This window comes from Mauremys mutica, chromosome 12, assembly GCF_020497125.1.
Source record: "Mauremys mutica isolate MM-2020 ecotype Southern chromosome 12, ASM2049712v1, whole genome shotgun sequence".
In the NCBI taxonomy this organism is placed as follows: domain Eukaryota; kingdom Metazoa; phylum Chordata; order Testudines; family Geoemydidae; genus Mauremys; species Mauremys mutica.
This window is the reverse complement of record NC_059083.1, coordinates 35366774-35431970: the sequence shown is the minus strand read 5'-3', so window position 1 is coordinate 35431970 and position 65197 is coordinate 35366774. Positions and strand designations below refer to the sequence as shown.

Sequence of the window (65197 nt, the reverse complement as noted above, 5' to 3'; positions counted from 1 at the left end):
TGCGTGGTAACAGCTAATTTAAACCCCATCATTTTATATGTATAGTTGGGATTATGTTTTCCAATGTCCATTACTTTGCTTTTATTAACACTGAATTTCATCTGCATTTTGTTGTCCAATCACCCAGTTTTGTGAGATCCTTTCGTAACTCTTCACAGTCTACTTTGCACTTAACTATCTTGAGCAATTTTGTATCATCGGCAAAATTTGCCACCTCACTGCTTACATCTTTTGCCATATCATTTATGAATACATTAAACATTACTGGTCCCAGTACAGACCCCAGGGGACACCATATTTACCTCTATCAATGCTGAATACTGTCCATTTATTCCTACCCTTTGTTTCCTATCTTTTAAACAGTTACTAATCCATGAGAGGACCTTCCTTCTTCGCCCATGACTAGGGCCCTACCAAACTCACAGTCCACTTTGGTTAATTTCACAGTCATAGGATTTAAAAAATAATAAATTTCATTCTTTCAGGTTTTTAAATATGAAATTTCAAAGTGGTGTAATTGTAGGGGTCTTGACCCAAAGAGGAGTTTTAGGGGGTTTGCAAGATTATTGTAGGGGAGCTGCAGTACTGCTACTCTTACTTCTGTGCTGCTGCTGGAGCAGTGCTGCCTTCAGACCTGAGCAGCTGGAGATCAGCTCTGAAGGCAGAGCTGCCACCAGTAGCAGTGCAGAAGTAAGGAGGGCACGGTATGGTATTGCCACCTTTACTTCTGCTCTGCTGCTGGTAGAGAGCTGCCTTCAGAGCTGAGCCCTCAGTCAGCAGCCACCACTCTCCAGCCACACAGCTCTGAAGGCAGGGCAGAAGTAAGGGTGGCAATATTGCAACCGTCCTTAAATAACCTTGCAACCCCCCTCCAATTCCCTTTGGGGTCAGAACCCCCAATTTGAGAAATGCTGGTCTCCCGCATAAAATCTGTATAGTACAGTTACTCCTCACTTAAAGTCATCCCAGTTAATGTTGATTCCTTGTTACATTGCTGATCAATTAAGGAACATGTTTTTTTAAAGTTGTGTAATGCTCCCTTCTAACATCGTTTGCTAGCCGCCTGCTTTGTCTACTGCTTGCAGGAAGAGCAGCGCATTGCAGATAGCTGGTAGAGGCTTGTACCCAGGGTGGAGAACCCATGGGAAAAAATGGTGGGGTGCTGAGCACTCACCGGCAGCCCCCCCATCAGCGCCTCCCCTTCCACTCAATGCCTCCTGTCCATCCGTAGCCCTGCCAATCTGCGCCTGCCCTTCCCTCCCAGTGCTCCCCACCCACCATGGATCATCTGTTCCACGGTATGCAGGAGGCGCTTGGAGGGAGGGAGAGGAGCAAGGGCAGGGTGCGCTCGGGAGAGGGGGTGGAATGGGGCGGGAAGAGGCAGGGTGGGGGTGGAGCCTTGGGGGAAGGCTGGAGTGGGGGCAGGACCTGGGATGGAGCCAGGGGCAGCATCCCCTGGCACATTAGAAAGTTGGCACCTATGAGCTCACAAGATGAAGACTTCAGTTGAGCAGGCTGGTCCCTGGCTTGAGAGACAAGCCTGTGTATTAAGAACTGTACCATCTAGTGGGGTGAGAAAATTGCTTGATCTAAATACTGCCTAGTGTAATAAGGTTTAAGATTTAGATTATGCACTTACCTTTTATTTTCTTTGGTTACTATCTCTGAACTTTTATGCCTCTCACTGATAATCACTTAAAATTTATCTTTCTGTAGTTAATAAACCTGTTTTATATTTTACCTAAAACGGGGAAACCTCTGCTCAGTTTACAAAGGCCAGTGTGTGTCTTCTCCATGTTGAAGGAGGGGCGGACTGGGTAATAAACTTACACTGGTCAGGCTTCTGACCAGGGCAAGACAGTACAGTTCTGGGGTGTAAGGCTGGGGAGCTGGGGGGAATTGGCTGGTGCCTTCTTCGGTGTGATTCGTGGGTGGCTCTGGGAGCATTCAGACAATCTAGCTGGGAGTGGGGCTGCACGTGCTGTTGTGCAGTGTGATAAAAGAGCCTGGAGGAGTTTGCCGCCTGTCACTAGCAAGGCATTGTGAGAGACAGCCCAGGCTGGAGAGTTCAGGGGGCACAGCAGTACTCCAGTTCCAGGTTGTACCCCAGGGATCCTGTCACAAGGAGAACACTATGTCTGCTGACCAATCAGAACCTAGAATCAACTAATGCAGTTTGATCCCTGTTTGACTCCTATCTGAGAACAGAGATGGGTTGGGCTTTAACCTTCAACCTTACAGCGATAAAGACACTGGCTTCACCAGAAACTCCAGTGTAGCAGTACAAAGGTTGCTTGTTGCTTAAGTAATTAAAAGTCAAGTTTCCATTCGGTGTATGAGATGAAAAATATAATAATTATTATGACAGTATTGAGCAGTTTTCGAGAAGCGGGAATCCGAGCCTCTTCAGAATTCTCATTGCCTCCGGCCAGACTGGGGCACTTGGATGTCTGACTCTACTGCCACCAACACTGGCAGGCTTCTGTGGGGGAGGATCCTTATCTCCAAACCAAAATGAGGGTGTGATACAGACTGAAATCACCGTAGCTTTCCAGTTCCTTTTCTACTTTCTCTTTCTAGCTTGGTGAAGGTATCGAGAGAGACACATTTCACTTCAGTGTCCAACAAAAAATAAACACCATTTTGGCAGAAATACAGAAGGAAAGACCAGGATTCAGCTCTTTGTCTCTGTAATTTCTTACTAAGAATTAATTTTGCAGTTTCATCACTGAAAGACTCACTGACAATGTAAACTAATTAGAGGAGAATGGAGGAGGTTTTTAGAAAACCTGGGAACACCAGAGAGATCTCAAAACAGTTCCAAAGCTTATTTCCAGGATGTATCAGGTAAGTGAGCTTCTGTCACTTGAATCCCATCTCCCTTGCTTTCTGATATCTCCTAGCAGACATTTATTCCCTGTGTGAATTATTAACTGCAAAATGATCCAATAATCCCAGGATAAATGTGTCTTACTCTGAATATAAAGTTTGCTTTTGAAGTTTGCAATTTTTTTCCCTCTCTGTTCATTGTAATGTAACTCCAGACTATTCTGGTTATTTGATTTAAGAATTTATTTCTTTGCTCCTATATTTTATTCAAGAAAACTGGACCGGATCTTTGGGAGATTTGCTATGAATTAACTTATTGTATATTTCTGTTTTGTAAAGTAAGTTACAAACTCTTGCAAATCCAAGTTTATGGGAAGAGTCTTTCTCTGTGGTCCCTGTTACTTAATAACTTTGTTTATGGGACTGAATCATTTTGCCTCCGATATTTTGAAAGAAAAGAAATGGGTAAAAAAAATCCCAAGAATCTTTCTCTCTCACACACACTTTCTCGTTTCTTAATTTTTTCTCCATTAATGGAATTACTACCAACTTTTACACTGATCTGACTTTTTTTTAATGTGGATTTTGTAGGGATGGGACAAAATCAGAGTCGTAAAGGAAACACATTTTCAACTGTAATTGAATGGCTGTTCTAACTCCATAATATGAAAGAGTTCACTTAACAATGCATTTGTTCCTTTTTTATTTTATGTGTCCTTTTTAATTTTGATTTTAATGATTTAATGTTAGTCAGTGTTATGCTCACTATGATGAAGTTTTTTCCTCCTCCTTCCTGTTGTCTAGATCAAGTTACAGCGAAGATGAAGATTCTCTCATTCTGCCACAACTCCAGAGCCAGCTCCCCTCTCCCCGGTTTTATTGTTTTCTTCCTTATTTGTTATGTTCACAAGATGGAATCAGGTAGGAATCTGCCCTGTGTCTGCTGTTTCTTAGAGGATTTATCTAGGCCCCTGAAGTGTCTTAACAACATGCTCCACTCAAAGTCAATGTAACTACTCACAGTGTGTAAACTTAACCACACAGCAAGATCAGCACCTTCATTATTCATTTTTTGCTCTGATTGTGTTGCTGCTGCTGCGTTATTTTATTTGCTTCTGGGATAGTGCCCAGGTCTGTTTCTTCACACAAGTATTTTTAAAAGATTGTCAAAGATGCCCAAATCATTGGGTGGACACTTATTGAAGAGTTTAATCATAACAATAATAATGTTTGGTTATTTGGTCTCTTGAGCATGTAAAGTATTGAACTATAATAGTCTAAAAATTGACTCTAGCAATGTGGCTATGTCTCAGGAACACTTTGGTGAAAGAACACCAAATATGGCTCGCCAACCCTACCCTTATTCCTGGTGAGGCCCAGCAAATTTCATGGCAATGTCAGCAAGTGTTTCAATTTGAGAGCACTTAGAAAAATGGGCTGTTGAATAGTAAGTTTGTCTCAACTATACACTGAGCACGTCCATTCCCAGTTCTCTGTCTCAATTTTTCTGATGTGTGATGGTGACATGGACTGAACACATCCCTCTTCAGCTTCCCAACCCATGTCAGCACTGTGTGCCTCTGTCATGCACTGAACCTGCCAATTCTCAGCTCCCCTCTCTGTCCCATGCTCTGTGCCTGGGCTATGTGCCAAACTTACCTGTTATCAGCTCCACACCGCACCTCAGTGCTGTGTGCCTGTGCCATACACTGAGGCTGAGTGTTCTTATAACAGAGCCCCAGTCCTGCTGCCCATGAGCGCTGCTCTCCCTTAAACATTCAGGCTGAAATGTTCCATGTCGAGTGTCTGCCTCTGGCTGAACTTTTTGGAAAGTTTGTGTCAAATGGAAGCTGTTGGATGTATCCTTCTTATCAAATTCCCACTCTCCTCTGATCTGCTTTTTGTTGTTGTTGTCCTGGTGCATTTTCCAGGAAAGTTCACAGTGATTGGACCCCGTGACCCTGTCACTGCCATTCTGGGTCAGGAAGCTGTGTTACCCTGTCACCTGTCCCCCCCGATGAGCGCTGCAAACATGGAGGTGAGATGGTTCCGATCTCAGTTTGTATCCTTTGTGCACCTGTATCGTGATGGGAAGGATCAGTATGATGGGCAGTTGCCAGAGTATTGGAAAAGGACAGAGCTTTTGAAAGCCGGACTCACAGATGGAAATGTTCCCTTGAGGATTCTCAATGTCACACTCTCTGATGAAGGACTATACCTCTGTTTTATTCAAGATGATACTTTTTATGAACAAACAGTATTGGAACTGCGGGTAGCAGGTCAGTAACTTGTGACAGTTTTAGCTTTGTGCCGTTTGCAGACTTTGTTCTTTCCTATTACAACAGCTGTGATTCCCTGCTTGTGAAATGTTTTACAACAACACAGTTAGGGTGACCAGATGTCTCGATTTTATAGGGACAGTCCCGATTTTGGGATCTTTTTCTTATATAGACTCGTATTACTCCCCACTCCCTGTCCCGATTTTTCACACTTGCTGTCTGGTCACCCTAAACACAATATACATAACTTTCAGCAAACAGCCACTTTCATACTAGGGGAAATATGCTGGGAAATTTCCCAACATGTGATTAAAAACATTTTCAGGATGGCCAAGGCATTTTCTTGCCTAATCCTAATTGACCCCAAAGCAGTCTTTGGTTAAGAGGGAAAGGACTTCTGGACACATATGGCCTTCCAGTTGCTCTGCAGTCATTTCTAGGCTGTGTCTCTACGGTGGGCATGCCGGACTTTTATGGCCTTCTCATTGATTCACTGTTGGTTGTTTATTTGGGGTGTAGTTAAAATCAAATACAGTGTTTTTTGTTTGCTGAGACTGTAAAATGGTGGTGGTGGGTGTGACAGGTTCCCCCTGGGGTGCCACCTGGAACTGGGGTACAGCTGAGCCCTCTGTCACACCAATCTGGGTTCCCTCTTGCACTATGACATTGTGACAAGCTGCAAAGCCCTCCACACTTGCACTCACACCTACATCCACAGGCAGGGGCCACACCCAGCTGTGTGCATGAATGCATCTGTCCAGGCACTCATGAACCAACATAGCTAGGCTTCAGCCAAAACACCCCCAGCTTCCCAACCTAGGACACTGGAGCTGTACCGTCCTGCCCTGGTCAAAAGCCTGACCAGTAAAGATTATTACAATTACCCAGATCACCCCTCCCTCGATGTGGAGAGGAATATGCACAAAATGTTTGTTAAATGAGCTGAGATTTTTCCTAAACTCTTCACTCAAACCACACTATTTTGATAAAAAAAATAAAATAGATTTATTAATGACAGAAAGATAGATTTAAAGCGATTATAAGTGATAGCAAACAGATCAAAGTAGATTAATTACCAAATAAACAAAAACACAACCTAAGCCTAATATACTACACAGGATTTGAATCAAGCAGTGTCTCACCCTGTTAGATAGTACACACCATTTGTAGATGTTTCATACACAGGCAGGGTTTCCTTCTTTCCCACCTGGGACCAGCAGTTCCCCAGTTCAATGTCTTTGTTCTTCCAGAGCTATATCCAGGTGTTGAGTCGTGGGAAAGTGAGGCCAGTTGGTGATGTCACTTCCTCCTTTATAGTTTCTTCCATATGGTGGGAACCCTTTTGTTCCAAGCCAGGTTTCCAGCCCAGTTTATAGAAAATACAGTTACCAAAATGGAGTTCAGTATCATGGGTCTAGTCACATTCCCCTGCATGCTTGATGAGTCATGGCAGCCATTATCCTTAGTCTGTGAGGTGAGGACAAGCCTTTTACATGGCCCATTGTTTTCGCTGATAGACCATTAGCACTTTCTAGCTTCTTAACTGTTGTACCAGAAAGGGTAGTTGTGTGTGTTACCCAGGACAAGCACATTTGAAATACAGATGCATAGTCAATATTCGTAACTCCAGATACAAAAATAATACATGCTTACAAATAGGATAATCATATTCAGCAAATCATAACTTTTCCATTGACACTTTACATGAAACATCTTGTACAAGATGCAACATAATTATATCATAATCATACCACAATCATATTACCATGGTGAATATGGAGTGCAGAGGGTCACAGTGAGGAGGGGAAGTTATTTATTTACCACTCTTAGATGAGACTGAGCATTTCTCCCCTGCTGCTTTGACACTAACTGTCAGGGTTCCCTCCCCACTCTGAACTCTGGGGTACAGATGTGGGGACCTGCATGAAAGACTCCCTAAGCTTAATTCTACCATCTTAGGTTAAAAACTGCCCCAAGGCACAAATTATTCCTTGCCCTTGGATGGTATCGCTGCCACCACCAAGTGAATTAGTCAAAGATTCAAGAAAAGGACCACTTGGAGTTCCTGTTTCCCCAAAATATCCCCCCAAGCCCCTTCACCCCCTTTCCTGGGGAGCCTTGAGAATAATATTCCAACTAAATAGGTAAGCAAGGTGAGCACAGACCAGACCCTTGTGTTTTAGGACACTAAAAACCCAATCAGATTCTTAAAAACAGAACTTTATTATAAAAAAGAAAAGTAAAAGAAGCACCTCTGTAAAATCAGGATGGAAGGTGGGTAATAAGATTTAAAACACAGAGGATTCCCCTCTAGACAAAACTTCAAAATTACAAAAACCAGGACTAAACCTCCCACTTAGAATAGGGAAAATTCACTAGCTAAAACAAAAGATAATCTAATGTATTTCCTTGCTATTACTTATTATTTCTGTAATTTTAGATATATGATTTAGTAGGAGCTGGATTACTTGCTTGGTCTCTCTCTCTTCGTCTCGGAAAGAAAAACAAAGAGCACAAAACAAAACCTTCCCCACCCCCTCAGATCTGAAAGTATCTTCTTTCCCCATTGGTCCTTCTGGTCAGGTGCCCACTAGGTTAATGGAACTGATTAATCCCTTACAGGTAAGTGATTCTGTATCTTTGGCCAGGAGGGATTTGATGTTACTGCATATATAAAGGTTGTTACTCTTCCCTTTATTTTTATGACAGTAACCATGAAGCTAATTATATATTTTTTTAAATAAATATATCTATCCAATGCACTAATGACCAGATTTTTAAAAGTTCACATTCTATTCCGGTGTCTAAGTGCTCATGTTGCCAAAGGTGCTCAGCACTCAGTTGCTCCACTTTTGAGACAACAATACAGTATCTCCAACTGACTCAGTGAAATTATTTTAAATATTTGTTCATCCCTTTATGTGTCCTTGTATATTGGGATTTCAGACATTCCAGTATTAATTTATCCATTCTACTGACTACCTGCTTGAATTAGTGCTTTCTCATGTGAGTAAGGGATCCACAAACTGTCCCTCATCCCTTTTGCTTTATAAATTAACTTATGGAATTAACAACTTTATGTCTTTTCCCCTTAGGTCTGGGCTCTGCTCCTCTCATCTCTGTTGAGGGTCACCAGGATGGAGGGATCCGGGTGGTTTGTCGATCAGCTGGTTGGTACCCAAAGCCTGAGGTGCTGTGGAAAGATCTCAATGGACGACATTTACCATCACTCTCTGAAACAAAATCCCCAGGGGATAACAACCTGTTTAAAACAGAAACTGCTCTCATTGTAACAGAACATTCAAACCAAAACTTGTCCTGTTGCATCAGGAACACTGTTCTCAATCAAGAAAAGGAATCAGCAGTGTATATAGCAGGTCAGTTACCATCCAAATCCCACACTGAACTCACCACCACCAGAAACAAAACAAAAAACATAGGAAGAAAAGAATTGAAACATCTGTGGTGGATATTTCATAATCCACATACAAACACAGAAGATGGGAAGTTGGTATCTCTAAAGGGTCACTGTTTAGGCAACTTGATTCCCTTAATTGTGAATATTCAGACAACCAACGTTTTTGATTTAATGTAAATGTAATGTTAACTCTTACTTTTCTGATATTCTAGCATGCACGCAGGAACGCGCGCGTGCATGCACACACACACACACACACACACACACACACAAACTTCCAACATTTTTAGAAGAAACTTTCACTCAATCCAATGACACTGTATTTTCCTGCAACCTTAACTTTACCTTAATGATGTTTTTCAATGTGGTAAATTATGTACTGTGGCTTCTTTGTGATCTTGTTGCTGCACCAACTTGTTAATTTTGTGAAATGTCACCTAAGTCATATGATGTTCTTTCTAATTACATTCCATGGGACTTGTGCTCCTTAAGTCACTTTGGTCCGGATCCACAGAGGGACTCATTTTACCCTTGTCCAAACACAAAAGGTGCACTTAATATTTAGTTAATCGATGACACTTGCTTGGGTGAACACTCATATAAGTTTCTGAATGTCTGAATCACTGTGAACACAAGAACAGTAAATGAAGATTAATTAGTTTGCTACAGAATTGTTTGGAGAAATTGTGATTATGATTCCTTCAAATATTTGGGGAGTAGTTGTGGATTTTTCAAAAATATTTTAATTAATCTGACAATCTCTGAATGTTGCTGAACACTAAGGATTTAATTCTTTGCTGGTGTAACTCTATTGAAGTCAGTGAGGTTTTATGAGCAGAGAATTTGCCCCTGAATTCTATGGCTATCTGAATAGCAATGGATCAAATCAGGTCTGTTTTTTCCCAGGATAAATCAGTGTTAAATCTGTGTTGATTGGAGCCATATTTAAAATCAGTCTCTGGTATTTTGTGTAGTGCAGACATGGCCATTCTTTAACTCTTATCTCACAGAAATGCTGCTGGGTGCTATTTATGTATTTGTTTGGCATAAAAACATCTGATTTTCGTCATTGCTTCCAAACAATGGCAGTTTCTGGGTGTGGTTTTCTTTTAGATCCATTTTTCCCGAGGGTGAATTCCTGGATGGTGGCTCTGAGTGTGATCCTGGTGGTTTTGTTTGGTTTCATTGGCCTCACTGTTTATCTCTTTAAAATGAAAGGTAAATATCAGAGGGAGAAATATACTGTATATAAAGGTTTTATTCTTATCAATAAATAAGAGGAATATCAGAATTTAATATTAAAAGAACTTGGGACCTGCTGATCTTGTCCTAAATAAAGAAGAAGAATTCATGTGAATTTATTAATAGAGGGTGGGGGCAGAGGTGTGTATGTGGCAGGGAGTGGGGGTATTGATAGAGGGTGGTGGCAGAGTTGGGGTGGGAAAATAGGAGGGAGGAGAGTCTTAGGCTATAGAACTGAAACCAAAGAATCAGATCATAGCAGATACATCTGTGTTCTGCTCACTCCTCCATCTTTCCCTCTTCCCAGTTCTCAGGGGGTTATCACTGTCTGTCTCTGTCCTGCTTGAGAGAAGGTTTTGCAGAGCCTAGCCTGTCATATTTGTACTTCAAAGATCTTTTCTGCTAACAAAGTGTTCTGCATCTTGATATTACAGTGATAGGCCCAACAGAAATGCCCCTCTGGTAAATCAGTAAGGAATTTCTTCTTCAGTTAGGAAAAAAAATCGTATCAACTGTCACATAACTCAGACACAGCTGTCCATGCTCCGGGTTCACTTCATCCATAAAGAATGTCTGCCCAATTTCCAAATAAATTGGACTTGTCCCTCCATGTTCCTAATGAATTTTGTATCTATAGGATGTTGTCTTTTAACTCTGTTTCATGAAGCAGGGAGAGGAAAATAATTGATATTTATTTTTGTATTTTTAAGGGAAACTTACTGAAGAAGTTGGTAAGTTTCAATTTCCCTTTTTCCACAAATACAAATTTTGACTAGTCACACAATTGTATACAGACGTGTTGGTTTCTTTGATTTATTTTTATTTCTCTCTGTTTGTTGGGCTGGGGAGGGTTGATTTCTGTGTAATAGGCGGGACCATTTTAGGGCCGGATTGAAGGTTTCCAGAGAACCCTCTCCCTTTAAAAGTCTTTCCAATTAGGAGGTGAGGTTGGCCTAGCTACATGTCTGAGGGGTGTAAGTTTTCAGTGCAGACCAGCCCTTAGTCTCAGAGTCTTCCAGAAGAATCTATAGATGTCTGGCTTGTCAATAAAGGTGTGATGAAGTGGGAATGTTCTTCAATATTTTTATGAATTCTATGTATGCCTCAGTTTCCTCTATATGTGACATTGTTACCCGGTAGATAGAAAAGGACTGTTTTCTCTCAGGCTAAGAGACATCAGTATTGGTGTTATGGGCCTTAGTCCCCATATCGATGGAGCATCTGAGAAGACAGTGGCAAATCCAGTCACCAGATATTGACTCCTAGCAACCAACAACCCAGAGGGAGATGGATTTCCCCACAAGCTTAGCAACATTCCCCAGCTCAAGAACCAAGGACTGGAGAGGTGTGAGGTAGGGTATAAGAGCTGGCTGCTGGAAGGAGTCAGGGCTCTAACCTGGAGTCTGAACAAGGAGCTCAGATGGAGAGACAGACAGAGCTTGAGCAGTGGGATTCAGTACAGAATCTGGGCTCTGGGCTGACCAGAACGGTCTATGCTTTAACCTTCAATTCTCTATGATAACCTACGGCCTTCCTATGCTGTGTCCAGTTGACTAACACACCCGACTGTTTTGACAATGCTCTTTGAGTGCCACTGCAAACGCTTGGTGAGGTGTTTGTCCCTGAAGAGTGTGTGAGTCTCTACCAGGAGTATCTCAGTTGGACTCACTGAACAGAGGTCAGAGTGCAAAGCAGAAGTGCTAAAGGCCGAGAGATCCAGTCTAAGGAGGTGGGTTAAGCCGTGTGGCTTACCCAGGAGGAGGAGAGAGATGCCCAGGGAGTCTGGCAGATTGAAGAGTCTAGAAATTGTTGCAAAGCTGGGGGTGTAGCAGTGATCAAGTGAATTTGTGACAGAAGTTTCAGTACAGCTAGATCCCAGAATAAGGTTTATCTTCAACCATTCCCTGCTGCAGTCAGCTTGTACCTCACCTGAAGGACCCTTGTCAGTGGCAGAGGTTCACAAGTTGTCTTCCAGTGGTTCTGTTGCAAGAATCAGCTACCTCTGAGTTCCAGCAGCCACCCCCTTCCTGTAACAAACTCTCCCTTTCAAAATCATTTGCTCCAAGGGCAATAGGCCCTGCAGGATGCCTGTTTAATGCCAATTGATCCCAGAGGAGTTTTAGACTTTTCCTGACTGGGATGGGGATGTGGCCCAGGACAGGGTGTGATAATCTAGTTTCATAAAAATTGGGGTAAGTCTAAATTAGATAAACTTCACACCAAAATGTTATTTGGGATGCTGGGGAAGCAATAGAAAAGAGGAAATAGAATAGAAATAATCACTTGGCTTTAACTTTGATGATAAAGAGAAACAACACATAAGGGAACGAAAGCTCATAATAAACTGTATTTCTGTTTATTTTTAGGCAAACAAAATCTAGAAATCGGTAAGTGTCATTTTTTTTCCTCTGAGAAGAAACTTTTTGTATCAATTTGGCTCCTCATGTGGGAGTGTAATGGAGGTATCGGTCACAGGCTCTGACTTTCCTTTTTGCCAGTGGATGCTCCATTCCCACTCTGTCCTCTCCCCCAAGGCCCTGCCCCCACTCTGCCCCTCCCCCAGGGTTCCCTCCCCTGAGCCCCTCCTGTACACGCCTCTCCACCCCCTCCCCCAAGTGCCTCTCACCTGCTGCTCGGTCCAGGGGGCAGAGAGGAGAACTCGGGGGAAGAGGCGAAAGGGGGAAGGAAGGGGTGAAGTACAGTTGGTGCCACAGTCCCTGGGTGCTGAGCCAGCCCCGGGGCCCACCCCCAAACAGCTGATCAGTGGCCTGCTGCTGGGTGCTGAACACTCCCAATTGTTTTCCAGTGGGTGTTTGAGCCCTGGAGCCCCTGCAGAGTCGGTGTCTATGCATCGGTGGGTTAGGTGGCCTAGTGGTTCGTGCACTTAGTGCCACCTCTCAGTGGGCACGTGTTGCAGTCTGGCCCTCTTTTAATCAGAGGTGCAGTTAGGTAGGCAGTGATTGGGGAGCCCAGGCCCACCCACTACACTGGGCTCTGATCCAGCACCCTAGGAGGGTCAACAATGTCTGGCCCCCCCAAAGATATCCTCCAAATAACCCTCCATAGGTCACTTCCTACCAGCTGCTGGGCTTCCCCAGCTTCAAGTCCAAGATAAGGTGAAAAGAAAAAGAAAAGAAATCAAACCATCAGCGCCAGCTGGGCCTAAGCGAGCAGTCAGTCCCTCAGGGACGCTGCTCCGGTGCCTTGTCAGTAACCTTTTGAGTAGGTCTGTCCTCCTCCTGTGCCTCTCCCTTCTGAGCTTCGTTGCTCCCTCTTCAGCCCTTTCCCAACTTGGAGCATGATCTGCAGGGCTGGAGGGGCGGGGTTATCTGGCCCAGTACCGTTCTTTCACCCTGTCACGCCCAGTGTGGTGTTTGTGTGCCCCCTCTCACACCCTCCCCCTCAGATCGTGGGCTGTGGTGTCCTGGGGCTGGTTTGTGACCCACCATCCTGTGATAACTCCATATACATAGTTTCCATGCCGGAATGACGTACCAGTTGAAAGCTCTATGGCTGCATTGAGAGATACCACTGCATAATGCCTGGGTTATGGCCTGTCATTGACTTCAGCCAGTGGAGTGGTGCATGGTCAGTCACTAGGCAGGAGGGCTGCCCCCACAGTAATAGCATAGGGCATCGATGGCTTGTTTCACCTCCAGGACCTCCTTTCAATGACCTATTAGGCTACCTCATGTGGGAATAACTTCCTGCTGAGATAGAGAACAGGGTGTTCTTCTACTCTGACTTTCTCAGATAACACTGCTCCGCATCTGACACTGAACACATCTGTTGGGAGAATAAAGGGCTCTGAGAAGGCTGAGTGGAATATTACTGGCTCCTGGGTCAACAGGTCTTGTAGTGCCCTAAATGCCTTGTCACAGCTTTTGGTTCAGTGGATCCTTTTGGGTGCAGTGCCCTTAACCAGGTCTGTCAAAGGGGCAGCCATGGTAACGGAGTTTGGGATGAATTGTCAGTTGTATCCCGCAGGCCACTAGGGCTTGGACTTTTCCACCAAAGGTCATAGCTCTCCGCACCACCCCTCTCCACACCTCCTGCCACAGCATACACTAGGTAAGTGACTTCTTGGGTGGCCAGCTGACACTTGGTTGGGTTGGCCGTCAAACCTGCCTCTTTCAGAGCCCAAAATACTGCAGTAACGTGCTTCATATATTCTGCCCGGATCTCTCTGTAGATGATGATATTGTCAATGCAGGTAGGACCCATGCAGACACAGCACTCTGTCCATCAGCCACTGGAAAGTGGCAGTGTCCCCATGAAGTCCAAAGGGCATGGTTTTAAAGTGATGTATTGCATCACAGGCATATTGTTTAATTCTTGTGGAGTTATTTCCTTTTTAATTTACCATTTTTATTTATTTATTTTTGCATTATTAAATCTGTTTTTGTTTCTTCACTTTCTTGTTTTTTATGATTATTCTCATGGGTGGGGGATATAACTTTATAAAATGTGGTGTGATATGGGAGGGCCAGGGAGCAGTGGGAGAGTGGTCGAGGGGAAATATATAAACCCTACGCTAATTAAGGTGTGGTTCCCTGTAGACTAGGAAGGGCTGCTACAGGTTAATTGGAGCACCTGTAGTCAATTAAGGCCCTGTTAGCAACCTAATAAAAACCCCTGAGTCAGGCAGTCAGGGGAGAAGGAGGAAGGAGAGAGGACTGGAGTTTGGAGGTGTGCTGTGAGACTTGGAAGATCAGAAAACTGCAGTAAGGGAGACCCTGACCCAGCAGGGGAAGGAGACTCCCTCCCCCAGCGTTTAAGGACTGAAGGTATCCCACCCAAGGGGGAAGAGGATAAGAACCTGCAGGGGTTGAGAGGGGCTGGGACTCAGAGTGAGAAGAAAACACAGACCCCTCCCCCACTTCCCTCCTTTACCACCTTTCCGGGCCACTAGTGGGGCCATTGGTGCCCCAAGAACAGGGGCAAGGGGTAGCATCTTAGTGTCCCCCCCCCCGCCAAGAAAAGCACAGGACCCACCATACTACATCAGCCATCTTGTCACATGGCGGGGAAACTAACCTGGATAAATTTCACACAAAAAGCTAATTTGATTAATTGGTAAGAAATACAGTAATTGGGTTTGTTTAGTCTGGAGAAGAGAAGGCTGAGGGGGGACAGGATAACAGTTTTCAAGTATATGAAAGGTTGCTACAAGGAGGAGGAGAAAAATTGTTCTCATTAACCTCTGAGGGTAGGACAAGAAGCAATGGGCTTAAATTGCAGCAAGCGTGGTTTAATTTGCCCATTAAGAAAAACTTCCTAACAAGCAGGGTAGTTAAGCAATGGAACACATTGCCTAGGGAGGATATAGAATCTCCATCACTGGAGATTTTTAAGAGCAGGTTAGACCAACTGGCGTTGTCTAGATAATACTTAGTCCTGCCACGAGTGCAGGGAATTAGACTGTCAGTCCTATGGATTCTAATAGCAGGGGGTACTCGTGTTAGTCCGTATCCACAAAAACAACAAGGAGTCTGGTGGCACCTTAAATACTAACAGATTTATTTGGACATTAGCTTTCGAGGGTAAAAAACCCACTTTTTCAGATACATGGAGTGAAAATTACAGATGCAGGCATTATTATACTGACACATGAAGAGAAGGGAGTTAACCTTACAAGTGGAGAACCAGTGTTGAGAGGGCCAATTCAAGCAGAGTGGATGTGGTCCACTCCCAATAATTGAGGAGGAGGTGTCAATTCCAGGAGAGGGAAAGTTGCTTTTGTAGTGAGCCAGCCACTCCCAGTGCCTATTCAAGCCCAAATTAATGGTGTTAAATTTGCAAATGAATTTTAGTTCTGCAGTTTCTCTTTGAAGTCTTTTTCTGAAGTTTTTTTGTTCAAGTATGGCTACTTTTAAATCTGTTATAGAATGTCCAGGAAGATTGAAATGTTCTCCTACTGGCTTTTGTATGTTACCATTCCTGATGTCTGATTTATGTCCATTTATTCTTTTACATAGAGACTGTCTTGTTTGTCCAATGTACATGGCAGAGGGGCATTGTTGGCACATGGCATATAAAACATTAGTAGATGTGCAAGTGAATGAGTCCCTGATGGTGTGGCTGATGGTGTCGCTAGAGTAGATATGGTAACAGAGTAGACAACCAGGTTTGTTATAGGGATTTGTTCCTGGGTTAGCGTTTATGTGGTGTGGTGTGTAGTTGCTGGTGAGTATTTGCTTCAGGTTGCGGGGCTGTCTGTAAGCGAGGCCTGGCCTGTCTCCCAAGGTCTGTGAGAGTGAGGGATTGTTTTCCAGGATAGGTTGTAGATCACTGATGATGTGCTGGAGAGGTTTTAGCTGGGGGCTGTATGTGATGGCCAGTGGTGTTCTGTTGCTTTCCTTGTTGTGCCTGTCTTGTAGTAGGTAACTTCTGGGTACCCGTCTTGCTTCGTCAATCTATTTCCTCCCTTCCCCAGGTGGGTTTTGTAGTTTTAAGAATGCTTGATAAAGATCTTGTAGGTGTTTGTCTCTGTCTGAGGGCTTGGCTACACTTACAAGTTGCAGCGCTGGGAGTTACAGCGCTGGTCATGCAGCTGTGGAAGGGCCAGCGCTGGAGTGTGGCCACACTGACAGCTACCAGCGCTGCAGTGTGGCCACACTTGCAGCACTTTCCAGCGCTGTATTGAGAGGTGCATTGTGGGCAGCTATCCCACAGAGCACCTCGTCCCGTTTTGGCGCCGTTTTGGCGCTGAGTATTGTGGGAAGGGGAAGGAAGTGTGCGGGTCATTCCGCTTCCTGTTTGCCAGCGCCCCGTGGTGCATCGCTTCACATCCCAGCATTCACTCTTTCCAGCAGCGTTTGGCGCCATTGTGAGTGTCTTTCTGTTACTCTCTGTGTGAATCGCGATTTCTGTGGCAAATGGAGCCCGATCTGCTGAGGACTCTGCTGATGAGTGTCACCAGCACAACACGTTTGGCAGTCCAGCTATTCCTTCAGCTCCAAAGTGACAGTGAGGATTCCGACGATGATATCAATATGGATTTGCCTGCCGCGTGTGACACTAAAGTGCTTGCGGCATTTACGGAAATGCTCAGCACCGTTGAACGCCGCTTTTGGGCTCGGGAAACAAGCACTGAGTGGTGGGATCACATCGTCATGGAAGTCTGGGATGACGAGCAGTGGCTGCAGAACTTTCGTATGAGAAAAGCCACTTTCATGGGACTGTGTGCTGAGCTCGCCCCCACTCTGCGGCGCAAGGACACAAGATTGAGAGCTGCCCTGACGGTGGAAAAGCGAGTGGCTATTGCAATCTGGAAGCTGGCAACTCCAGACAGCTACCGGTCGGTCGGGAACCAGTTTGGTGTGGGAAAGTCGACCGTGGGAATCGTTTTGATGCAAGTTTGCAAGGCAATTAATCGCATCCTGCTAAGAAAGACCGTGACTCTGGGGAGCGTGCAGGACATTGTGGATGGCTTTGCACACATGGGTTTCCCTAACTGTGGAGGGGCGATAGATGGGACGCATATTCCTATTCTGGCCCCCCCCCACCTGGCATCAGAGTACGTTAATCGGAAGGGGTATTTCTCTATGGTTCTCCAGGCGCTTGTGGATCACCGCGGGCGTTTCATTGACATTTACACAGGCTGGCCTGGAAAGGTGCATGATGCACGCATCTTTCGGAACAGTGGCCTGTTCAGGAAGATGCAGGCAGGGACTTTTTTCCCAGACAGGAAGATCACAGTAGGGGATGTCGAAATGCCCACTGTGATCCTTGGAGACCCCGCGTACCCGTTACTGCCTTGGCTCATGAAACCCTATACAGGGAAGCTTGACAGGAGCAAGGACCGGTTCAACTACAGGCTGAGCCGGTGCAGAATGACTGTGGAGTGTGCTTTTGGGCGTTTAAAAGCCCGCTGGCGTTGCTTGTATGGGAAGCTAGACTTGGGGGAAAGCAGCATCCCCGCGGTTATATGCGCTTGCTGTACCCTCCATAATATTTGTGAAGGGAAGGGTGAAACATTCAGTGAGGCATGGACCACCGAGGTTCAAGTCCTGGAGGCTGAATATGCACAGCCAGAGAGCAGGGCTAATAGAGAGGCCCAGCACAGGGCTACAAGGATTAGGGATGCCTTGAGGGAAGAATTTGAGGCTGAAAGCCAACAATAATGTTTGCTGCCTTGCATGGGAGTGAATTGCACTGCTTACACTGTTATTCTATTATCCATAATAATAATATGATTTGTAGTGCCTCTTTCTTTACTGGGCTAAGGTATCTTTCACTATCTGCTATAATAAAGACTGTTTTCAAAGCCAAGAATTGTTTTATTGAAAAGAAAAAAACTTCCTTGACAGACAGACAGACACACAACATTTCATGAACACAAGAGGGCAGGGGTGTGGGTTGGTGAACTGTACAGTCACAAGTTTGCATATGCCCTGTCTGGATTGCTGTTTAATGAATCCTGCACTTCAGGGTTCATATACTGCATGGTGATGGGGGTTGAATGCAGAGGGTAAGGGTGGTGGTAGGTATCAGGGCTGGTTGGGGAACATACAGGTGTTGGAGGCAGCTGGTGGTGGTAAGAACCTGGATGCTGGGGAAAGGTGGTTTGAGCTGACATTGGGGCACAAGGCACAAAGGACGGGGCGGGTGGGGGAGTAGCACGGTAGTGCTCTGCTTGCATGGCAACGAGTGACTCTATAGACTCCGCTTGGCGCTCCAGGATGCTTAGCAGCCGCTCCGTGGTTTTCCTCTTGGCCACTGCATTTCTCTTGCGTGTCCTGCTTTCTTTCTCTCGCCAATCCTTCAAGTCCTTACTCTCTCGAGCAGACTGATTAAGAACAGTTTTCAGCATGTCTTCTTTGCTCTTTCGGGGATTTTTTCTCAAATTTTGAAGCCTCTGTGATGTTGAACATCTGGGCAGTCCAGTAGTCAAGGTCACTGTAGAAACAGAAATGACAACATTTAACACGGGCAGCATTGTATCCACTATCTCCAGACATGAATTGTTACACTGAGGGAGTGAGTTCTTATTTAAGCATTCTTTTACCCACACGCATAACACTACAGAAGCCACGACATGGTGAGTGAGCAGTGCTTATATGGGGAGAAGTGGGGCTTGGGTGTAAGAGGGGAGCTGGTTGCTTCGGGTAATCTGGAGTGCTAGAGGGGTTGAGTGAAATGCAGATGCAGGGGTGATCTTATCTCCCTATCTCTTCACTAAAGAGTCTCCCAACATTTTTCACAGGACTTAATCCTGGAAGATGTTTCCCTACTGCGAGTCACTAGGGAACAGCGGGGGGCTCTTTTAGAGCAATGTGGATTCCGCCCGGGACCCTATGCGGCTTGCCTGTGTTCAGAAATGGTCCCCCCACCACTGGCAGAAGAGTGGCGCGGACGCGTCACCGTCACTGGGACAAGGGACACAGTGGCTCTGCCTATAAACCTGCGCAGGCATATTGCCCACGCTCTGGATGAAGCTTTTGCTGAGATAACTGAGGCAGATTACCGCGACGTGATAGACCACATCAACGGGCTATTCCACATCTAGAGGCTGGCATGCATGCATCCATAACCCCCCCTCCTCTCCAGAAACATTTCACCCAGAAAATAAAAGCCGCTTACCGGTAACACGCTCCTCTGCTTGTCCTTCTGCAACTGCTGGCTGCTGCGATTGGGTGCTTTCCTCCTGGCTTGAGAAGAGCTCCTGGCTGCATGCCTCCAGGGAATCTGCGGTTTCTTCCCCCATGCCAGGAGCTTCACTCGCGGTTTCCTCCCCCCCCCACGCCTCCGCCTCCGCCGCCTCCTCCGCCTCCTCCTCCTGTCCCCCAGCCTGCTCAGAAGTGTCCATCGTTATCCTGGGATTGGCAGTGGGGTCACCCCCAAGTATCTCATCCATCTCCCTGTAAAAACGGCAGGTCGTGGGAGCAGCTCCGGATCGTCGATTCCCCTCTCGGGCTTTGTAATAGGCACTCCGCAGCTCTTTAATTTTCACCCTGCATTGTACTGCGTCCCGATCATGGCCCCGATCCAGCATGGCCCTTGATATCTGCTCAAAGATATCGTAATTCCTACGGCCGGAGCGCAGCTGTGCCTGAACAGATGCCTCACCCCAAACACTGATGAGGTCCTGCAATTCACCAGTGCTCCATGCTGGGGCTCGTTTGCCGCGTGGAGGCATGGTCACCTGTAACTGATTAAAACTGATTGCACTCCACACCTGGCTGCAGCAAACAGGAAGGAGATTTTTAAATTTCCCGGGGCATTTACAGGGCGGGTCACCTGAGCCAAGAGCAGTAGAGTGCAAACTGATGTGCAGAGTGGCTGAACAGGAATTCTGGGATACCTCCTTATTCCCTGGAGGACAGGTAAAGCGCTGGTGAGTGTCCACACCTGCTGGGCAGCGCTGGATCACCAGCGCTGCACTCCTTATACCCCTGCCGGGATGGGTTTTCAGCCAGCGCTGCAACCAGGGAGTTGCAGCGCTGGTTGTGCCCTGCAAGTGTGGACGGGGTGTTGTTGCAGCGCTGGAAAGCCTCCACCAGCGCTGCAACTTGTAAGTGTAGCCAAGCCCTGAGGGATTGGAGCAAATCTGGTTGTATATTAGGGCTTGGCAGTAAACAATGGATTGTGTGATGTGTCCTGGATGGAAGCTGGAGGCATGTAGGTTAGTATAGCAGTCAGTAGGTTTCCGGTATAGGGTGGTGTTTATGTGACCATCATTTATTTGCACTGTAGTGTTCAGGAAGTGGATCTCTTGTGTGGACTGGTCCAGGCTGAGGTTGATGGTGGGGTGGAAATTTTTGAAATCCAGGTGGAATTCTTTAAGGGCCTCCTTCCCGTGGGTCCATATGGTGTAAAGAGATTCTACATCCATGGTGGCCAGGATGGTATTTTCAGGAAGATCACCAATGCATTGTAGTTTCCTCAGGAAGTTGGTGGAGTCTAATCTAATCAAATCTAAATGGACACCCTCTCAGAGCCTCAACCAGGGGTATTCTATCTGCTACCAAAGATCCATAAACCTGGAATCTCTGGACCCCCCCCCCACATCATCTCAGGCATTGGCACTCTTACAGCAGGATTATCTGGCTTTTTGGACTCTCTCAGACCCTACGCTATGAGCACTCCTAGCTATCTTCCAGACATGACCACCACTGGTCCCTCTCGTCGGATGAGGTTGATTTCTCTCAGCCTGCACTGTCGTACTGATGAAAAATAGAAATAAAACATAAGAAAATGGAAATGCCTAAAAAAACCATATATTTATTTCTCTTTTATTTTTTAGACAAACGAGACAAAGAAATAAGTAAGTGTCATTACCTTCCTCTGATAAGAGACTTTTTGTATCAGTTTGGATCCTCATGTGGGAGTTTGTTTAAATGTGGTGGAGGTGTTTGTTTTCAAATGTAACTCTTTAAATTGTTGCAATATGAAATCTTTTGTTTGCTTGCTTTTTAATTATTGCTATCATTCTTTTTGGTGTGTATAGGTGTTCGTTTTGTAATGTAACTTAAATAAATGTGGGGAAAGACTAAACTGGATGAATTTCACAGCAGAAGCTAATGTGAAAAATAGATAAACAATAGTCATTGAGTTTAAGATTAGGCGGGATGACTGGATCCTCTAGTGTGACCTACCTTAAAGGAGATTGATTAGAAATAATAATTTCTCCGCTTTAATTTTTGTATTAGAAAAGAACATCATAACATGAGACCAAAGGTCCATCTAGCCCAGTATCCTGTCTTCTGACAGTGGCCAGTGCCAAGTGCCCCTGATGGAATGAATAAAACAGATGATCATCAAGTGATCCATCCCCTGTCACCCATTCCCAGCTTCTGGCAAACAGAGGATAGAGACACCATCCCTGCCCATCCTGGCTTATAGCCTTAAGTGGACCTATCCTCAATGAATTTATCTAGTTCTTTTTTGAACCCTGCTATAGTCTTGGCCTTCACAATATCCTCTGGCAAGGAGTTCCACAGGTTGACTGTGTGTTGTGTGAAAAATACTTCCTTTTCTTTGTTTTAAACCAGCTGTTTATTAATTTCATTTGGCAACCCCTAGTTCTTGTGTTATGAGAAGGAGTAAATAACACTTCCTTATTTACTTTTTCCACACCAGTCATGATTCTATAGACCTTTGTCATGTCCCCTCTTAGTTGTCTCTTTTCCATGCTGAAAAGTCTCAGTCTTATTAATCTCTCCTCATATGGCAGCTGTTCCATACCCCCAATCATTTTTGTAGTCCTTTTCTGAACCTTTTCCAATTCCAACATATCTTTTTTTGACATGTGGCAACCATATCAACACACAATATGCAAGATGTGGGCATACCATGGATTTATATAGAGGCAATATGATATTTTCTGTCTTATTATCTATCCCTTTCCAAATGATTCCCAACATTCTCTTTTCTTTTTTGACTGCTGCTGCACACTGATTGGATGTTCGCAGAGAACTATCCACTATGACTTGAAGATCTCTTTCTTGAGTGGTAACAACTTATTTAGAACCCATCATTCTATATGTATAGTTGGGATTATGTTTTCCAAAGTGCATTACTTTGCATTTATCAACAGTGAATTTCATCTGCCATTTTGTTGCCCAGTCACCCAATTTTGAGAGATCCTTTTGTAGCTCTTTGCAGTCTGCCTGGGAGTTAATTATCTTGAGTAGTTTTGTATCATCTTCAAATTTTGCCGCCGCACTGTTTACTCCTTTTTCCAGATCATTTATGAAGATGTTGAATAGAACTAGTCCCAGTCCAGACCCGTGGGGCGACACCACTATTTACCTCTCTGCATTCTTAAAATTGATCTTGTGTTTCCTATTTTTTAACTAGTTACCAATTGATGAGAGGACCTTCCCTCGTATTCCATGACTGCTTACTTTGCTTAAGAGCCTTTGGTGAGGGACCTTGTCAAAGGCTTTCTGAAAATCTAAATACACTATATCCACTGGATCCCCCTCTTCCACATGCTTGTTGACCCCCTCAAAGAATTCTAGTAGATTGGTGAGGCATGATTTCCCTTTACAAAAAAACAACATGTTGATTCTTCCCAAACAAATTATGTTAATCTGTGTGTCTGACAATTTTGTTCTTTACTATAGTTTCAACCAGTTTGCCCGGTGCTGAAGTCTGGCTGTATGTAATTGCCATAGTCACTGCTGGAGCCCTTTTTAAAAAGTGGTGTCACATTAACTATCCTCCAGTCATTTGGTACAGATGCTGATTTAAATGGTAGTTGTCTGATTAGACATTTGAGTTCCTTCAGAACTCTTGGGTGAATACCATCTGGTCCTGGTGATTTATTACTGTTTTTAGTTTATCAATTTGTTCCAAAACCTTCTGTAATGACACCTCAATCTGGGACAGTTCCTCAGATTTGTCACCTAAAAAGAATGGCTCAAGTTTGGGAATCTGCCTCACATCCTCAGCCATGAAGACCGATGGAAAGAAATCATTTAGTTTCTCTGCAATGGCCTTATCGTCCTTGACTGCTTCTTTAGCATCTCAATGGTCCAGTAGCCCCACTGGTTGTTTATGTAAGCGGGGGAATGGTCCCGCTATTGTGGGGAACTTTCCTGGCTTCTGCGCTACCCTGGTGAAGTGGGCTAGCGAAAGGATCTGAGTCCTCACTCCCACTTCCTTTACCCACCCGCCTCCCTGCCCTTGAGGACTCCCCTTCCACTTTCTGGTCTGGCAGAGTTCTCGTAACCCCAACAAGGCTGGGCCCAGGATTCCTGGGGGGCTTAACCCCCAACCCTGCTGTGGTCACTTAGGACAGGGGCTAGGGTGTCCCCACTCCAGGGTACCCTCTCTGCACTGGGCACCTCCCTGACCCACTGATTATTCCATACAATTTAAAGCAAATACAAGTTATTTAATTAACAGTTAATTTTAAAAAAGAATAAGGAAAAATGGGAAAGGTTACAGGAAAACACATCACCCTGTTCCGTGGTAGGGAACATTACAAACAGTGTCTCTGGACATCAAGGCAGTTCACAGTCTGTTCCTTGTAAGTCCCAGGCCTCTGTCTCAGGCCCTGGCTGTGCTGCAGGGATGCTGCGGGTTGGACACTTGCAATGGTGGTGGCCACACACCTCTGGGCTTTGGGTGGTGGGACCCTTCTTCCCAGTGTCAGCCCCCCGTCAGGTTAAGATCCCCCTCCCAGCCTGGCCTGCAAGGACCCTTGGCTGGGGGTGTCTTTCTGTGCTGGGCCCTTTGCCCAAGGTCCCCCCGGTGGCTGGCCCCAGTTGCTCACCACATCTGGCTCTCTGGCTGCAGCTCTGTTCCCAGCACAGGATCTGCTCTCCCTGGGCTGCGTCTCTGGCTCTGTGGCTGCAGCTCTGGCGCTCTGACTCTGGCCCGGCTCTGCTCTCCAGTTCAGCTTGGGCCTCTGCTTTCTCCTTAGCTCGGCCCCACTCTGTCTGACCCAGGCAATTCCAGCTCACACGGAGGATGGGACCCACCCTGGCCTTCTGTCTCCCTGATTAGCTTGCCTGCCTTGTCAATCAGGATGATCTGGAGCGTTGGCCTCTCCCCATTGTTCCTCCAGACTGTCAGTCTCAGGGTCCTGATTTCCCATCGACCTCTCCCTTTTTAGTGCTGGGAGCTAGCAACCAAAACACCCCCACTGAATGTTAGTAAGAGGGCAACAGTCCCCTTACATTTAGGAGGCTTCCTGCTTCTGTGGTACTTAATACAAAATTTACTATTACTTTTTGAGGTTTTGTCTAGCTGTTCTTCAAATTCTTTTTTGGCCTTCCTAATTATATTTTTACACTTCACTTGCCTGAGTTTTTGCTCCTTTCTATTTTCCTCACTAAGATTTAACTTCCATTTTTTAAAGGATGCCTTTTTGCCTCTCACTGCTTCTCTTTGTTAATTAGCCAGAGCGGCTCTTTTTTGCTTCTCTTACTATGTTTTTTAATTTGGGGTATATATTTAAATTGACACTCTAATATGGTGTCTTTAAAAAGTTTCCATGCAGCTTGTAGGGATTTTACTTTTGGTGCTGTAGCTTTTAATTTCTGTTTAACTAACCTCCTCATTATTGTGCAGTTCCCCTTTCTGAAATTAAATGCCACAGTGCTGGGCTGCTGTGGTGTTTTCCCTGCCACAGGGATTTTAAATTTAATTATATTATGGTCACTATTATCGAGCGGTCCAGCTATATTCACCTCTTGGAGCTGATTCTGTGCTCCACTTAGGACTAAATCAAGAATTGCCTGTCCTCTGGTAGGTTCCTCCAGGACTAGCTGCTCCAAGAAGCAGTCATTTAAGGTGTCAAGAAACTTTATCTCGGCATCCTGTCCTGAGGTGACATGTACCCAGTCAATTTGGAGATAGTTGAAATCCCCCATTATTATTGAGTTTTTTATTTTAATATCCTCTCTAATCTCCCTGAGCATTTCACAGTCACTATCACCATCCTTGTCAGGTGGTCGGTAATATATCCCTACTGTTATATTCTTATTATTAGAGCATGGAATTACTATCCATAGAAATGCTGTGGTTCAGTTTGGTTCATTTAAGATTTTTACTTCATTTGATTCTATGCTTTCTTTCACATACAGTGCCATTCCCCCACCAGCAAGACCTGTTCTGTCCTTCCGATATATTTTGTACCCTGATAATACTGTGTCCCATTGATTATTCTCATTCCACCAAGTTTCTGTGATGCCTATTATATCAATATCCTCATTTAATATGAGATACTCTAGTTCACCCATCTTATTATTTAGACTTCTAGCAAGGACTTTAAAAACTTGTCACTTTTTAGCTGTCTCCCATTACATAATGTGATTGAATGAGACTGTTTTTTCTTTTGACTGTTTCTCATCAGATCCTACCTGTATTTTATCATCTTTCGTACTCTCCTCCTTCCTAGGACATAGAGAATCTCCATTAATAGATCCTCCCCTAAGAGATGTCTCTGTCCGAACCATATGCTCCACCGCACCTGTCGGCTTTCCCCAGCCCTTTGTTTAAAAACTACTCTATGACCTTTTTAAGTGCCAGCAGTCTGGTTCCATTTTGCTTTAGGTGGAGCCCATCGTTCCTGTATAGGCTCCCCCTTTCCCAAAGTTTCCCCAGTTCCTAAAAAATCTAAATGCCTCCTCCCAACACCATCATCTCATCCATGCACTGAGACCCTGCAGTTCTGCCTGTCTAACTGGCCCTGTGCATGGAACTGGGAGCATTTCAGAGAATGCTGCCATGAAGGTTCTGAACTTCAATCTTTTACCTAGCAGCCTAAATTTGGCCTCCAGGACATCTCTCCTATCCTTCCCTATGTCATTTATTACCCACATCTACCACAATCACCTGCTCCTCCCTAGAACTACACATACATCTACCTAGATGTCTCGAGAGATCCGCAACCTTCGCATCAGGCAGGCAACTCACCATGTGGTTTTCCTGGTCATCACAAACCCAGCTATCTGTGTCTCTAATGATCGAATCACCCATTCCTAATGCCTGTCTCTTCCTAAGAACTGGAATTCCATCCCCTGGAGAGGTATCCTCAGTGCAAGATGATACCACATCATCATCTGGAAGGAGGGTCCCAACTATCATTATAGAGAGAAATAAAACATAAAAAAAGAGAAACTCCTAACAAACAATATGTGTATTTCTGTTTAATTTTCAGGCAACAGAGATACAGAAATTGGTAAGTGTCATTATCCTTCCTCCGACAAGAAAAATTTTATACCAAATTGGATCCTCATGTGAGAGCTTGTTTGATTGGTGTGGAGTTGTGTGCTTTTAAATTTAACTTTTACAATGTTTTTGTTTGTTTACTTGCTTTTAATTGAAGCAGCAAAGAATCCTGTGGCACCTTATAGACTAACAGACGTTTTGCAGCATGAGCTTTCGTGGGTGAATACCCACTTCTTCTCTTGCATCTGAAGAAGTGGGTATTCACCCACGAAAGCTCATGCTGCAAAACGTCTGTTAGTCTATAAGGTGCCACAGGATTCTTTGCTGCTTCTACAGAACCAGACTAACACGGCTACCCCTCTGATACTTGCTTTTAATTATTATTCTGTTGTGGGGAGTATTGTAACTTAATAAAATGTAGGGAAATGGAAAACTGAATACATTTCCCATGAAAAGCTAATCTGAGAAATTAATGATCAATATAGTCATAAAGTCACAAAGTTTAGGACCAGAAGGGGCCACAGGGTCCTCTAGTCTGACATTCTGATGACGAGCTTAATGTCTCTCAGCCTTCACTGTCATATGGAAGATAAAGAAATAAAACGTAAGAAAAGAGAAACTCCTAACAAACAATATGTGTATTTCTGTTTAATTTTCAGGCAACAGAGATACAGAAATTGGTAAGTGTCATTATCCTTCCTATGACAAGAAATTTTTTGTTACAAAATTGAATCCTCTTGTGGCAGTTTTTTTAATCCTGGTGGAGTTGTTTGTTTTCAAATGTAACTTTTAAAGTTGTTGAAATAGGAAACCTTTGTTTGTTTGCTTGTTGCTTTTTTATTATTATCATCATTCTCTTTTGGGAGGGTGTGTTTTTTTTAACGTAACTTTACAATATGTGGTGAAAGACCAAAGTGGATACATTTCACACCAAAAACTAATTTGAAAAACTGAGATGCAACTGAGTCAGAGAGTTTAAGACCAGAAAGAACCACGGGCTCCTCTCACCTGACTGTCCTGAATGGGAGGTTAAATAGAAATAATCTCTCAGCCTTAAAATTAGTATTGATGATAAAGAGGAATAAAATATAAGAAAAGGGAAAATCCTAACAAACGTGTATTTGGTTTAATTTTTAGACAAACAAAATATAGAAATTGGTAAGTGTCATTATCCTTCTTCTGACAATTTTTTGTGAATCAAATTGTTTAATTCTTGTTGAGTTGTTTGCTTTTAAATTTAATTTTTAGAATTCTTTGGCAATATTTAACCTGTTTTTGTTTGTTTGTGTGCTTGCTTTTTGTTATTATTTTTTTTGGTTGGGGGTTTAGTATAGCTTCATCAAATGTGAAGAAACACTTAATTGGATCGATTTCACACCAACATTTAATTTGAAAAACTGATAAGCAATAGAATTACAGACTTAAAGACCAGAAGGGACCCTTAGATCCTCTTCTCTTATGTTGTGAAGAGGAAGTTGATTTCTCTCAGCCTTTGCTATCGTATGCATGAAAAATAGAAATAAAAGGTAAGAAAATGGAAAGCCCTTACAAAAATATATCTTAATTTCTCTTTCATTTTAGAAAAACGAGATAAAGAAATAAGTAAGTGTCATTATCCTTCCTCTCACAAGAAACATTTAGTAGCAATTTGGATCCTCATGTAGAGGTTTGTTTAATTGTGCTGTAGTTGTTTTCTTTTTTATTTAACTTTTAAAACTGTTGCAATAGGAAAACTTTTTTCATTTTTTTTGTTAGCATATTTTTTGCTTATTTTTATTCTTATCTTTTGGGAGGGTGTATAGGGGTTTGTTTTGTAATGTAACTTTATAAAATGTGGGGAAAGACTAAACTGGATAAATTTCCCACCAAAAGCTAATTTGAATCATAGTTACAGACTTTACGACCAGAAGGGATGACCGGATCCTCTAGTCCAGTGGTCCCCGAACAGTGGGGAGGGTCCCCTAGGGGTATGTGGAGAAATGTTCAGAGGTGTGTGTGCAGTAGGGCCCTGGCCAGCCCCTATGGGGGGGAGAGGGAGGGGAGAAGGGAGGGAGCGCCACCCAGCCACGCTCTGTTCCCACCCCAGCTCCGGCCCCACAGCAGCTCCACTCCATCCTCTGTTCCACCCCCATCCCAGCTCTGCCCTCATTCCCCCCCTGCCCCCAGGCCAGCTCCACCTCTATTCCCAGCTCTTCTCTTATCCCCAGTTCTTTGCCCAGCTCCACTTTCAGCCCAAGCTTTTCTGCTGAGCCAACTGTGCAGTAATGGCAGGGGTGGGAGGCGGTCGCACACTGATTCCATAACTGGTGAAGGGCGGGAGGGGGCAACAGGAAAAGTTTTGGCACCACTGGTCTAGTCTGACCTCCTTAATAGGCAATTGAATAAAAATAATCTCTGTCTTAACTGTTGTAGTGATGATAAACAGAAATAAAACATAAGAAAAGGGAAACTCCTACCAAACAATATGTGTATTTCTGTTTAATTTTTAGGTAAACTACACACAGAAATTGGTAAGTGTCATTATCCTTCCTCTGACAGGAAATATTTTGTACCTAATGGGATCCTCATGTGGGAGCTGGTTTAATTGTTGTGGAGCTGTTTGCTTTTAAATTTGACTTTTACAATTTTGTTGCAATATGAAACCTCTTTTTGTTTGTTTTCTTGCTTTTTTTATTACTATTATTTTTTGGAAGGGGTTAGTGTAATTCTGTAAAATGTGGGGAAGTGCTAAACTGAATAGATTTCACATCAAAAGCTAGTTTGAAAAACTGATAAGCAATAGAGTCATGGAGTCACAGAGTTTAAGATCAGAAGGTACCACTGGATCCTCTCGTCTGATGTCCTGAAGAGGAGGTTGATTTCTCTCAGCTTTCACCGTTGTATAGACGATAAAGAGATATAAAACATAAGAAAAGGGAGATGCCTAACAAAATGTATATTTGTTTCTCTTTAATTTTTAGACAAACGAGATAACGAAATAAGTAAGTGTTATTATCCTTCGTCAGAAAAACTTTTTATACCATTTTGGAATCTCATGTGGGAGTTTGTTTAATTGTGGTGGAGTTGTTTGCTTTTAAATTTAATTTTTAAAATTGTCGCAATAGGAACTTTTTGTTTGTTTGTTTGCCTTTTATTATTATAATTCTTTTGTGGGGTGTGGGGTTTGTTTTTTAATGTAACTTTATAAAATGTGGGGAAAGGCTAAACTGGATGAATTTCACACAAAGAGTAATTTGAAAAATTGATAAGCAATATAGGAGTAAAGTAGGATCGTGGCCAAGAAAATATGGCCCAGGAGGAATTGTGGGAAGGCACTGGAGGACTATCAGCCCCTGAAATGATTAACCTCCTTCCACATTGCAAAGTGGGCAGGTAACCAACCTGAATGAAAGTGGTACCTGGGCTACAGCCTATACTCAAAGTCTTGCCAGCCAGCCTGAGTATAAAGCACCACCAAACCTGAGTGAGAGTATTTGTGCTTTCACAATAAACAGATTGGGGCAACAGCCAGATAAGATCCGGGCTAACTCTGCAGTGAAGATCCACCCTGGGAGAGAGAGACACTTGCAATCCAGTGGAGGTTCTGATGAACTTATAACTTCCTTTTTCCCTCAGTGTATTAGCTTGTACAATATTTAATCATGCAATACTTGTTCAGATCCGCTCTCATCTCTAATCATGTGGTTGTTTTTAGGATGGAGAAGATCTGTGGCACCTATAGAAGAAGGTAATTAAAGATCATATTTTATTAATGTCCAAATATCAGTTCCTATGAGGCAATGTGCCTCTTTTTCCTGGAATGTGGGAATGGATGTGATAGTTCAAGGTTGACATCCCCAGCACCCTGTGCCTATGTCCTACCACACAATAATGAATCTACATCATATTGTATTTTCTTGCAATCTTCACTCTTCCTGCCCCTCCACTGCCCGCATGTGCACTGCGCCCTGTATAGATAACTGATAGCGGCTGCCACTCATTGTACAGATCCAGTGGGACATGCACCTCCAAGGGAGTTTGTTTTATCTCCCTGCACTGATAGCCAGCCTCCAATTTCTCTCTGTTTCTTTCTTCATCTTTTCCCCTCTGAAGAAGGCCAGTAGCTCTGCAATGACCCCACGCTGATGGGGTGAGCAGGGACTGTGTCTGTGTGCGACCCTTGCTCCAGTCTCCAGCAGGGGAACAGAGCCTTGATCAGAGACAGGGGCTCTTCTGGCTCCATTATGCACATCTGGGGAGCTCCTGTGATCAGAGCTGTGAGCTTGTCTCTTTTCTCCTGTCTCCATCCACCATGATCCCAACATTCTCCTGTCACTGGTAAACAAGATGTCACTTTAGCCTCCCATCACTAGCATGACCCTCTCCCTCTTTCCACCAGCCACCTCCTCCCCGCAGTGGTGGATTACCCATGGGGGGCCCATGAAAAATGGGTGTCTCTGTGCCCCGACCTGCTCTGCCTGCCCAGCGCTCCTCCAGAGAGTGGGGTCAGTGTTTGGGGGCTTGCCAGGCTTGCCCCACTCCCAGGGACAGCTCTAGGTTTTTTGCTGCCCCAAGGAAAAAAAATTTGGCTCCCGCTGCCGCAGCCCGGGCGCAGCTCCAGGGATGATGCTCAGGGCAGCCTGAACTGCAGTCCAGCCTGGGCAACTCAGGCTGCCATGGGCACCATCTAGCCACTGAAGCCAGAACTGCAGTGTCAGTTCCAGCTCAGCCTGAAAACCTCAGCTGATAGGGAACATCTTGGTTCAGGGCCGGCTCCCGGCTTTTTGTGCCCCAAGCAAAATAAAAGCAGGAGGGGGCTGGAATGCTGCCCCTTGAAAAGTGCTGCACCAAGCACATGCTTTAAGTGCTGGTGCCTAGAGCTAGCCCTGCCCACTCCACCCATTCACACACCAGTTGGGGAACTGGGTCAGGGTGCAGGGGCTTGCCTCACTTTCCAGCTGGAGCATCAGGTGGGAGGAGCAGGGCTAGCCCATGTGCCCTGACCCATTTTCCCAGCAGAAGTGCATGGGGGTGGGGGGAATTCAGGGAGAAAGGGTGGGGAGGGGTCCCCACTTGCTCTTGGCCAGGGTCCCACAAACCCTAATTTGCCTCTGGACCCCCCACACACTTGTAGCTTCTGCCTTATCCCATCATTAACCCCCTCCCCTTCTGTTGACCCCTCACTCCCTGCCCCATGCTAATGTGCTTTTGTGCTGTGACTCCTGCTGAGCAGTGAAATTCTGGGCATGTTCAATCCTGGTACCATGTGGCCTGTTCCTGTCTGAGCTGTGACATTTCAGTGCAGGCTGGGTGCAGTGAGGAGGCCCCATAGCAAAGTCCAGTATGGGGCATCTGGGACACAGTGAGATTTAAGGTGTGGAGGGGGAGGGGAGCTCTCTCAATATTCACTGAGTTTGACCATCTGCTGGGGCTACCAGAGTCTCTAGTCCCCTCCCTGGGGAAAGGTGGGGGCAGGAGAGGAAAGATTCTGTGTCTCAGGCCTGGCCCAGCCGATACTTTCACCTGTCACTGACCCGTCTCTGCCAGGGGAGTGACTGTCCCCAGCACTCTGCTGAGATCTCAGCACTGAGGGGTAAATCCTGGAGGAAGGAGATTCCCTGATTCACTCTCCAGCTGGGGCAGATTCTGTCACTGACACCATCAAACCCTCCCCCAGGGCTGAGCTCTGCCCCTAACGCTCTGATTCTCTCTCCCCAGCGAATGTGACTCTGGATTCAGACACGGCTCATCCCAACCTCTTCCTGTCTGAGGATCGGAAACGTGTGAGACGGGGAGACACACGGCAGCGACTACCCAAGAACTCTGAGAGATTTGACCCTGAGCTTTGTGTGCTGGGCTGTGAGGGATTCACCTCGGGGAGACATTGCTGGGAGGTGGAGGTGGGGGATGGAGGACTCTGGGCTGTGGGGGTGGCCAGAGAGTCTGTGAGGAGGAAGGGGGAGATCAGCCTCAGCCCAGAGGGGGGGATCTGGGCTGTGCGGCGGTGGTGGGGTCAGTTCCGGGCTCTCACCTCCCCTGTGACCCCCCTGCCTCTGAGCCGGGCCCCCAGCAGGATCCGGGTTTGTCTGGACTGTGACCAGGGGCAGGTGACATTTATCGATGCTGGTGACGAGGCCCCGATCTTCACTTTCCCGCCGGGCTCCATCCCTGGGGAGAGAATCCGACCCTGGCTCGGGGTGGGGTGGGGAGCCCGGCTCAGACTGTGTCCCTGAGACTGGGGACCCTGAAATCAGCCTCTCTAGCCTCTCACACCCCAGTCTCTTATGACTCTGGAGGACTCCCATCTACCCAGCCCCTGGCGTTTCATCGCTATGGCCCCTATAAGCTCCTCCCCCTCCCTGCAGCCCCAGGGATAGGAGGGGGAAGAACCCCTGGAGCTGCAGGAGGGGCCCTGAGGGGCAGAGGTGGGGGCTGGGCAGGGGGCAGAACTAACAGCCGGGCAGGGCACAGGCAGATGTGGGGGTGGCAGGGACACAGAATGTATCAATCAAGGTTTGCGGGTTGGGGAGAAGCTGGAAGCTCCACAGCAGCAGGGAGGAGTTTGTACAGATCGGTGTCATTAGATCTCATTGGGGTCTCCCAGCCAGAGCTCCTGCCGCAGGGGCCCTAGTCACCTTCCCCTGTAACTACGGGAGAGCTGGTAACACTAATTGTCACACTCACAGGGAATGGGCAGAGAGAGTTCAAAAAATCAGAAGATAAAGCAGGATACGTTATATATTGTTTTGAGCCCTCATGTTTTGGGGGGTGAAGTTCATGATTTTTGGTTCTGACTCATGGTTTTTAAGTTCTGGGGTTGGCAACACTGGGAGAGTCACAGGCTGCAGTGGGGGGGGGGAGCTGGCTGGGAACAGAGAAAATACAAGGAAAAAATAAAGTAAAACAAACAGAGTCTTGGAGAAAGAGTAAAAATTAATTATAAAGACAATGAAAGGAAACACTCTGAAGAGGGCAAAGAGCTAGAGAGAGGGGAAGGGATAAACTCCGGGGAATGGTGGAGAACATGAGGGGGATGGTCTGTGACAGGGATCAGAGGAGAGGGGAAGACACAGAGAAATAAACAGGGATGGGAAATGAGGGCTAGAAAAATGGTGAGTACAAATGACCAGTGTGACAGAGAAGGGAGAAAAAAGGGGCAGAGATTTATAAAATGTCACTGAAGGTGCGACTGTCACTCATTAATTTTGTATGTTACTTCCTTGACTTTGTTGCCATTTTAGTTTCATTAAAAATAACTGTTCCCAAAACCCGTGGGTCTGTTTTCCATTGTTGTGGGAATTAAAGCTGCTTCTCAGCTCCTGTGCACTCTGATGGGTCTTTACAGTAAATAAAGCATGAAAGACAATTCTGATTTGTTCCTTTTTGAATTTTCAAGCTGCAGTTGTTAGGGGCGGAGTCCTGGGATTTGCTTCCCTACTTGGTTGTGTTCCCCCAGCACCAGCAGGGAATACACCAGCATGTCCCTCTGATGAGAGCTGGGGTTTTGCTGGGCTACGTTGCTATCCAGCCTGTGCTCTGTCCTTGTGCTGTCTGCAGCCATGTCAAGCAGGAATTCCTCAGCTGCGCTCTGTGGGAGGGGGCTGAACACATGGTGCTGACGCTCCTCTTTGTTTCCAGAGGTGTTGACTTTATTCAAGGGTGGCTAAAGAGATATGAACTGTGCTGTTCACATTTCTTCTGCCCATCAGCAATTGCTGTGGTGTCCACAGGGCAGTTCATGGGATTGGACCTGCTCTGAAAGAGTCTCTGGGGGTTTGTGTACACTAAGGCCTGGTCTACACTACGCGTTTAAACTGGTTTTAGGAGCATTAAACCGATTTAATGCCACACCCGTCCACACTAAGAGGCCCTTTATATCGATATAAAGGGCTCTTTAAATAGATTTCTGTACTCCTCCCTAACGAGAGGACTAGCGCTAATATCAGAATTACCATATCGGATTAGGGTTAGTGTGGCCACAAATCGACGGTATTGGCCTCCGGCTGGTATCCCACAGTGCATCACTGACCGCTCTGGACAGCAATCTGAACTCGGATGCAGTGGCCAGGTAGACAGGAAAAGCCACGCAAACTTTTGAATATCATTTCCTGTTTGCCCAGCGTGGAGCTGCGATCAGCACAGGTGGCGATGCAGTCCCAAATCCAAAAAGAGCTCCAGCATGGACCATACGGATGTGATTGCTGTAAGGGCAGGCAAATCTGTTCTATCAGAGCTCCGTTACAGAAGACGAAATTCCAAAGCATTTTAAAAAAATCTCCAGACAGACGCCATAGCAGGGACTCAGCGCACTGCTGCGTGACAAGCGTAACGGAAAGCCAAAGAATCAAATGGACGCTCATGGAGGGAGGGAGCGGGGACCGACTCAAGCTATCCCACAGTTCCTGCAGTCTCCGAAAAGCATTTGCATTCTTGGCTGAGCTTCTAATGTTTGTAGTGTCAAACACATTGTCTGCGGTGGTTCAGGGCATAGCTCGTCAACTTACCCCCCCCCACACACCCACCCCCAGAAGTAAAAAGGAAAAAATCCTCTCTTTACTCTTTTAAATGTCACCCTATGTCTACTGAATGCTGCTGATAGACGCGATGCTGCAGTAGCAAGCTGCTGCATCCTCTCCCCCACTCCTTGGTGGCTGATGGTGCAATATGGCTGATATCCATTGTCATCATCAGCCTTGTGGCAGATGGTGCAGTGCAGTAGGACTGTTACCCGTCCTCATCATCAGTCTTGTGGCAGATTGTATAGTACAGAAGGACTGGTATCTGTCCTCATCATCAGCCCATAAGTAGATGGTATAGAATGTCTGGTAACCGTCTTCATCATAGCAACAGGGGGCTGAGCTCCATCAGCCCCTGCCCTTCATGTGTAAAGAAAAGATTCTGTACTGCCTGGACTATCATAGCAGGATGCTGGGCTCCTGTCCCCCACACTGCTTAATGTCCTGTCTGGACTATCATAGCAGCTGGAGGCTGCCTTCTTCCCCTTATTTTATCTCACTAACAAGTCACTGTTTCTTATTCCTGCATTCTTTATTACTTCATCACACAAGTGGGGGGACACTGCAATGGTAGCCCAGGAAGGCTGGGGGAGGAGGGAATCAACAGGTGAAGTTGTTGCAGGGGCACCCCCTGTGAATGGCATGCAGCTCATCATTCCTGGGGGATCTGACACAGAGCAGCTGTGCTCTCTGGTTCTCTGATACACTGGATCTCTAGTACACTTGCCCCATATTCTAGGCAGGACTGATTCTATTTTTAGATACCATAAAGGAGGGATTGACTCAGGGAGTCATTCCCAATTTTGGCTTTTGTGCCCCCGGCCGATCTCAGCCAGGGGCACCTATGACAGCAGCAGAGGGTACAGCACAGAAGGACTTGTAACTTTCATCTCATTGCCAGTTTACAATGGCATGGTAGACGGTACAGAATGGCTGGTAACGATCTCTGCTATCATGCAAAAGCAAATGAATGCTGCTGTGTAGCGCTGCGGAATTGCCTCTGTCAGTGGCATCTAGTACATATACGGTGACAGTGACAAATGGCAAAATAGGCTGCACGGTTGCCATGCTATGGCGTCTGCCAGGGCAATCCAGGGAAAAAGAGCGCGAAATGATTGTCTGCCGTTGCTTTCCCAGAGGAAGGAGTGACTGACGACATTTACCCAGAACCACCCGCGACAATGTTTTTTGCCCCATCAGGCATTGGGATCTCAACCTGGAATTCCAAGGGGCGGGGGGAGGCTGCGGGAACTATGGGATAGCTACGGAATAGCTACCCACAGTGCAACGCTCCAGAAATCGACGCTAGCCTCGGACCGCGGACGCACACCACCAAATTAATGTGCTTAGTGTGGCCACACACACTCGATTTTATACAATCTGTTTTACAAAACCGGTTTATGTAAATTCGGAATAATCCCGCAGTGTAGACGTACCCTAGCTCTTGCGGCTTTCCCAGAAATCCTCCCCAAGTGAACTGAATGTCACCCGTGAGGTGCTGTCCGCTGTGTCTGGTCATTTTGTGCATTAACATGTTTGATTCTTTTTTCTCCCTTGGTGTCTCTGTCAGTGTAGTGCTGAGTCCTGCCTCCTGCTGCTCTGGGTCTGAATTCCTAGAGGCCATGAATAACATAGTAGGCTAACATGACAGACATGGAAACCTCCCTTTCAGAGAGATAGGGGCTGAAGGGGAAGCTGTGAGAGAATCCTCTCCCTTGGGTAAAGTCAAATGTCAGAAATCTTAGGATTTTCAACAAATTTCTCCCTCCTGCACACTCAGCTCTCCATGAAATGACCCCAGGCGCCCATTCATGTCCCTGACCAGCCCTTTCCCTATTTTCATACAGAAACAAACACAAACCGAGAGGCAGAAGATTGTGTCTGAATTTCAGGAGCTGCGGCAGTTCCTGGAGGAACAAGAACGACTCCTGCTGGCCCAGCTGGAGAAGCTTGACGAGGAAATTGTGAGGATCCAGAATGAAAATGTCGGTAAACTCTCCGAGCAGATTTCCCATCTCAGTGAGCTGATCAGTGAGATGGAGGGGAAGTGTCAGAAGCCAGCCAGTGAATTCCTGCAGGTGAGACTGAGTGAGAAACAGAGGTGCTGACTCCGTGGTTGCTTAAGGGCTAGAGCAGCCACACAAAAAAATTAGTGAATGCTTAGCACCCATCAGCAGCCAGTCCCCCCCTCTCCCCCCGCCTCCTTGCCACTGGCAGCCCTGCCAATCAACGGCCGCAATCAGAGATCTCAATGTAACTGGGCATGTGCATTGCTGACATGTGAATGACTATTGTTCTTTGGCGTGCTACAGACACAGAGATATTAGAGATGGAAAAGCCCCATTAGCTCAGGGAATCTGTGGCCCTGGAGCCAGGGCAGGGCCTCTCTTCCCCATATTTGCATAATCCCTTCCCTGGGATCCCCTGTGTGCATCAGATGGGACTGAGGGTATGTCTTCACTACCCGCCGGATCGGCAGGCAGCAATTGATCCAGCGGGGATGGATTTATTGTGTCTAGTGAAGATGCGATAAATTGAGCCTCGAGCACTGTCCCGTCAACTCCTGTACTCCACTGCTGTGAGCGCCACAGGCAGAGTCAACAGGGGAACGGCAGCAGTCGTCTCACTGTGGTGAAGACACCACGGTAAGTCGATCTAAGTACGTTATTCATGTAGCTGAAGTTGCGTAACTTAGATTGATCCCCCACCCACAGTGTAGACCAAGGCTGAGATTCTTTTCTCTCTCTCTCTCCCCTTTAGGACATCAGAAGCACCTTGAGCAGGTACGTGACTCTCTCTCCCCCTCACACTTCACAACGCTGGAAAAGAGCTCGTTGGTGATGTTAGCACTGCCTCTCCCCAGGGCTCTACAGCAAAATGTGTGGGGAAGGTCACATTCTAGATACAAATCTCTCTGATCAGCTTCATCCTGAGGGTCTCACCCTTGCACAGAAGAGTCTGGAATTCTCCATTCAGTGGGAAGGACTGACCTCAAGTATTTCCCAGAGATGTCACCACCCTGGGGGACTGGCTGCCTCAGGATAGTGAGGAATACAGGCCTGTCACTGCTGGGGCACTGGTCACCATTCAGCCCAGGACAGCAGTGGTCAAGAGTCTTTCCCACCTGAGGACTGTTTGGAGACCTGAGTGGAATGAGGTGGGGAGTGGGGAGTTGGTGTCTCAGTCTAGCTCCTAGTGGGCAGATTTCTACAACACTTCACCTGGGAACCTCCTGACCCTCAGAGCATGGAGGCCATGGAGTGAATTGGCCATGGAGACTCAATTCCCCTTTTATTGCCAGAACTGATCTCTCCAGGCCAGAGTTTAAGAACATTCATGGAATCTTTGTGGGGGAAGGTGGCACTGCCCTGGGCTGTGTCGCATCTGCTCAGAGGCTGGGAGAAGTAGAGGAATTCTAACTCCAGGCCCATTAGAGCAGCAACTCCCTAGGAACAACTTATAATGTATCACTAAATGAAATGTAATCATGTGAAATTGTTTCTTTCCAGGTGTGAGAAGGGGACGTTACAGCAGCCAGAAGAGATTTCTCCTGAACTGGAAGAGCAAGTCAGTGGTTTCTCCCAGAAAACTATTGCACTACTGGAGGCTCTGAGGAAGTTCAAAGGTACCTAGAAGGAATCTAGGAGGGGAAACTGGGATCAGTGTCTGAGACTGAGAATGGCGCTGGTCAATTGGTTCATAATTAGATTATGCTTCTATTTAACTGTTGGATGAGAATGCCACGCGCTTGGGGTCCAAGTCACTTAGATTGATTAATTCAACCCCTTATTTGTTCCAAAAGCATGTCTTGCCATTACAATTGCTATTCAAGTAAGAAATGACAGACATACTGAAAGAAATACTGCCCAGTTACATTCTCCTGGGGCATAGGCAGGTCATGATGCATCTCTCCTATGATCCTCTGACTACCCCTTACACTGTATGACATATTATACACATCCAGATTATATATTTATTAGTTCTTTCCCAATCACCTTTGTGTGTTATGCATAGTAAGTATCTTCTATAACTCACACACTACACATGCATGAATGTTCTAATTGGCAGAGCTTTTGCTGTCCAAGCTATTTTCAAGTTATTCTCTTTTCTGATTAATTTATTATCAGTCATTACACACTGATGTGCACGGGTCACTTTGACCCTTTTCTCCACATGGGATTTTTTGGACTTTAGTAACTGCTCCTTGACAGCACATTGTGGGTGTCTGTTGTCTTTAAGCACATTGTGTGGTCAAAACATCTTTTTGTCCCACATAACAAATTATGAACAATCACTTAATAACAAGGTTACTTAAGGCAACATTTCCCTTACGTCCAACAAACTGCTCACCAGGCCAAAGCCGAGTCAGTCGGTACAAACACACAATCTCCGTCTGTCCAAACTTATGTATAAGAAATGACCCTTGCACCTATTCTCGATACTTAACATAATAACTAGTGAAAAGCAGACAAACGGAGCAAATATAGCAAGGGCCCAGGCCCAGCTATTCATGACTTACCAAAGGTCACAACACTCAGGCCCCAATTTAGCAAAATGGCCTAATTTGAGTTTCTCTCTCCCAACTGGAGAGCTGCAGGGCAGGTGCTCCAGAGCTGTGCAGCCTCCACAGCTGGAGGTGGAGTCAATGGAGCTGCAGGTGCCCAACCCCTCTGAGAGCCAGGCCCCAGAGACCTAAAGGTCAGCACCCAAAATCTAGAATCTAAATGAAAGGGCACTTGTTAGAGCTGGACCCAGCCCATCACTGTGCTCTGGTCCAGTACTGCAGCTAGTCTGGGCCAAATGGGCCATAGGGAAGGAGAAAGCCCCTCCCCCAGGGTGAGGGATCCCACCAACACAGCTGCAGGCACAAGGCATGTTCCTGAGCGGGCTGGGAATGGGGTGGGGGTGGTGAGGGCGGGTGGAAGAGGGACCGAGTGCACGAGGGTTAGAGGGCCGTGGGCCATGTAAAGCTGGGCCTCTGACACTCTGGCACGCTGGGAAAGACACATGGAGCCCATTGTCACAGGGATGTAACTCTGGCTGGTTCAGAACTTCCACAGCCTGTGCCAAGGTCTGCACCGGCCCCTGCAGCCACTGAACAGCAGATTCACAAATGGCCCCTCCCCTCTCTCCTTTCGCCAGTACAGGGGTGAATCTGGCCCATGGATACAACCTTCCCCCACGTCAATGTCCACATGGATAAAATGATTTTATTATTATTCCTATTTCTGCCTGTGGAGGACGAGGGCCCATCGTGCTGCTCTCTGTAGAGGCGCTGAGTAAACAGACCCAACAGCTTACAAACAGAGCCAGGATTTTGCAAACTCTTTACATCCCATTAGTATCAAAGGGACGCAAGTGGGTAAAGTTACTTTTATGCCAAAGTCTTTGCATGATCTGGGTCTAGGATATGACAAAACGCAGGACGTGAATGAGACAAACCAATTGGAGTCTCAAGGGTGGGAGGAGATGATGAGGGGAAAAGTAAATCTCACTTAGAGATTGTCTGTCCTGGGACGGTTATGAGGCTGCAAGGATGTTGGTTCTATTGCTGGGAGATGCCTGAATGAGAGAGGAAATAGAAGGTTTCAGACCTTTTTACATTAAATACCTGAGTGTGTCTCTGTCTGTTTCTGTGTCATTATGACAACACAGTTCTAGGAGTTCAGAGTTGTGATGCTGTTATAAATATGAAAGCCTGAAATCTCACCTCTCTTATCCTTTCCCCCTCCAGACACTCTGTCATCTGCACTGGAGAGAAAAAGGGGGCAACCACTAGGAGCACACAGACAGGGTGAGATTGCAACCTCGTCCCGGTGCTGGCCCCTCTCAGTGGCCCCACCCCTGCTCCACTTCCCCTGAGGACCTGGCCCCTCTCCAGACCAGAAGCCAGAGCCGGGTTCCCACCCAGGGAGCCGTGGTGGCACTGGGGAGCCCTGCACCCTCCACCTGCCCTTAGTGGCACCCTCCTGGGAGCGGGGACATGGGCCGGGGGCTGCTCTCAGGCCTCCCAGATACCCACCCAAGGCAGGTGGAGGGTCAGGGGCTCTCCCCAGCAGCCAAGGGTCCCAGCCTGGCCAGGAGTCAGGGGCTTGGTGGGAAGAGGAGGAGGGGGAAGGGCCACGCAATGGATGGGACCACTGGCTGTGGGACCTCGTGCCTCTCCCCCAACGTCTACCAAGGGAATGGAACTCCTGGGGAGATCCCAGACTGACATCACACAAACACTCCTGACATCAACCTTAGTGCTGAGTTCATGCCCATGCTGATGAACAGAAACACTCACTGAGGAGCACCTGAACAGAGCTCTCTGCCCTGAGGGCTGACACATCCCTCTGCTTTACCCCGGTGCAGGGTGTCTCCCCATCGCTCTTCTCCAACATCCTGCCTTTTCTTTGGGCAGGGCTGGGCTCTCCCATTGGAGCTGCTCGCTGCTTCCTGGATTGGGGAGACTCTCCTTCTGTTGCTGGCAGCTCCTCCTTTCTCGCTAGGCTGGGGATGGGGCTCCCCCATCCAATGCCACCTCCTACTCTCTGGTTTTAAGCAGCTCTTCCCCAGTGTTGCACCTTCCTCTCTGTTCTCCAGTGTGGGAGTGGACACTGCCTTTAGGGGACAGAACTTCCCTCTGGGGTATAAAGCTGGTACCAGCCTCCTCTGGTCCCTCCTCAGTAAAAGCTTCTGATACCTTCCTGGCTGTTTCTCTGCTACTGGGAATGGAGCAGCCCCAGCAAAGGGAGCAGGGAGCTGAAGCTTCTGGAACCAAATGAGAAACACACTGAGGAACTGCAGTGACATCTCTGCTCAGTCTCAGGTGCCCAGGACAGAGGCAGCTCCTTGGGATCTAGGCCTGTCCCAGCCAGGACGGGGCTGATGGGTAGTTTGAAAAATGGTCCCAGCCTCCCCCAGGGCCGAGTTCTTCCCCTAATGCTCTGATTCTGTCTGTCCCAGCTAATGTGACTCTGGATCCAGACACAGCTCAACTCCGCCTCATCCTGTCTGATGATCGGAAATGTGTGAGATACGGAGACACACAGCAGGATCTGCCCGACAACCCTCAGAGATTTGACATTGACTTCTGTGTGCTGGGCTGTGAGGGATTCACCTCGGGGAGACATTGCTGGGAGGTGGAGGTGGAGGATGGGCGATGCTGGGCTGTGGGGGTGACCAGAGAGTCTGTGAGGAGGAAGGGAGAGATCAGCCGTAGCCCTAAGGGGGGCATCTGGGCTCTTCAGCGGTGGGAGGGTCAGTTCCAGGTTCTCACTTCCCCTGTGATCCCCCTGCCCCTGAGCCGGGTCCCCAGCAGGATCTGGGTTTGTCTGGACTGTGACCGGGGGCAGGTGACATTTATCGATGCTGGTGACGAGGCCCCGATCTTCACTTTCCCGCCAGGTTCCATCCCTGGGGAGAGAATCAGACCCTGGCTCTGGGTGGGATACCGATCCCGGCTCAGACTGTGTCCCTGAGACACGCAGGGGAGGGGCGGGGGAATAGCTCACTGGGAGCCCGGAGATCATCCTCTCTAGCCTCACACACCCTTGTCTCTGTGACCTCTCCCTGTGAAATTTCTATCATGCCGTCTCTATGACCCTGGAGGTTGTTTCCAGTCCCAACTCTGCACCATCTGGACTGTCAAACCATAGAGAGGATTGAGTGAGCGAGGTAGAGAAGTGAATCTCATCATTGCCCCAGGGATTGTGCAGCCTGTTTGCCACTGTCCTCTATGAGCCAGGAGGACTCTGGGGATCCTGGGTCAGACAGTGTCACTGAGACATGGGTGGGGAACAGCCCAATGGGAATGGAAAAATGGGCTTCTCTAGCCAACTAATCCTAGCCCCTATGGCCTGGAGGACTCCTGTCCACCCAACCTCTGGCCTCTTAGCTCTATGACCCCTGGAAACGCCTCCCCTCCTCCCTCCCTCCCTGCAGCATGAGGGAGGGAGAGGGGGAAGAACTCCTGGAGCTGCAGGAAGAGAAAAGGGACCCCGAGGGGCAGATGTGGGGGCTGTGGGGTCACAATTGTTGGAGGGGCTGGGGGCAGAAGTGATGTGGGGTTGGGGGGCAGAATTAATGTGGGGCTGGGAACAGGCATATGTGGAGTGGGAGGGACACAGAATTAATTGGAATTTGGTGTTTTCTTAGAATGATAGAATATCAGGGTTGGAAGGGACTTCAAGAGGTCATTTAGTCCAACCCCCTGCTCAAAGCAGGACCAATCCCCAACTAAAGAAGAAGAAGCTGGAAGCTCCGCACCAGCCGGGAGCCTGGAAGAAGGAAACCCAGGGACTCGGGAGTGTGCATTCATCCCAATATTCAGTAGAAGTGAGTTGCTAGCATAGACACTTTCTACATCAATAGACAGGGTTTTACCATCAATGCAGTAAATCCACCTCTAGGAGAGGCAGTAGTTAGGGCAACAAAGAATTCTTCCCTTGACCTACCTGCGTCTACACCAGGGGTTAGATCGACCTAACTACATCACACAGAGTTGATAGTTTTCACAGCTCTGAGCGATGTAGCTAGGCTGACCTAAGTTTTAGGTGTGGACCAGGTCTCAGGAAGAATAATGGTATATCTACACTACAGTCGCTACTACAGCAGAGCTACAACGTTACAGCTGGGTCACTGAAGTGCCATAGTGTAGAAGCACCCTGCACTGATGGCAATGTTTTTTCCATTGCTCTAGTTCATTACTCTTTCTGAGAGACTGTAGCCAGGTCACTGGAAGAATTAGATTGTCTACATTGAGGGTTAGGTTGATCTAGCTGTGGCAGTCAGGGCACACAATGTTTCACAGCCCTGAATAACATCACTAGGTTGATCTAAGTGTTAAGTGTAGAGCAGGCCGAAGAGGGATTTCCCTGGAGCTAGCTGAAAACAGATGGGCTGAGGAATTGGCTGGCAGCTTGGTGTGTGAGAGACAGAAAGCCAAGAGCAGCAGTCGTGAGTGTGACCATGGTAGGAAACTGAGAGACAGAACTTGCTTCAGGCACAGGGTTCCCTGGAAATGCAGACGTGGAGTTCTGAGTAAGGAAACTGCCGGCTTCTATTAGTTTCTACCGTGTTCAGGACACAGATGTGTGGATGTTCTTTGTAAATAATAAAACTTGCACCAAAGAAAAACCTGACTCCTATAACACTGGTCTACAATTTTTGAGAAGTCGTCTGCTTCAGAGATAAAATATGCTATTTATAATGTATTTTGATGTGCTCAATTCAAATATGACAATTAAAACAACTGATTGGCTTCTCTTTCTAAGATATTTAAGTTTTTACATTTTAGGTCTATGTATATTGTGTAGATAGCAGAGTTTTAATCATAAATTTTAAACCTAGGTCTTTTGGTATGTTTATGGTTGCTTTACATGATAATATTTCACCTGTCCTGTTTATGTAACAATTTAAAAATCAGCAAAAGGGTTATCTAGCTAAAATGTATTATGAAACAAAAGGCAAAAAACTATTCTGTACATAGTTTAGTCCTATTCAGTGTCTACTCGGCGCTTCTTGGCTTGTCTCTGGTATTCATTAAATGGAGCATCTCCTGTCACTGTCCAGCAATAGTCTGCAAGCATTGATGGGCTCCATTTGCCCTGATAGCGTTTCTCCATTGTTGCAATGTCCTGGTGAAATCGCTCGCCATGCTCGTCGCTCACTGCTCCGCAGTTGGGTGGAAAAAAATCTAGATGAGAGTGCAAAAAATGTCTCTTTAGTGACATGTTGCAACCAAGGCTTTTGTAAGCCTTGAGGAGGTTTTCCACCAACAACCTGTGGTTGTCTGCCTTGTTGTTTCTGAGAAAATTTATTGCCACTAAGTGGAAGGCTTTCCATGCCGTCTTTTCCTTGCCACGCAGTGCATGGTCAAATGCATCATCTCAAAGAAGTTCATGAATCTGAGGACCAACAAAGACACCTTCCTTTATCTTAGCTTCACTTAACCTTGGGAATTTTCCACGGAGGTACTTGAAAGCTGCTTGTGTTTTGTCAATGGCCTTGACAAAGTTCTTCATCAGACCCAGCTTGATGTGTAAGGGTGGTAACAAAATCTTCCTTGATTCAACAAGTGCTGGATGCTGAACACTTTTCCTCCCAGGCTCCAATGACTGTCGGAGTGGCCAATCTTTCTTGATGTAGTGGGAACCTCTTGCACGACTATCCCATTCGCAGAGAAAACAGCAGTACTTTGTGTATCCAGTCTGCAGACCAAGCAAGAGAGCAACAACCTTCAAATCGCCACAAAGCTGCCACTGATGTTGCTCATAGTTTATGCACCTCAAAAGTTGTTTCATGTTGTCCTAGGTTTCCTTCATATGGACTGCATGACCAAGTGGAATTGATGGCAAAACATTGCCATTCTGCAGTAAAACATCTTTAAGACTCGTCTTCGATGAATCAATGAACAGTCTCCACTCATGTGGATTGTGAACGATGTTGAGGGCTGCCATCACACCATCGATGTTGCTGCAGGCTACAAGATGGCCTTCCATGAAGAAGAATGGGACAAGATCCTTTTGACGGTCACGGAGCATGGAAACCCTAACATCACCTGCCAGGAGATTCCACTGCTGTAGTCTGGAGGCCAACAGCTCTGCCTTACTCTTGGGTAGTTCCGAATCCCTGACAAGGTCATTCAGTTCACCTTGTGTTATGAGGTGTGGTTCAGAGGAGGAGGATGGGAGAAAATGTGGGTCCTGTGACATTGATGGTTCAGGACCAGAAGTTTCGTCCTCTTCCTCTTCCTCGTCTGACTCAAGTGAGAATGATTGTGGTGCATCATGAACCAGCAGTCCTTCTCCATGGGGTACTGGGCGTAGATCTGATGGAGTGTTTGGATAATGCAGCGTTCACTTTTTCTTCTTTGACACTCCTTTCCCAACTGGAGGCACCATGTAGAAGTAACAATTGCTGGTATGATCTGTTGGCTCTCTCCACATCATTGGCACTGCAAAAGGCATAGATTTCCTTTTGCTGTTCAACCACTGGCAAAGATTTGTTGCACAAGTGTTGCAGCATATGCGTGGGGCCCACCTCTTGTCTTGATCTCCAATTTTGCAGCCAAAAGAAAAGTGATAGGCTTTCTTAACCATAGTATTTATACTGCACTTTTGTGTTGCAAAAGTCACTTCACCACAAACATAGCAGAAGTTATCTGCACTGTTCACACAAGTACGAGGCATCTGTGCTCACTTTGGCTAAAGAGAAATCGGTCCCTTTGCAAAATCAAACACTGACAAATAAGAGAGCACGACACTGTCTGATTTCTAGAGCTGATATAGGGCAATTGGTTCAGCTTCATTATGATTGCATCATCCATGACTTCTAGGAATAACATGATGCAATTCATATCATGTATGACGCAATACCAGCTTCAGATTGCATCCTTCCTTGTTTTGCCTAAAAAGCAAGTACTGTCCAAAGCCATTCATAGATTTATTCATAGATCCAGTCAAAGATGTATTTTAGTCATTACTGGTTTAAATTGAGATCCCGTCCCTTTATAACTCACTTCTCCTCCGCCATTCCCAAGTCAAAGGTCATAAATACTGACCCAATATCATATCTTGAAAACTAGAGCCAATCAAGAATTTTAAGCATCATTTTCGTTCTCAGTGACCCAGAATTAGTAAAGTTGGACTCCATTTATTTCAGAAGCATTTTGGCTGTAGAGCAGTGTAACAAGCCTCTCCTAGCTGCCTCCTGGTCGGGGGAGGCTGGGGAGCTGTGGGGACCTGTTTGAGAGGGTCACTAGTAGCAGCGTAGCACAGGAGGTGTCCTATCGGGTTGAGTCATTGCAGATGATGATGTAGTGCAGCAGAGCCCCGTTTTGCCAACCTTGCATTAGGCAGCTTTCCATGTTAAGCGAACTCCCAGTGCCCACAGGTGCAGCAGCCAGCGATTTGTCCTGTGGCCGCTAGGTGGCGCTGCAGCCTGGCACTTTCCCGTTCCCCCGGGGATCGGAAGGTTTGATAAGGTGACCTGGCCCCACCCGGCCCCGGGGACATGCCGTCAGTGGGGTCTGCTGTGTAAGGGCTGAAAGAGTCAATTTTACTGGCATTTTATGATCTTTCAATCATGAAGGGGAGCAACTGCTTACCCTGACTGAAGCATCTTATCTCGTTTCTAAATTAAAGTGTCTCCTCTTTGTGTGCGAAGAGACAGTTTAAGGGGACACCACAAACGGGAGATGCTTTTGGTTTGGAAAACAAAATATTTTTGCAAAGATTTTCCATCCAAATTGATTTAGGATCAGGGCCGGCTGTAGGTTTTTTGCTGCCCCAAGCAAAAAAGATTTTGGCTGCCCCCTACCTCTCCCCCCCTGCTATCCCAGCCCTTGGTTCTTTCTTCCCCCCCCCCCCACACACACCTGCACACCCTGCTGCCCCAGCCCTGCCCCCCCCCAAAACGTGACCTCCTCATTCACCACGGCAATCCCCGTTTACACTTGCAGTGGGGATCAAACCGTTTCTCCTATTTTTATTTCACTTTACTATAAATCTCATCCCCTCGTCCCCTGCAACCCCATCTTTAGTGCTCCACATGCACATGGAAGGCACAGGGACTAACCCTCAAACCTTGTACCCGGAAAGGAATGGTGTCAAGGTTCCTTTCCCACTCTGAACTTTAGGGTACAGATGTGGGGGACCTGCATGAGGAGCTCTAAGCTCAATTACCAGCTTAGATCTGGTCTGGCTGCCACCATTCACAAGCACTCCCTTCCTTGGGTAGCCTTGAAAAACTTCACCAATTTCCTGGTGAACACAGATCCAAACCCCTTGGATCTTAAAACAAGGAGAAATTAACCATCCTCCTTCCTTTTTCCCACCAACTCCTGGTGGATCCAGATCCAACCCACTTGGATCTAAAAACAGGGAAAAAATCAATCAGGTATTAAGAAAAAGGCTTTTAATTAAAGAAAAGAAAGGTAAAAGAAAACCCCCTGGGAGAGATTAGCATACCAGCTACTCTCACAGACAACAGATTCAAAACACAGAGGATGTTCCCCTGGGCAAAAACTTAGTACACCAATGAAAATACCCAAATACCCAATTTGATTCTACCTCTAATCGCACAAGACAGGTTACAAAGAAATAAACATAAACCTATTTATCCCTTTCTAAAACTTACTACTCTGATAAGAGGCTGGTTCCTTGATCTTTTTCATTCTGGCTGAAACTGAAAACTAAACAAAGGAAAAATCCTCCTTCCTTTTGAAACATCTTGTTCCCCCATTGGTTCCTCTGGTCAGGTGTGAGCTAGGCTAGGTGAACTTCTTAACCCTTTGCAGGTAAAAGAGGCATTAACCCATAACTATCTGTTTATGACAGATGGGGATCTAGTAAAGAGGGTTCAGGCAGAGGAGCAGGTGTGGGGGTGCTGGGGGCTCTACACTGGCAGAGAAGCGGCGTGTGATGTACTCACAGAGGAGGGTGGAGGAGAGAGGGTATCGGGAGGGTTGCAGGAGAAGAGGTGCAGGGGAAGGTGCAGGAGGAGAGGGCTGGGGGGAAGGTACAAGGGGAGAGGTGCAGGGGAAGGGAGAGTACAAGAGGAAGGGGTGCAGCGAAGGAGTGATGGGGGGAGGTACAAGTGGAGGGGCTGGGAGTGGGATGGGGGGTGCAAGGGCTGAGGGGGCAGGCGCTGACAGCTGCTTCCCCAGCCCCGTGCAGGCAGAGCCGAGAGGACGGACGCTGACCTCAGGTGCCCGAGCCAGGGGAGTCCCCTGGCGGGGCAGTATTCCCCGCTGCCCTGCTTGGAGCTGGGCTCTGCCTCTCCCCACCCAGGGCAGGCAGCGCAGGGCTGAGGCGGGGAAGGTGCACGGCGGGCTGGGTCCGGGGGCAGGAGGAGGCAGCCCCCTGGCAGCTCGGGCTGCCCAGCCACTCGCCCTGTCAGCGCGAGCCGGGATCTGCGCCCCCTGCCCAGCCCGGCGGCGCCCTGCACAGCCCACTCGGGCAGGGAAACACTGCGCCGCCCTGGGGAGACTCAGAGCAGAGCAGCAGCGGCAGCAGGACGACTCCCCCCTCCCTGTATCCTGGGCCCTGCTTCCCTCCCTCCCCTGCTGCTTACCCACAGGCTGGGCTGCAGTTCAGGCTGCCCTGCCGCTGGGGAGCCCGAGCATCATCCCCCGGAGCTGAGCCCCTCCCGCTGCCGCAGCCGGGCTCAGCTCCAGGGATGATGCTCAGGGCAGCCTGAACTGCAGCTCAGCCTGTGCAACTCAGGCTGCCATGAGCGCCATCTAGTGACTGAATCCAGAACTGCAGTGAACATCTTGGTTCAGGGCTGGCTCCTGGCTTTTTGTGCCCCAAGCAAAAAAAAAAAAAGGGGGGGGGGAGAAGGGGGCTGGAGTGCCGCCCCTTGGAAAGTGCTGCCCCAAGCATATGCTTGGAGCGCTGGTGCCTAGAGCCGGCCCTGTTTAGGATTAATGGGGTCAAATTCCATGCTGTGCCCTGTGGCTTTAAGGCATTGGAGAACTGCTGAAGAGGTTAAAGGCCGCAGAGCTGGGTAGCTGGGTGTGGGGCCTCCAAAGTTATTGTGCTCTGGTGAGACTGAGCAGTTGTGAAGATTGTGCAAGTTGTGGTGTTTACATGCACATAGAAAATGTAATGAAACTCCATTTTTAAAACCACCCATGTCTGGGAATGGAAGAGAAGCTCTTTGAAATAAGTGTCCCCTTCATACTCTTCAAAATTACTGGCTTCAACACTCAGCTGCCTCAGGGAACTCAGTGGTGGTGCATTTGATTGCGGCTCAAGAGGTTTCTGGTTCAAGTCCAGCTGCTCTCTTACATGTCCTCTTTTTTAATTGATCTATATTTTCATATCCATCTCCTGTATGTTCAGGAGTTCCGCTGAACGGGGACGTGAAATGAATTTCATCTTTCAACATTTTCCTGTTAAAATGTACAAACACTGAGCAAAGCTGTCCATCAGCTGAAATTCGTTCCGGGCCTCTGAGGCGCTAGTTTGTTTTCATTCTTTAAACAAAGATAGACTACGACTGTAGATTTGCAGGTCCTTGTTCTCCACGAGCGATGCTGTGCAGAAGAAGAAGAACCAGTGGATATAAAGTGGACACTAGGGAGTTTAGACTTGCGTTCCAAGGGGAGTAGTGGGGGCAAAAGACATATCTGGCTTCAAGACTAAGCTTAATACGTTTATGGAGGGGATGGTATGATGGGATAGGCTAATTTTGGCAATTAATTTGGCAACTGATCTTTGATGATAAGCAGGTAAGTATGCCCAGTGGTCTGGATGGGATGTTAGATGGGTTGGGATCTGAGTTATTGCAGAGAATTCTCTCGTGGGTGCTGGCTGGTCAGTCTTGCCCACATGCTCAGGGTTTAAGTGATCAGCATCTTTGGGGTCGGGAAGGAATTTTCCTCCAGGGCAGATTGGCAGAGGCCCTGGAGGTTTTTCGCCTTCCTCTGTAGCATGGGGCACTGGTCACTTGCTGGAGGAATCTCTGCAGCTTGAGGTCTTCAAAGCACAATTTGAGGACTTCAGTAACTCAGACATAGGTTAGGGGTTTGTTTTAGAAGTGGATGGGTGAGATTCTGTGGCCTGCGTTGTGAAGAAAGTGGGACTAGATGATCATAATGGTCCCTTCTGACCTTAGAGTCTATGAGTCCATGAGAGCATGGGAGGGTGGGGAGGAGCTGTGAGGCCGGCGGGTGTGTGCGGTGCAGGGCATTTGGAGTGTGGGGGCTGCTGGGGGGCTGGTGGGTGCCTGGGCTGCTGCTGCTGCAGCCACAGCCGGGTCTGTATGGGGGAGAGAGCTGCATTAGCCCCCTTTGTGCCCAGCTCTGGGGGGCAGGGAGGGTTTGGACTCTTTGCGGTGGCTGGAGCCAGCCCCTGAGCCGGAGCCTGCCGGCAAGGGGAGAGACCTGGGGGAAAGAGCTGGGGCTGAGCAGGAAAGTGAGTCTGGAGCTTCAGCTCTCACCACCCCAGATCTGCCGCTGAGGCCAAAGCAGAGGGTTTTTTAGGTTCAGTTTTTGGGTAACCTGCATTGAGCTGTGCGCTCATTGCTTACAATCCCTTCAAGCCTATCTTTGCGTAGTTAATCAATGTGTGTTCTCTTTCCCCCTAAAACTCTGTGTTTTGCTAGATGTGCTTGGGGCACCTGCTCAGGACCAGAGACTGGTGCATGATCCTCTCCACTTGGAGGGAGGAGCAGACTGGGTAATAAAGTGATCCCGTCAGGCTTTTGGCCAGGGCAAGACGCTGCAGCACCGGGGACCTAGGCTGGGGATCTGGGGAGAAGCTTCCTAGTCCCTGCAGCTGGGTGTGTCCCTGCCTGTGCAAAGGTTTGTGTGAGTGCAGGGCCGGGAGCGAGCTGCATCTTCTCCTAGCAGCAGTGTGAGAGGGAGCCCAGGCTGGGGAGACAGAGGGCTCAGCGTTACCCCAGCTCCAAGTTGCACCCCTGGAGGCCTTTAAACGTTAGGAACCATCAGAGTTAAGGTGACGTGTACAAACTTTGTGCAGTGCTGTTGTGCATGCGTGTTATGATACAGACTGACAAGCGTGGCCTTGGGGTGAATTCCCTGCCCCCGACAGCATCAATTTCCTCCAGACCACCAAGGGAAGTGGTGCTTTCTCCATCCATCCCTTGATGAGGTGCCTTTGTGGAGTCTGCTTTGGTCCAAAACTTGCTAGAGTGACATACAGGAGGCCTGGGATGTGCAGAGGGGTCAGATGAGACGATCTAAGTGTCTCTTGTGGCCTTAGTCTCCAAATCTCTGCAAAACTGAGTTAGTCTCCAAATCTCTGCAAAACTGAGTGTGGCACCTTGAGAGCCTGTGAGGTTTCCATGTGCTGCCTGCTTGATCCCCAGCACTAATCCTGAGTGTGTCGGGGTGTCACAGGGAGAGCAGCTGAAACATGCAAAGGGGCTGGCCAGGGGCAGGACATTAGCCCTACAGGGCAGGGGTGGGTGTGGTAGTGACATCACAAGGGCCTTGTGCAGCCCCTCAGCTGATTGGTGAAAGGAGGTTGGGAGGCGGTGATCTCACAGAGAGTCCATGACAACGGCCAGGTAGGACAGGCTGCAGGGCTGGGGCCGTCTCAGAGAGCCCCGGGGCTTTGCTGCGGAGAGTCTCCTTCTGTAGCTCTCTCCTTGAGGCCTGAGAGAGGCTTGTGGGTCACGCCTGTGAGCGCGAGCGAGGAGGAGGCTCCTTGGGGTTTTCCCCTTTCCCACGGCTAATTGAGCGGGAAGAGAGACGTCCCTGTGGAGCAGGTCAGAGCCCCAGAAAGGTTCAGTACCTAGGCAGCCTGACCCACCTGGTGCAGGCCAAATTCAAGGCATGGAAAACACTAGGTTAAGGTGGGAGACTTTTTTGACCACCAAGGCCTTTGTCCATTCAAGTCAGGGTGTTAAGTTCCTGGGCCCGGCCTTTTTCCTTTTCCCTCCCTCCACTGGCGAGGAGGGGGGGCTCTTTAGCCCTCGTGGAGGGAGGCTGTCCCAAAGAGATGGGACAGGAAGACTGCTCTGAGAGCGATCCTCACTGGTGAGCTGAGCCATCCCTGGGCCGTCTGGGGAAGCCTCAGCCTCCGCCAGAGTCTCAATGCTGATTGGCTGAGCAGGGGATCTAGTGACAGGGAGGAGACTCAGGCCTTTGTTGTTCTCTTTTAAGGCCCAGCAAATAAGCCAGAGCCAATCATCTGCTTGGTGAATTGTTCTCCTTCCTTCTCGCCATTGGCTGTCTCTGAGCCGTTCCTGGTTCTCTCGCATGTTCTAGTGCTTCTACAACATGTGCTGAATAATCAGAGTGAATGGTGGTTGGTCTGTAGCTCATTCGAGGTCACTTTGTTCTGCTCATTCAGTGCGTGAAACTACAGACTGATGGTTAGTATGACAGTTAGGACACCCGGGTCCTGTTCCGAACTCTGCGCTGACAGGCTCTGGGATGTAAGACAAGGCCCTTCGCCTTTCTCAGCCTTCGTTTCTCCCTCTGTTGCTTAGGGATAACAAGCCTCTCCTAGCTGCGTCCTGGTCGGGGGAGGCTGGGGAGCTGTGGGGACCTGTTTGAGAGGGTCACTAGTAGCAGCGTAGCACAGGAGGTGTCCTATCGGGTTGAGTCATTGCAGATGATGATGTAGTGCAGCAGAGCCCCGTTTTGCCAACCTTGCATTAGGCAGCTTTCCATGTTAAGCGAACTCCCAGTGCCCACAGGTGCAGCAGCCGGCGATTTGTCCTGTGGCCGCTAGGTGGCGCTGCAGCCTGGCACTTTCCCGTTCCCCCGGGGATCGGAAGGTTTGATAAGGTGACCTGGCCCCACCCGGCCCCGGGGACATGCCGTCAGTGGGGTCTGCTGTGTAAGGGCTGAAAGAGTCAATTTTACTGGTATTTTATGATCTTTCAATCATGAAGGGGAGCAACTGCTTACCCTGACTGAAGCATCTTATCTCGTTTCTAAATTAAAGTGTCTCCTCTTTGTGTGCGAAGAGACAGTTTAAGGGGACACCGCAAACGGGAGATGCTTTTGGTTTGGAAAACAAAATATTTTTGCAAAGATTTTTCATCCAAATTGATTCATGATTCCACAAATAAACCTTGATTAACGTTCCTGGGATTTTCTAACAGAAAACTGTGTCAATGAAAATTGCACACACACACCCCCCTTCAATTGCTGGCCTCTGTCCCTCCCCCGGGGGGCTTGTTGTCTGCTGATGACAGCAAGAGTGAGAGCTGTTGGCTTTTCTCTCTAGCTGTGCCATGGCTTTGCTGTGTGAGCTGGGGTAGGTCATTTCCTCTCTCTGTACCTCAGCATCCCAATCTGTGCAATGGGAAACGAGACACATCTGTAATGGCTGGCAGGAGTGAGTCTGGGAGAGAGAACGGACATTAAAGCACTTTGGGGAGGAGAAAGGGTTGTTTCATGGTGTTGAGCACCAAGGCATTGTGACATTTGTGAAAATGTCTCGTGTAGAGAAAGAAGAAATGGTCGGGGACAAAGGTTGCAGGAGGATGTGAATCAGAGAGGCCAGGGTATGTGTTTGGGGTCTCAGCAGTGTTCCCACCCCTTGCTGTCCTGTGGCAGGTGTAGCCCCTGAGCCGTGGCTCTCCCTTGCGGTATAGGCTCTGCACAAGGTCTTGGCTAACCTCCCGGGTGCCATGCTGGGGAGCTGCTGGCAGAATCCCCACATACAGACAGGCCCCAATACCTCTTGGTGGTGAGCCCAATGTGCGGGGGACGGGGGTGGGAGAAGGGAATTTTATCTTAATGCTGGAGAGACCTGGAACGGAGAGACTGGAAGATCCATTTTCCAGTCTGTCCGCCTAGCTGGGATCCCACTGGGCCATCCAGAAGGTTGAAAAAGCTACTAGAGGGGAAGCTGTTCTAGAGTTGATTTTAACAAATAGGGAAGAACTCATTGAGAATTTGAAAGGAGAAGGCCGCTTGGGTGAAAGTGATCATGAAATCCTAGAGTTTGCAATTCTAAGGAAAGGTAAAAGGGAGTACAGCAAACTAGAGAAAATGGATTTCAGGAAGGTGGATTTTGGTAAGCTCAGAGAGCTGAAAGGTCCGGTCCAATGGGACTCAAGACTGAGGGGAAAAACAACTGAGGAGAGTTGGCACTTTTTCAAAGGGATACTATTAAGGGCCCAAAAGCATGCTATTCCGCTGAGTAGGAAAGATAAAAAATGTGGCAAAAGACCAGCTTGGCTTAACCACGAGATCTTGCATGATCTAAAAAATAAAAAGGAGTCGTATAAAAAATGGAAACTAGGGCAGATTACAAAGGATGAATGTAGGCAAACAACACAGGAACGCAGGGACAAGATTAGAAAGGCAAAGGCACAAAATGAGCTCCAACTAGCTATGGGAATAAAGGGAAACAAGAAGACTTTTTATCAATACATCAGAAGCAAGAGGAAGACCAAGGACAGGGTAGGCCCACTACTTAGTGAGGAGGGAGAAACAGTAAGAGGAAAGTTGGAACTGGCAGCGATGCTTAATGACTTCTTTGTTTCCGTCTTCACCGAGAAGTCTGAAGGAATGCCTAACAGAGTGAATGCTAATTGGAAGGGGCAGGCTTAGAAGATCAAATTAAAAAAGAAGAAGTTAAAAATCACTTAGAAAAGTTAGATGCCTGCAAGTCACCAGGGCCTGCTGAAATGCCTCCTAGAATACTGAAGGAGCTGATAGAGAAGGTATCTGAGCCTCTAGCTATTCTCTTTGGAAAATCATGGGAGACGGGAGAGATTCCAGAAGACTGGAAAAGGGCAAACATAGTGCCCATCTCTAAAAAGGGAAATAAAAACAACCCAGGAAAGTACAGAGCAGTTAGTTTAACTTCTGTGCCAGGGAAGAGAATGGAGCAAGTAATTAAGGAAATCATCTGCAAACACTTGGAAGGTGGTAAGGTGATAGGGAATAGCCAGCATGGATTTGTAAAGAACAAATCATGTCAAAGCAATCTGATAGCTTTCTTTGATAGGATAATGAGTCTCGTGGATAAGGGAGAAGCGAAGGATGTGGTATACCTAGACTTTAGTGAGGCATTTGATATGGTCTCGCATGATATTCTTATCAATTAACTAGGCAAATACAATTTAGATGGAGCTTCTATAAGGTGGGTGCATAACTGGCTGGATAACCGTACTCAGAGAGTAGGTGGTTTCCAATCCTGCTGGAAAGGTAGACCAAGTGTGGTTCCATGGGGGTCTGTTTTGGGACCGGCTCTGTTCAATATCTTCATCAACGACTTAGATATTGGCCTAGAAAGTCCGCTTATTAAGTTTGCAGATGATACCAAACTGGGAGGGATTGCAACTGCTTTGAATGATAGCGTCATAATTCGAAATGATCTGGACAAATTGGAGAAGCGGTCTGAAGTTAACAGAATACAGTTTAATAAAGACAAATGCAAAGTGCTCCACTTAGGAAGGAACAATCAGTTTCACACCTACAGAATGGGAAGAGACTGTCTAGGAAGGAGTGCGGCAGAAAGGGATCTAGGGGTTATAGTGGACACAAGCTAAGTATGAGTGAAGAGTGTGATGCTGTTTCAAAAAAAGCAAACGTGATTCTGGGATACATTAACAGGTGTGTTGTGAGCAAGACACGAGAAGACATTCTTCCAGTCTACTGTGGGCTGGTTAGGCCCCAACTGGAATATTGTGTCCAGTTGTGGGCATCGCATTTCAAGAAAGATGTGGATAAATTGGAGAAGGTCCAGAGAAAAGCAACAAGAATGATTAAAGGTCTAGAGAACATGACCTATGAAGGAAGACTACAAGAATTGGGTTTGTTTAGTCTGGAAAGAGAAGATTGAGAGGGGACATGTTAGCAGATTTCAGGTATTTCAAAGGGTGTCCTAAGGAGGAGGGAGAAAACTTGTTCACCTTAGCCTCTAAGGAAAGAACAAGAAGCAATAGGCTTAAACTGCGGCAAGGGAGGTTTAGGTTGGACATTAGGAAAAAGTTCCTAAGTGTCAGGGTGATTAAACAGTGGAATAATTGGCCTAGGGAGGTTGTGGAATCTCCATCTCTGGCGATATTTAAGAGTAGGTTAACTAAATGTCTATGCAGGATGGTCTAGACAGTATTTTGTCCTGCCATGAGGGCAGGGGACTGGACTCGATGACCTCTCGAGGTCCCTTCCAGTCCTAGAATCTGGGAATCTATAAGGTGCTAAGCAATAGCCAGCATGGATTTATCAAGAACAAATCGTGTCAAACCAGCCCTTGATAGCTACTTTAAGATGGGTACATAACTGGTTGGAAAACTGTTCTCAGAGAGTAGTTATCAGTGGTTCGCAGTCAGGCTGGAAGGGCGTAACGAGTGGGGTCGCACAGGGCTCAGTTCTGGGTCCGGTTTTGTTAAATATCTTCATCAGTGATTTAGATCGTGGCCTAGTTTGCAGATGACACAAAGTGGGAGGGGTTGCCAGTGCTTTGGAGTATAGGATGAACTTTCAAACTGATCTGGACAAAGTGGAGAAATGTTCTGAGGTAAATAGGATGAAATTCAATAAGAAGAAATGCAAAGTGTTCCACGTAGGAAGGAACAATGAGTTGCACGCATACAGAATGGGAAATAACTGCCTAGGAAGGAGCACTGCGGAAAAGGATCCAAGGCTCATAGTGGACCACAAACTAAGTAAGAGTCAACAGTGTAATGCCGTTGCAAAAAAGCCAGCATCATTCTGGGATGTATTGGTAGGAGCGTTGAAATCAAGACACGAGAAGTCATTCTTCCACTCTACTCCGTGGTGATTAGGCCTCCACTGGATTCTTGTGTACAGTTCTGGGCATCACATTTCTGGAAAGACGCGGACAACTTGGAGAAAGTCCAGAGAAGAGCAACAGGAATGATTAAAGTCTAGAAAACATGACCTATGAGGGACGATTGAAAGAATTGGATTTGTTAAGTCTGGAGAAAAGAAGACTGAGAGGGGACATAACAGTTTTCAAGTACTGAAAGGTTGTTACAAGGAGGAGGGAGAAAAATTATTCTCCTTAACCTCTCATGATAGGACAAGAATCAACGGGCTTCAATTACAGCAAGGGAGGTTTAGGTTGGACATTAGGAAAAACTTGCTAAGAGTCAGGGTGGTTAAGCAGTGGAATAAATTGTCTAGGGAGGTTGAGGAATCTCCATCTTTGGAGATTTTTAAGAGCAGGTTAGACAAACCCCTGTCAGAGATGATCTATATAGTACTTAGTCTTGCCTTGAGTGCAGGCGACTGGACTCGATGAGCTCTTGGGGTCCTTCCAGTCCTATGATTCTATGATTGGATGATCCAAAGGTCTCTTCTTGCCTTAACATCTACAAATCTCTGCAAAACTAAGTATGGCCCATTGAGCAGCCTCTGATGTTTTCATGTGTCGCCTGCTTGATGTCCAGAACTAACACTGAGTGAGTGCGGGGTGTGGGTGTGACACAACAGGAGCATCTCAAAGATGCAAAGGGGCTGTCCAGGGCGGTGACATCACACTAGCCTTTTACAGGAGCTGAGCTGATTGGTCAAAGGAGGGTGGGAGACGGTAACCTCACAGAGAGTTTATGACAAGGGGCAGGTAAAGAGGCTGCAGGGTGGGGGAAATGGCTTTACTGCAGGGAGTCTCCTTCTGAAGGTCTCCCCTTGAGGAGTGAGAGAGAATACAGGGTCATGCCTGTGAGCGCGAGTAGGAGCCTCCTTGGGGTTTTCCCTTTCCCACTGCTAATTGAGCAAGAAGACAGACGTCCCTGTGGAGCAGGTAAGAGCCTCAGAGAGGTTTCATGTTGTTGTTTCATGTTGTCATAGGTTTCCTTCATATGGACTGCATGACCAAGTGTAATTGATGGCAAAACATTGCCATTATGCAGTAAAACATCTTTAAGACTCGTCTTCGATGAATCAATGAACAGTCTCCACTCATGTGGCTTGTGAACGATGTTGAGGGCTGCCATCACACCATCGACGTTGTTGCAGGCTACAAAATCGCCTTCCATGAAGAAGAATGGGACAAGATCCTTTTGACGGTCACGGAGCAGGCTACATGAGGAAAAAATTCCTTTTGTTGGACTTGCTGGTAGAACAGCCCAGTGATGCTGGAGCTCCCCGACCGTCAGTGACAAACGCAGCGCTCCAGCAACTGAGCTCTAGGGCTAGCTGCTGAAAGAAAAGCTTGACGAGTGACAAAGGGCAAAGGGAGGTGCTGATCTTTAGCCAAGGGCAGGGAGCCCCATCCTCCAACACAGAGCATTTCCCTCGTTGTCTGTCTGTGCTGGGGCAGGAGCAATAACACGGCCTCCTGCTTTTACTATTGCAGAGAGTCGGTTCTGACGGTCTCCTCAAACACAGGGTGCGAAACAGGCCTCTGACCTGACTGGGTGTAAACAAGAACTACGCAGCTAGACTGAGCCAGCTGGGAATTCAGATGTGCCCCTTTCCTGGAGAGATGGACTGAGCTGTGAGGGGACTGGAACCGGAGCTCCCAATGTTTAACTTGCACTCGTTCAGCATCTTTCCTGCGAGTGCCGTCACTGTAGGTTAAATACTCCAGCCCAGGACTCCCCACCAGCTCTGGGCCCGACAAGCTTTCCCTGGGATTGGAGTCTGTAGAGCAGGGGTGCAGGGAACCAGCAGGTGCATCTGACTCCTTGGTGAGGTTTTGCGTGCAAGATGTGTGTGTGAGTCTTTGTGTGTCGGAAGCAGTGAGTGTGGCACTCTCAGTGAACCGACGGAGGGTGACGGTGGTCAGAGAGAGACAAAGGAAGAATAAAGAGGCACCGATGGGCATAACGATGATGATTGTGTTGTGTTTCTTTCCTTAGATGTGGTGCCACCACCCGTCCCTTTAGCCTTGTAGTTTACCAAGAATAAAACTAAATATCTGTTCAGATACAAGGGAGTGTCTGTGTCCATTCCTGCTAGCTGCACAGGGGTTTAATGTTGCTGCTTTCAATCCTCCAGCTCTGCCGGGGTAAGGAACAATTCAGGCCATCACTGAAGTGAAGGAGGGAGATGATTTTCTGACAGGGAGGGACGCAGGGCCGTCCTTAGGCATAGGCAGAATAGGCAGCCGCCTAGGGCACCACTAGGTCTGGGGGCACCGCTCTGCTGGGAGCCCAGACAAATGGGAAGCAGTGGAGCATGTAAGAGCAGGCTGCTGGGTCCTAGAGAGAGCCGAATGCAGCACAGTCTGAGGGAGGGGATTGGCTGCTGGGGTCTCTGGGAAGGGGAGGGGGTAGGGGTGGGGGAAGGAGCTCACCTGTGAGTTTGACTCTTTTCCCCCCTGGCTGAGGTGAGGTGAGGCAGGCTCTGCGGCTCTGGAACCAGTATCCTTTGTTGTCCCCCATAACATCCATTCTTCTCCCCCCCGCCCCATGGAGCACCCCCTCCTTTCTCGCTCCTCCCCAGGAGCATCCCTCTCTCTCTCCTCCCTCCCCTCCGTCAGGGCTGGGTTGGGTGAGGTGCTGGGGGGTAGGTGTGGGGAGGAGGCTGCCTGCCTGCTGAGGAATGAAAGTGAAAGTAACTCACTTCCTCCGCCAGGATTGGAATGTCACACAGGGCTGGGCTGGGGTTAGCCAGATGTGTGAAAAATCAGGACAGGGGGTTGGGGTAGGATGAGCAGATATCCCTATTTTATAGGGCCAGTTCCAATTTTAGGGTCTTTTTCTTATATAGGCTCCTTTTACACACACACACACACACACACACCCGTCCTGATTTTTCACACTTGCTGTCTGGTCACTCTAGGTGGGGGTAATTGGTGCCTATATAAGACAAAGCCCCAAATATCGGGACTGGCTCCATAAAATCAGGACATCTGGATCTGGGCACCCTAGCTGGGGAGCGCCTCTCCCCCAGGCTGGCAGCTGCAAGCGATCCACCTCATCTGGGGGGAGCTACACAGGGCAGGAGGAGCTGCTGTGGCTCCATGGGTGACCTGTCCCTGAGATCAGATGCTGTGCTAACTTCACCATGGTCCGTAAGGCTGGCGGTGGTGCCCATTGGCGTCACGGCGTGTGATTGGACCTGAGGGTTTGCTGCTGCTGTTGCCACTCTGCACCCCAAGAGGAGGATTTTGGGGTCTGCTGCAGCTGTTGGACCAGCAGGCTGGGGGGTGAGCCAAGCATGAAAGCAGTGTTGTGTTGCCATTTAGATTGTCATTTAACAACTTTGTTTGCCAAAAATTCTTGCTAACAATCCTGAATCCAATTTCAATATTTTTTTTTAAAAAATCAATATCTTAGCCCAAAACAGAAAATTAAGTTGTTGACAGTTATTAGTGACAGGTTTGGTTTGAGGCAGGGAGTGGGCCAGTTGTCATCAGAGAAACAAAAAATGTTGACTGACTTTCCTATAGCCTGTTACTCCTGATAAGAGCCCTCCAACAACTGTAGTATGCTCATCTCCTTACTAGTGTATAAAGCAGGGGTCGGCAGGTGAGCTGATTTTTGAGGTACACAGCGGCAGGCTGAGCGGCTCAGCCCATCACTGCTCTGAGGTTCCGGCTGCTGCCCTATTGCTAGCTGGGATACTGGCCGCCGGCCCCACTCAGCACCTGCTGCTGGCCTGGGGACCCCCAAGGAACCCCAGGCTGGCAGTGGGCTGAGCAGGCCGACTGAACCACTCAACCTGCTGTCAGCCTGGGGTTCCATTCACTCAGCCGGCAGCGGGCTGAGTGGGCTGGTGGCGGGCTGAGCAGGGCCGGTGAAGGGTTGAGTGGCTCAGTCTGCTGCCAGTCTGGGGTGCCGGCAGCACTCAGCCTACTGCTACTCCGGGGTTCCGGCTGCCAGCCCCTTGCCAGTCAGGAGCCCAGCCGGCGGCCCCACTCTGCCTCCTGCCAGCTTGGGTGAGCAGAATCCCAGGCTGGTAGTGGGCTGAGGGGGGTTGGCAGCCAGGATCCTGGCTGGCAGGAGTTGGTGGTCAGAACCCCAGACCAGCAGCGGGCTGAGCAGGGCCTGGGATTCTTGTTTAGGGTTCCAGTCACCAGTCCCGCTCAGCCCGCACCCGGTCTGGGTTTTCATTTACTCACCTGGCAGTGGCCTGAGCAGGACCGGTGGCCAGGACCTCAGATAATAACAATAGTTTATTTATATAATATAGACATAGAGAGAGACCTTCTACAAACGTTAAAATGTATTACTGGCACGAGAAACCTTAAATTACAGTGAACTTGGCACACCACTTCTGAAAGGTTGCCGACCCCTGGTACAGACTGACCATATGTTGTACTAAGATTCTCCTGCTTTTTTTTTTTCCTGTGAGTCAGTACAGCTTTTGCCAGCCCAGAAGTTGGGCAGCCAATGCTTTACGTTTTCACAATGTTTTCTTCAACTTTCATAAAGTAAATACATAGTTAAGATGAGTTAAAAAGGCCAGGGACACTTCCTTGTGAAGAATCTGTACAGCAGATCATGCTAGAGCTGTGAAAATGTCAGTTTTTGATGGAACTTTAGAGGCAGTGATTTATCATGTATTTTATCATGTGAATGTGCTGCTATTGCTAATGTCTTTCCAGACAAAAATAAGGCACAATAGGACTTCTGTAACATTTCTGTGCTACCTTAATCTAGATGAGATGATTCTGTGCTGAATTCATTTTGGTCACTTTGTGCTTTACCTAGCAGTAAAACTAGGGTTATATTTTCCCACTGTTTAGAAACCAAGCTTATTAAACTGATTTTGCAGCCAAAAAAGCCAGAAAGATTGCTTTTAATTGAAAACAAATCTTTGTTTCAATACCTCTTCATATAAATTTCTAATAAAATTTTGACAAATTAAAAAAATTATATTATTTGCATCATTCTGTCAAATCAGAATTTTTTCTATAGTGCTACTTCTTTAGTGCTAGTGCATCAGCATTACAGAGTGCTTCATTAAGTTAAACTGGTTTTAATAACGTGAATGTGGCAAGTTTTCCAATACTGTATGCTTATATTTGTGTTGCTAAGAGCAGATCAGGCACAGGGGCACCAGTTTAATAATCTCACCTAGGGCACCAGAAATCCTAAGGACGGCCCTGCATTATGCACAGTAAATAAAAAACTTTTTAGTTTGAAACAAACCAAATACTTTTAAAAAACCCTACACCTTTGCCTTGCCCAGACCCCTCTCACACACAAATCAGCAGCTTTAGAAACACACCAAACCAAGTTTGCCTCCATATACTTTTCAATAACCCCCTCTGCCCCCCCATGCATTTAAAAGCCAGTTGCAAAAAAGTTTCCTTTCACTAAGGGATCATGTGTTGCAGGCACATGCTTGTCCCGTTCCCCCCATGTGTGTTTGGACCTTCAGGTTAAAGAACAAGCAAAAATGTTAGTGACTCTTACCACCAAATCCCTATACAAACTGTGTAATAACTAAAGTTTTTTAAAACAGTATTAAGAACTATAGTTTAAATGGTTTTTACCTTGGCCTGGTGGTGAACTGCAGCTTAACGTTACTGGGTCCATGCTAAGCAGTTCACGCTGCAATGAAGATAGGCACCATTATTTTCCTAAGACAGCCTGGGCAAAGAGTGGTATTATACAATATATAGTTTCAGAGTTCAAGCCAGCCAGCCGTACCTGTCTGCCGTCCAGCAGCCTTTCAAGAAAGTTTCTGTTGAAAAGGACAGTCTCCAACAGACCTGAGGTTTTTATACCATCTTAGCCCATTGTTCAAACAAACAGACTTCAGCATAGTAGCTAGCAGGTTAATTTACTCCCCACAGCTCTGAGCTAATAGATCCTTAAGGACTTTAGGCATCCCTCCCGCAGCACCCCCTGTTGTGATCTGGGGTGGGGGAACCAAGCACAACAGGGCTTTTTTTTTCTTCTTTTTTTCTGTAAGTTAATATAAATGTTTCTGTGGGGCCTTCTTAGAGTATTGAACAGTCCCCATTTCCAAGCGGGGGGCACTTTGCAGAGATCAATGAATGTCTTGGGGCTTGAGATTTTTTTTTTAAACACGTTTCTTTCATGCTTAAAGTTTGGGGTGGGGGTGTTTTCTAGAAAGAATGACCCATAGCATTTGACCAACTCCAGGGCCATATTTAATCTGTCCACGCCCCAAACTGAGCAAGAGGGCCTTATAAGAAGGCCGGGGAAGGCAGAAGAATCAGTCTCTCTCTGTTTGTAGAGGGAGTCTGGCCTGGCTGCAGGGAGCTAGAGACAGGGTACCTGACTGGAGCAGGGCCTAGCAGAAGGCCAAGAGGTCCTGGGAGTTGCAGAGGGCAGCCCAGGGGTAGGCCAAGGCACCCGGAAAAACCCTCCTTGCCAGTGCTGAATGGCTGATACTGCAGGCATGGGGGCTAGACGATGACTGGCAGTAGCCGTATACTGAGGTGAGGTGGGGATAGTGGGTGGAGGGTTCCCTGGGCAGGGTAAACCCTGAGAGAAAGGGGTTACTGCCAGGGGGCAGCACCTCAGCTAAAGGGGCACCGGGTCCAGGGAGGGGCACGGGGGCCAGGGGACAGGCGGATCACCGGCCTGCAAACGGCGCTCCGGAGCTGGAATGAGCTGATTCCCAGAAGTCACCAGCAGAAGGTGCCGTGGGGGTGAGTCTGCACCTCTACAAGCTGTTAAACAGTGAAGCTCTTATTCATGCCTTGGTACAGTCTATATTTTATTGCCATTGTTATCTTGCAGAAAATCCCCGTTTCACCACTCAGTGCTGTGCTGATCAGAGTATTGAAAGTCATGAAATTAAACTGCATTAAAACAAAACTCATTTTATGCAACTTCAGGGTCAGTGAAAGTTCTCAGCTGTAACCCTGAATGTGCAAGAAGCAGAGAAACAATATCCAAGAAAAAGAGCTGGAATTTTTCATCTTATTTTCACCTAGGCCTTACTGAGGAAAGTAGCAAACACCTGCCCTTTGCGAAGGAACCCAGCACCGTACCGCAGCACAAACCCCACTGAGCACAGCAGGGGCTGTCCCGGTTCTCCAGCTCTGGCCCTGTTTCATTACAAACTTCCTGTCTGTGATGATGTCCTGGTAACAAGGGGGCAACCAGCTGTCAAAGGTAGCTGTTGCCATGGCAGCCAGGGTGCTAGTCATTCTCCCCAAGTATGAAAATGAACCGGAGGGAGGAAGTGCTGAGTGGTGGGTTATCTCTGATGTCACAAGGCTACTGCTCAGGCAGCACCAGTGGGCAGCAAATGTGTGGTGTGTGTGTGTGTGTTTGGGGGTGGGGGGCAGGCTTTTCCAGTTCTCCCGTTTCCCCAAATTTCCTAAAGAAGCCAACAACATAACTACCCAGAATACACATTAATGATGATTCCACCCTCATGATAATTAGTGGCTGAAATTTGATTCAAATCCCGCATGGCATGTTTAGAAACAAGGGTTCCAAAAAAGGAGAGGCCTTGTAAAACAGAAAATGTTGATGCTCTGGTGCATTTGTGGTTGTGTTAAAATTGAATACTGTGACTTTAAATGTTGGGCAGGGTTCCTGGGCGTGCTTGCATGCTAGGGAGCTCTGTAGGGCAGCCCACAATCAGGGCGTAGCAGCAGCCAGTCAGCAGGTCCCCGGTGAGTTGTGCCTCTCTGTTATAGGCAGTAGCCTGCGTTCTCTCCCTCTGAGTTTTGGGTTCTTACGTGTTGTTCTTTTGGCTCCTAAGAAACAAATTAGCAAGACTTTGCAAACTTCCAGCAAGAGTATTTTATATTTTCTCTAACTTGTCTGCCACAAAACATGAAAGGCACAATCTCATCCAAAATAAAATAAACTTATGAAGCCAAATGTCCTTTTGAAACAAAAAAATGGAACCATTTCATTCTGGTGAGGTTGATCTTACTGAAGCACTTCACTTTTCCTTCCCCTTTCACAGGGAGGAGCCTAAATTAGGTTTCCCTAAATCCATGATTGGACTAGTGATGCAAAGCCTCACT

The 65197-nt window shown here is 47.2% G+C and overlaps 2 protein-coding genes across 2 annotated transcripts; both read left to right on the top strand.

Moving 5' to 3' along the window:
* Positions 1 to 4672: 4672 nt before the first annotated feature.
* On the top strand, positions 4673 to 32609 carry LOC123346702 (butyrophilin subfamily 2 member A1-like). The gene is made up of 12 exons (XM_044984177.1): positions 4673 to 5108; positions 8204 to 8485; positions 9640 to 9744; positions 10479 to 10499; positions 12135 to 12155; positions 21017 to 21037; positions 26387 to 26407; positions 27979 to 27999; positions 28887 to 28907; positions 29358 to 29378; positions 30092 to 30124; positions 32095 to 32609. Exons 1-12 carry the CDS (start codon positions 4673 to 4675, stop codon positions 32607 to 32609), a joined length of 1518 nt encoding a protein of 505 aa, XP_044840112.1.
* A 3190-nt stretch (positions 32610 to 35799) lies between these two features.
* On the top strand, positions 35800 to 42890 carry LOC123346701 (zinc finger protein RFP-like). Its single transcript, XM_044984176.1, has 6 exons — positions 35800 to 35807; positions 36958 to 36970; positions 37653 to 37675; positions 38402 to 38517; positions 40627 to 40686; positions 41841 to 42890. Exons 1-6 carry the CDS (start codon positions 35800 to 35802, stop codon positions 42353 to 42355), a joined length of 735 nt encoding a protein of 244 aa, XP_044840111.1. The 3' UTR covers positions 42356 to 42890.
* Positions 42891 to 65197: the final 22307 nt, after the last annotated feature.

Bases quoted from the DNA above. Each gene is read 5' to 3' on its own strand.
- LOC123346702 (XM_044984177.1), top strand. From the start codon at position 4,673: ATGGAAGCTGTTGGATGTATCCTTCTTATCAAATTCCCACTCTCCTCT. The intron at 9,745-10,478 runs GTAAATATCAGA...TGTATTTTTAAG, and splicing joins TTATCTCTTTAAAATGAAAG to GGAAACTTACTGAAGAAGTT. The intron at 30,125-32,094 runs GTAATTAAAGAT...CTCTCTCCCCAG, and splicing joins TGTGGCACCTATAGAAGAAG to CGAATGTGACTCTGGATTCA.
- LOC123346701 (XM_044984176.1), top strand. The intron at 37,676-38,401 runs GTACGTGACTCT...GTTTCTTTCCAG, and splicing joins ATCAGAAGCACCTTGAGCAG to GTGTGAGAAGGGGACGTTAC. The intron at 38,518-40,626 runs GTACCTAGAAGG...TTCCCCCTCCAG, and splicing joins GGCTCTGAGGAAGTTCAAAG to ACACTCTGTCATCTGCACTG.